At 43.2% G+C, this 71,109-nt stretch overlaps 5 protein-coding genes and 1 long non-coding RNA gene across 8 annotated transcripts; 2 read left to right on the top strand and 4 right to left on the bottom strand.

The window, feature by feature from the left end:
- Nucleotides 1–3,711: 3,711 nt before the first annotated feature.
- LOC123452465 lies at nt 3,712–5,645 on the bottom strand. The gene has a single exon (XM_045129116.1). The coding sequence runs from the start codon at nt 5,615–5,617 to the stop codon at nt 3,950–3,952; it is 1,668 nt and encodes a 555-aa protein (XP_044985051.1). The 5' UTR covers nt 5,618–5,645; the 3' UTR covers nt 3,712–3,949.
- A 1,925-nt stretch (nt 5,646–7,570) lies between these two features.
- LOC123452466 (scarecrow-like protein 21) lies at nt 7,571–11,497 on the bottom strand. Of its 2 annotated transcripts, none has more exons than XM_045129117.1 (3): nt 11,291–11,497; nt 8,138–9,832; nt 7,571–8,030 (listed from the first exon to the last, which is right to left on the bottom strand). In XM_045129117.1, exon 2 carries the CDS (start codon nt 9,804–9,806, stop codon nt 8,160–8,162), a length of 1,647 nt encoding a protein of 548 aa, XP_044985052.1. In that variant the 5' UTR covers nt 9,807–9,832; nt 11,291–11,497; the 3' UTR covers nt 7,571–8,030; nt 8,138–8,159. The 2 variants fall into 2 exon arrangements, with proteins under 2 accessions (XP_044985052.1, XP_044985053.1); XM_045129118.1 differs by having other exon boundaries at nt 8,138–9,825; nt 11,291–11,485.
- A 3,568-nt stretch (nt 11,498–15,065) lies between these two features.
- LOC123452468 lies at nt 15,066–19,255 on the top strand. The gene is made up of 6 exons (XM_045129120.1): nt 15,066–15,925; nt 17,505–17,537; nt 17,637–17,780; nt 17,873–17,965; nt 18,525–18,673; nt 18,926–19,255. Exons 1-5 carry the CDS (start codon nt 15,419–15,421, stop codon nt 18,666–18,668), a joined length of 921 nt encoding a protein of 306 aa, XP_044985055.1. The 5' UTR covers nt 15,066–15,418; the 3' UTR covers nt 18,669–18,673; nt 18,926–19,255.
- Nucleotides 19,256–40,850: 21,595 nt separating this feature from the next.
- On the top strand, nt 40,851–44,527 carry LOC123452467. Its single transcript, XM_045129119.1, has 7 exons — nt 40,851–41,010; nt 42,780–42,812; nt 42,909–43,052; nt 43,146–43,238; nt 43,322–43,705; nt 43,797–43,953; nt 44,203–44,527. The coding sequence occupies exons 1-6, from the start codon at nt 40,867–40,869 to the stop codon at nt 43,941–43,943; spliced, it is 945 nt and encodes a 314-aa protein (XP_044985054.1). The 5' UTR covers nt 40,851–40,866; the 3' UTR covers nt 43,944–43,953; nt 44,203–44,527.
- On the bottom strand, nt 41,965–43,415 carry LOC123452469. Its single transcript, XR_006632604.1, has 2 exons — nt 43,304–43,415; nt 41,965–43,194 (listed from the first exon to the last, which is right to left on the bottom strand). It is a non-coding gene; the product is annotated as an uncharacterized LOC123452469 (long non-coding RNA).
- A 2,869-nt stretch (nt 44,528–47,396) lies between the features above and the next one.
- LOC123452470 (DNA-directed RNA polymerase III subunit RPC8) lies at nt 47,397–53,626 on the bottom strand. Of its 2 annotated transcripts, none has more exons than XM_045129122.1 (8): nt 53,275–53,626; nt 51,477–51,635; nt 51,257–51,352; nt 50,480–50,567; nt 49,617–49,680; nt 48,189–48,258; nt 47,996–48,085; nt 47,397–47,839 (listed from the first exon to the last, which is right to left on the bottom strand). In XM_045129122.1, exons 2-8 carry the CDS (start codon nt 51,585–51,587, stop codon nt 47,732–47,734), a joined length of 627 nt encoding a protein of 208 aa, XP_044985057.1. In that variant the 5' UTR covers nt 51,588–51,635; nt 53,275–53,626; the 3' UTR covers nt 47,397–47,731. The 2 variants fall into 2 exon arrangements, with proteins under 2 accessions (XP_044985057.1, XP_044985056.1); XM_045129121.1 differs by having other exon boundaries at nt 51,209–51,352; nt 53,275–53,566.
- Nucleotides 53,627–71,109: the final 17,483 nt, after the last annotated feature.

Below are 71,109 nucleotides of genomic sequence, written 5' to 3' on the forward strand. Positions count from 1 at the left end.
CACTCGATCGGTGCAATTTGTTACCAACAGCTCCAAATAGTTGATGGTAATCTGAAACCTTAGCTTTTAGTGGGACGGTTTCTTTTAGTTTACTCCGTGTAATGAGGCCCTTCCTCTAGATCGGGACTTTCATACTACGTTTGTTCGTGTTGCATATAATTGTCTTGAGATGTCACCAACTTCCATAACAAGGCTTCATGTGCATACTCGATCTCTCGATGATATTGCGGGAGATCGATCGATTAGTTTTTCAGATTCTTCCGCAAAGTGGCGGATTCATGGTTGAGAGCATCTACAACCGCAAACCCCAAACGCATCACAAACATTCGGGCTAACGGTCCGGTCAGGGACCGGTCGTAAAACGTGACCCAGACGGACGCCTCAAACCGGTTTCAAACGTCTGGGCTGACTGGCAATTCTCATATTCAATTCAAAATATGAGGCGAATATGAGAAGGCCCGGACGTGTCTATCACGTCAGACCTGGCCCACACTGGCACATTTGATCCCACATATATTCGTTCTGATCTCCTCCCCACACCAAACCCTAGCCACTCCATTCCACTCACTCCACTCCACTTCGTCACCCAATCTCTCGCCCGACTATCTCCCGCCTTCTCCGGCATGGCGGGCCACGCATACGAGACCTACACCTCCAGATCCGTTGACCATGAGCTCAACCCAGGCGTCTTCGAGGGAGGAGATGGTCGTCCGTCTTGCTCCGCCTTTCCCGAGAGGTGGCCGCTGATGATGAGATGATGTGTATACTTCTCGCACCTCGTTGGTTACCCCAAGTGGAAGGTTGACATGTAGTCAGCAGCAAGTTTCCCCTCACACAGAAACTGTAAGGTTTATCGAACCACTAGGACTCCTAGGATCAACAAGTAGGTGTCTCCCACCCTAGCGCTAGCAGAAGACGTGGATCTGCACACACACAAATAACTTTGCTCCCAACGAGTACAGAGAGGTTGTCAATATCTCCAGCCTTGTAGTTTGCAAAGGATCAAAACACAAACGGGAAAAGTAATTGTGATTGCAACGGAAAAGTAAATGAAAGCAGTAAATGAAGGAGGTGTAAACAATGATGGTGATATGGACCGTAGTCACATGATGTTCACTAGTGATGTCTCTCTCCCAAAAAACGATAAACAACTATGCTTGGGTAAACAAATTACAGCTGGGTAATTGACAGAATTATGAATGCACCGCAGTGCTAATTATGCTACTTGATAGTTAGAGGTTCAATAGTAATGGGCAGTACGCCAAGACAAGTAGACCGTTTATTCATCAGCATCTACTTACTAATCATCCACCTTTAGATATCTATCCAGAATATCACGTCGGTATTAAGTTGCGAGCCCCACCCAAAGTGTAAACTCAAAGCAATGGACAACTGCATTAACGAACTATGCGTAAGGTAAACAATCCTTACAATCGTTGTCACAAGCACCGTTGTTTTCCCCCTGGTGGCAACAGCACATCCCCTAGTCTCATGTTTCTGTCACTCAAGCTAAACATCGAGGGGCATGAACCCACAATCATGCATAACGCTCCCTCTTGTAGTTACAATCTGCTACTCGGCCAAAGTAATAAATAGCAACGGAGAACATGCATGAATCACTAAGGAACATAATATAAAAGGATAATCAAATATATAACTCATAACAATCTGAACATAATCTCATAATCCATCGAAACCCAACAAACCGAGCCGGAATAGCAAGAGAATTACATAGATGCCTTGATCATGTAGGGCAGCTCACAAGGGCTAACCATTGAAACATAAGATTGGAGAGAAGACATCACATAGCTACTGGTCATGGACTTATGGTCCAAGAAGGACTACTCACGGCACGTCCGGGAAGCGTCCATGGCGTGGAGAAGCTCCCGGAGGTCAATCCTCCCTCCGGCACGGTGCCGGGAAGAGGTCTCCAGACGCTCCCGGTCTCAGAAGCGCTGCGGCGTCGGAACGATGGAGAAATTCACGATTCTGGATGTGATGGAAGGGTTTTCTCTCGAAGGAGTAAATATAGGTCGAAGAAGGGCACCTGAGGAGGTGGGACCCACCCAGGCGTCCTCTTGGCGCGGCCACGGGGTAGACCGCGCCCACAGGTCGCCTGGGCGGCCCCTGGCCCCCTATGGCCCATCTTCGGTGATCTGGAAGCTTCCGGTACGCTGATTTTTTATATATATTTCTCAGGATTTTTCGGGCTTCGGAAAATTAGGTAAAATCCCCTGCAAAATAGACATCAGCAGACAAAAACTGGCACTGGATGCACTGAGTTAGTAGGTTAGTTCAAATATGTGTAAAATGATATAAAAGTGTAGCAAAACATATTACAATGTCACCAAAAAAATCATAAAACAAGCAGAAATTATTGATACGTTTTGGACGTATCAGTCGACCGAAGACAACGCTCGGTTCTTTCCATTGGGAATGCATTGCGTCCGTCCAATAGGTGCATGAATCCGTCGATGCTGCCTTATCGGATATGTTGCGGTCCGTCTAGCGTCCGAACGTAGTGACGGGCGCGCAACGCCTTGGTTGGTGTGCTAAGCTAGAGGATGCACCATGGACGTCCTCCGACGCAAACATGACGTGGCATGTCCATCATGCGAGGCAACGAGCGCGGGAGATGGCGGAAGCCCTCGCGACGGTGAACATTGGCGAGGCTGAGTCGCATTCTCCGACGTTTCGTATGCTGAAGCAGTGCGGACGCCTCAACAACAACATGGTGGACGTGAGTTTAATGCTAAGCTACATGGACGCGGCGAGCTGGGTTTTCTTTTTTGTCTTTTTTTGTTTTTCATCGGGTTTTATTCATTTTTCTTTGTTTTACTTGTTTATTTATTTTCTTTTAGATTTTATTCCATATTTTCCGTATGTGTCAATAACATTTTTTAAATGCACATTTAACATTTTTTAAATACATGTTTAACATTTTTTAATACATGGTTAAAAAAATCCTGTACACATATTCAATATATTCCAAAATCTTGATTAACATTTTTTAAATGCTTGTTTAATATATTTTTAATACAATGTTAGCATGGTTTTAATACATGGTTAACATTTTTTCTACACACATTTGCAATAATTTTTAAATATAAGATCAACATTTTTCTAACACGTGATCAACATTCTTTTATACACATGTAAAACTGTTTTTCAAATGCTTGATTAAAAAAATTCGAGTGTAATATTAATTTTTTAATACTTGGTCAGCATTTTTTCTATACACATTCAACATTTTTCGATTGCTTATTCGGCATTTTTATTTATACACGTTCAATATTATTTTTACACGCAGTCAACATTTTCTTAAAAATCATCATTTTTAAGACGTAATCAACATTTGTTTTATACATGTTCAACATTTTTCCGATTGCTTATTCAATATTTTTTAAATATTTGTTTAATATTTTCTCAAATACTTGTTCAACACTTCCCAAAGGCCACGATATTTTCAATATTTCCTGAAGACGTAATTAATATTTTCTCAGATAATTGTGCTTCCTGGCCAGGAAAGTAGCACTAAAGAAAAGTAAAAAGCCTCGCAAACAAAGTATTAGTAACAGTTTCATATAGATAGCCTCACTTCTGGACTACATTTGGTTTTTGCGTCAAGGACACAATGAGTCGTTTAGTAAGGATAAAGGAGGAGAAAGACGACGAGGCCGCACTGACTTCGCCACACAAGACAAGGTTGTATTAGAATTGAGAGTTGCATTTGAACTCTAGCAAAAAAGCTGAGGAAGGTAAAATATGGACTTGTCTCCGTGGTAAGAGAATTCAATATTCGCTGATGGCATTTTACATCTCCACACACACTAACATGGGCAGGTACATACAGGTATAAGTAAACACAAGAGTAGAACAATCGCGTATTTATTGACCTATAGGATAAGGATATAGTTCATCCTTGCACTTGTGTTTGCCAGATTAACATTTATGCTGATGTTTTTCTTGGCGCCGGATGATTCCTTTTGCTGACTTTACGACGCGGTTTCTGCTTCTCAAAAGTAACGATGTAGTCGCGGTAAGGTGGGATGCGAGATCTCCATGCCAACACATCAAACTTGTCTTCATCATGAGGAATTTCGGCGCCGGTTAGCAGTTGTTGCCATGTCAGTTTTGGCAGCTCACTTTGCTCCGGGCCAGTCTCCCTCAAATCATAAGCCAGATATCCTTGAACCACAGGCCCCACACAGGACGACTTGGTGAATTTAGCATGGACATTTCTCTCGAAAAGGTCCTCAGGGTCAGTGTGTATGCCCAAGGAGCCATGCTTCCGAACTAGTTCTCTTATCCTCAGTAATATGCTGCACCAAAATTTAGCATCAGGATTGGCTCTTAATACCCCGCCAATTACATTTGCACCAAGAAAAGATCCATTTAGGAGAGTAGCCAACTGCATTCCCAGAGATGCCAGTTTTGGGTTCTCATCAGGATCCATGCTTCCAAAGGCAAGTGCCTTGAAGAAGTACCAGTATTCTTCTTGGGGCAACTTCTTCATCCTGATGGCTTGAGCAGTTCCCATTTTAGCAACTTGATCCGTCCTGCCGATCACTACAGTTTTACTCCCAGCACCTGGCATCTTCTGCAGGCATGATCGGAAGCTTTCCCATGCCGCCTCATTCACATCCCAACCGAAATCAACAACAAACAAGTACTTCCCCGAGCCTGCCTTGCAGTTCACCGCAAATCCTCCAGTATTCAGGTCATCGCCTTTATAGAAAAACATGTGGGAGAAACGATCCCGCACCCTCTCATCCCTGCAAGCATGTTGCACCAGAGTTTTCTTTCCGACTCTGCGCGCGCCCATGACCGGAAGGATGCTGAAATTTGTTCCATCGTGACTATCATCACCGCACAGTAAGAAGTTGATGAGCTGCTCTTTCTCGACGTGGCGACCAAACATGCACTTATCCATGTGTAGATACGCATCGTATGGCCGGCGAGACAGGCGAGGGCAGCTGCCAAGGAGCATCACAAACTCTCTCATATCTGCAGTATAAGCCTCCAAACATTCAAGAACACTTTTCAACTTCGTTGTGCTCCCGGTCCCAAATGCTTCTGGTGCGTTCTTCGTTATAGAAGCAGCAACAGCGAAACGAAGGCGCTTGGCGGTATTAAAAGTGGGAACGGCAAAAGGTTGGATCTCATGACTCACCTCATTATCCTCGACGCTCTCTACTCCAAGTCCAAGGGACTGGACCCTGAGCCTGTCGACCATGTAATACCCAAGGTACATACCCTCGATGAGCGCCTTCAGCTGCCGGAGCATCCCTCGATTCGTGATGTGCCGCCCCTCTGCTTCTTCAACAACGGTGTGCATCCTCAGCAGGACGCGTTCCAGCCTTCTACGATCCTCCTGCTCACATGTGTGAGTGCCATAATTTTGAGCCAGGAAAGAGATGAACCTGCTGACAGGATCGCCCGCAACTGCTGAAAGCAGAACCTCCATGCTGGGCTGAGATGAGACCTCCCTGGGACTGGGAGCAATGACCAAATGGAAGGTAATTTGCAAAGAGCAACACAATTCCAGAGGCGACTTGAAGGGGTCGGTCAAGAAAGGATGTAGTCTTCCAGAAGCATGACTTTTTCGATAAATCATAATCAGTGACTGAATGCAGCTCACACAGTTGAATATTCCTACACCACAAAAAGTATTAATTTCAGTCTTCTGTTTGTACATTTTAAAGAATGCAGCTGGAAGAACCATTCTGTGGCTTGTAAATATCAAGAGGTCTGCAGATGATCCTAACTCCGCAAGTGGATTGCCTCAAAACAAAAACAAAAACAAAAACTCCAGAAATGGAGAGTGTCACTTTCAGACTATTATGATGTTTCCCTATTTTGTGCAGATGAGAAAAAAGTTAACAAAATAAGGAAAGCTACTGATGGGATGGAAACACAATAAGATGGCTTCATGACAACTTCTAGTAAAAACTTACTTGTTTAAAGCCGCCATCTGTTTTCTTTGCTTACTGAAATCTTTCATTAACCTAGGCTCCAACCGTCTCTGCACAAGTTTTTTCCCCAATCAGTCTCCACAGGCAAAAACTCGCCCTCCCCCCTATGTTAGAATCCTGGATCCATCCCTGCTGAGACCATCTATCTTACATGTTGGGTTATTGCCCGCCGTATGACCCGCCCCAAGAGGCCGGGTCAGGATAATGGCGGCTCAATATTACATTCAGAGATGGGCCTTGACCCATGGCAAGGCCTTTACCACTGAGAGCCGGTTATGGCCCGGGACACGAGGATGACGGCTTGAGGCCCACGCAGGAGAAGAGTCGCCAAGAGTTTCCTTGCTTGAAGGGCAAGGCGATTTAGGAAACATAATAGGTCACGAATCATGATGTGACTCGGACTCTTGTAAACCTAGAGCCTCGACCTATATATAAAAGGCGAGTCTTAAGGACATACAGGGTTAAGTTACAATCTATCGAAAACTAGGTCGGACAAATACGCACCCTTGTAATCGATTCCACCATTAATATACACAAAGCAAGATGTAGGCTTTTATCTCCATCGGAGGGGTCGAACCTCGGTAAACCCGACTCTCGCTCCCGTTCAACCCCTTTGAGTCGCCACCTAGGTGCGATGGCTCCATCACTAAGTCTTTTCATGAGGATATCTGCCGTGACAAAACCATGACATTACATGTAACATGTAAGAGGAACAGAAGTCGTGAGGACCGACCTAGCTGGAAGCAGTGATCAGGGCCTTGGGCAAAACAGAGGTGTGGTATTGGTGGACGGTGCATTGTATATCATACTACCCTTACCATGTAACAGCTACAATATATAGTATTTGTTTCAAAGAGGTGGTAAGTATGTGCAGGCTTCATTATTTCAGATGAACTCATGACGACAGTTGCTTGTTTTTCAGGCACAGAGATTATTCATTTATGGTTGTGGCGAGAAAGAATCACAAATTCAGAATGCAATGCCTAAGATGGCCTATATGGAATGAAGTACTGTGGGACCAGGGGCAAAACAGAGCATGCATGCAATGCAGCTAGCGGAAACAGAGGAGCTGCTTCATGCATGCTCTGTTTTTGGCAACCAATGCAAGCCTTTATTTCTTCTTTTTTTGACAGTCATGTTATTACATGGCCTAGAAGATAATTTTGCTATTTTATTAAAATTTAGACCATAATGGGAAAGAAGAAGAAATTTAGACCATCTTATTACAGCTGGGTATATGCCCCTCACAGCTCCTGTTGCAGTCATGGTTAGTAACACACTGATGATCTCAGCAAATTATATTTCTTGCATAATCATTCCGTGTAAACATGCGGTGTTAAATTAAACTTTGTCACACATACCAGAAATGACTGAGGAGCGCAGAGGGTTGTCGGTAATTCTTCCAAAGGCCCTTCTTTTTCAAATACACCCCTGGCTTGAAGAAGCATCAGAAAATGAGCTTGGAGAGCTTTTCATATTGCACAGATTTGGATGTGAGCTGGATCTGCCTCCAGAGTACACTGGATCACATGTTAATCACATATTTACTAGACTTTTCTCCTGAATCAGTGCGCTGTAACATTAAGTACTGTAGATTCGCAAAAACTGTAGTATTGTTTCAGGGCAGCAAGCAGCAGAAGGAGATTACAATAAACCATCACGTCATCATTACACAAACCAACGACATGCAACAGGCGCCTCTTGTGCCTGCATAGCTTTTAATCGATCTCTAAACATCCTCCAATTAGCACAGTAGTACTGTATGCTACAAGCATGTCAATCCTAGTCCAACGGGAGCAAACCACAACACACCGAATTCCTAGCTATAAACATATTTATTTATTTATTTAATCACTACGCCTTCTTCTACGTCACCGCGGTCGCGGTTTTATCACAGCAACTCCTGGTGCTGATTCCACTGAATTAGATGGCCAGTGAGCATGGGTTCCATCTGGGGAAACTGAACCGACAAGCAGCAAAGCCATTGTAATCTCAGGTTCCGTCTGGAGAAACCGAACCGACAAGCAGCAAAGCCCTTATGAGCTCAGGTTCCATCTGAAACCGTGGAAAGGAGAAGTCAGGCTATGGAAATATTGTGCATCAACGTAACACAAATCACTCAAGGATTAAGTTTCACCGATAAAAACAAACAGCGTACATACATGAGCTTCTTCTCAGGACTTCTCAGCACCAAGCAGAAGACACGACCAACACTCTGCTCTTCCAACCAAGGAAAAGGACTCCGTCCCTCTCCTCAAGCCTGTAGCAACTGTGGTAGCTATTCAGCAGTGTTTTGATGGTGTTGTTCACCACTGAACTCAGCGGGTACGGCCTAAATCCAGCCATTGCAAACCTTGTCTTCCATTTCCCAAACACCTCATGCCTCTCTACCCTTTCCGCACCCTCGCACGCAATTAAGTTGACGATATCCCTTGCAACACAGTGCTGCTCCGTGCTAATCCGCCTCTTATCATCCCTCGGGAGAGCAACGTCTATTGACTCAAACATTGCCGTGTAGTAGTCGAGGGTCTCCAAGTATCTTGGGAAGAATGGGGTGTTTGTATTCGACTCCTGCTCAACAAGAGTCACCACCTTAGGGGATAGGCTCTTGACCATTCTTACAATCCTGTCCCGATGGTTTTCCATGCTAACGCTTTCATCGGGAGTATGATGCAGCTGATAGGCGAAATTCACCACAATAACCTCCCCAGGCCTTATATCAAGGTGCTGAAGATAAACCTCATGGCTAGCAGCATGAACAGCATTGAACTCAAAGGGCAGACCATACGACGCAGAGACGTTATGCAATTTTGTCCCAACCATATCCAGTCCACCACCTCGGGCATAAGCAGAATTTGAGTCATCTATGCCAGTGATTCTTAGGCGTGGTGGACCCCCGGGCCTCGCTGCAAGAGCCTGAATTATAGTTATCCACTGGCTCCCTTGTGCGATTTGGAAATCAATGATGTGAATCAAGTTCTCGCCTTTAATAGCCTCTGCTATGGCACCATTGGCTGACATGTAACCAAACTTGTAGAATGGGCAGATCTCACAAAGGAGATGCATGTAGGACATGAGCTCAGAGCTTGTAGGTTCTTTGCATTTCAAGGATTTATACAGCCTACTCCCAGTGAAAGAAAGTCTGGCAACAAGGCCTTCCAAGATATATGCTCCTAGGCGTTGCATTGGATCTCCAGAGACAGACACCAGCTGACCTAGCTCAGATATCAGTACTTGTGTGTATATATCATTCTCTGCAACAGCCTTACCACATGCTATGATCACCTGCTTCAAGTCTCCTGTATTAATTCCCAGAAGCTGTCTCCAGTCATCTTGTTTCAAAGGATTGTTGGCTTGCAATAAGCTCTCGGGGCTGTCAGAGGCTATGTCCAATTCAGGTCCAAGAATTGCATTTTCTAGCTCCTTTAGTTTACTCTGGAGATCCGGTATCTCAGTAACACATGAAACAGTTGGGGGTGAATCATATGTGTGGTATGAGTAGCTGTCATGCTGAGACAGGGGGCTCCCACTTATAGGGGAGATGCTATGAGAAGATGTGGAGCTCTGTGTAGGATAAGTACCATTTGCCGATGATGATTCGAGTGTGCAGTACTGTGCTTCAAATATTTGAGGATTGGAGCTAATTTTCTGTGACCCATCACCTGAAGATGTGTAGTGAGCATCCAGCTGATTTTGCATCATATAGAACCGTCCATTTTCTGCTAAAGGCACCGAGTTGTTGTAGTACGCCATTTGTGAATCATCTGAGCATCTATACGTACGTTCTGAAGCCTTAGCTGACATACTGGTGATTGCAACCTTGTGGGACATGCTCAAAATGAAGTTGATCCTGCCATCTTTAAAGTAAATATATTTAGTATGTTGCTATCATCAACTGAACATAATCAGTATGACAGAAGCCAGGGAAGGAATGCATAAGCACATCCTGAATCATGTTTTAATTTAAGACCTGAACTCACATCACTTTTACATGGGCATATGGTTTTGAACTAAATCACATTTCAGAAAGTACAGAGCAAATGCAATGAAGACCATATGTTCAAGTAGACAAACATCATTTCAACAAACTCATATCAATTTAATTGTTGGCCAAAGAGTATCAAGCCACATCAGCTTGAATTTCATGTTTCAAATCGTTTCATGGTAAGAACTAAGAAGAAACAAGTTTACCATATGCTTTCTTGCTACCGATATTTTGATAAAATAATTGCGAATCAAACAGGCTTAACGCAGGTTCTTAGATAAAGGAAGCTTTTAACCAACCTCAGAAAATTACATCAAGATGATACAATCACTGAGATCACTTCCAGCCTCTGCATAAGACTTAACGCAGGTATATTTAAATAAAAGAATCAAGAACTTCATTTTAATTTTAAAATAAGAACCCAGTAATCGCTTATGCAATTTTGAAATACATCAATAACAGCTCATATTTAAAGCCGTAGTTCCACCATGTACACGCCCGGTCGCCCCCTAAGGCACATGGGTGGCTTGTGCATCAGCCTGCTTCTGTCTGGTTGAATGTCTGTGCAGAAGCCAAGTAGCAAAATGGAACTACTGACACGAATGCATTATTCTCTGGTCAATTTAGGCTCAACTCCATTCCCAGTTTGCTTTTAGACTTTTTCTTTATTTCTTTCTTTCCTTTTAGATTAGGTTTAATCGCCTTTCTATAATTCGTTTGCTTTTTGTGTTGTTTGGTCGTTGTATCTCTGGTGCTACCTTAGCGCGATGCGTTGCGTGTTCTAGAAAGAGAAAAAACCAGCCCCAATTTAGTTCTCTTTTCATCTAGACAGCATAGCCAATAGCAACCAGCGAGCATGCTTTTCATTCCCCAAATCGTCGAGAACAAGCGAATCAAATTGGGAAAAAAATTCCAATTATGAACCTGAGGGTGAGGATGAGCAGACAAGCAGTGGTATTATCAAGAACAGGCATAAATCAAACTACAGATCTTTCTCTTGAAAATAAGAAAACACATTATTGTCACCGGGAATTTAGTCGCGTTCAGCCGCAGACAAAATAGACTTTTTTTATATTTATACAAAGAAAATAGCATACGACTGTGACTAGAGATAGCAGATGCAAACAGCTAACCTAGTTTATTCCTCCTAGACAAATTCATGAGGGGCAAACCGAGGACAAATTCATGAGGTTAATCAGCAGCAACAGCGCAAAACACCATGGACTAACAAAAACCAAGACCAACCACTGAGCAACACGAATCGCATCCACAAGCAGAACAAGAAGTAGAAGAAGCGCAAGAAAAGCAGGGCATGGCAGGGCCGCCATACCTATGCGGCCATCAAGAAACGAGCGGCGGCGCCGGAGAGGATCCCAGATTCTTGACCAGCACAGCGCAGGAAACAAGAAGCAGTCGGTGCCGGGGGTGGAGGTGCTCCGAGTGGAAGGGGGGCAGGAAGGAAGGAGCTCGGGGGGGATGGACGGACCAGGCGGGGAGAGAAGGTGGAGGAGGGAGGGGGGATGGGTGATGGGTGATGGAGACTGGTGGATGGTGGGGAAGAAAATGATATGGAGCCTTTGCTTGTGATTATTATTAAAATAATAATAAGCAAAGTGGCAGCAGCGTTACCAGCCGGCAGAGCTTGGCTGGAGACCGCCGGTAGCATGAGTAAAATGCATGAACCGTCCCTGAAGTTGGTGGCAAGGTCTAAAATGGTCCTTAAACTCTGAAACAGCTCCAATACAATCCCTAAACTCACGAATACCATGTCAATACGATCCTCAAACTCGTGCAACCAGTTCTAGCCTACGTATAAACATGCGGCTTGCATACTCCGCGCCGTCCATTTCCGCCACATCACCATAGAGGGCCCATGGTTAGAAAACTTGGTCGTCTCCCGGGTCAAAATCCTCAAAAACAACCTGAATCCCTAACTTTCCAAATCGCTCTCCACCGCATCACACTTCAGACAGTTCGGCCCAATCGTGCCTCCCCCTCTCGTCGTCGCTAGTGGTATCCTAGTCATGCCTCCCCTTCCTGTTAAAGCTGGTGGCTCGACTTTTGGCTGTTATGTAATCTCAACTATGCAACACTAGGGCATGGGTATGGGAAAATTTTATCCCTGGTCATGTAAACGGGGATGGGGACGCGGGGGGATGGGGACGGGGTGATGCGGAATTGATGGGTACGGGGATGTTCTAGGGGTCCTCATTGCCTCCCCTAGTCAGAAGAAGACGAAGGAGGAGAAGAAAAGCGAAGGAACGCGCCTGCACGCGAGCTATGCTCGATCTCTGGCCAGTCTAAAAAGTCTAGCAGGATATCAAACAACAAAATTTTGCATGATGGATATGCTCGGTCTTTGCGTCCCCATTGGACCAGGCTAAAAAGTCCTGCAGGATATCAAACAACAAAATTTTACATGGTGGATACGAGCCACATGCAACCTAGTTACCTCCATAGAACAAGACCTCATAGTTGAAACCTATAGTTGATACCTCCTTCCTCAATACATCCGAAATTATGCACGTTCACAACAGCCATGCTGATGTTGACGTCATCGCAATGTGTCAAGCTACAAACACCTTATATTGGCGTGCAGCTTTGCACCTTATATAATAGGGGATGCTAAAACTTAGTCGACTGAGTTTTACTCAAGTCTCAGTCGAGGTTCTGACCATTAGATCATTTGTTGCATTACGATATGTGTAGTGTTGTTTGTTTGTGTAAATCAGCCTGTACCGAACTAGCCGAGCTTGAGCTGATCTTTTTGACTTGTTTTTTACTCTCGCGTGAAGAAAGTTACGGCTAGGTAGGCAGAGGTCCTTTTCATTGTGTGTTCGGCCTTAGCCCTTGTTTTTTTATCTGTTTTAAAATTATTTTTCATTTTCTTGTATAATTTTTAGCAGATTTTTTGTTTGTGCCCCTTTTGTGTCGATAACATGTTTGTTGTATTTTTAAATTCAATTTTTGGTTTCTACACTTGTTTTCTTTTTATTGCTGTTTTTGGTTACTTCTTTTCTAACAGTATGATTATTGTTGTTTTTTGTTATTAATTTTTTTATTTAAGCAATACATTTTTTTTTAAATTTAAAAAGATTACATCTGTGTGGTGTTTTATCAGCATGTCTACTACTATGAACACAACTGCAAGTGCCGCGTTCAACTGTAATTTTATGTCTTCAACGCGACAACAACTATGTTGTATTTTTATCGACGAGGGCACAATTGCATGTGTGTCACTAGGCACACAATTGCAAGTGTGGTCTCGACTACAACTTTGTGTTGTTTTGTCAAGAGGGCTCGTTGCATGCATGCCAGTATCCATGCAATTGCAATTATTGCCCTTGATTGCAATTGCAAGTCTTCAACGCGACTGCAACTTTGTAGTGTTTTGTCGGAGGAGGTTAGTTGCATGGCTTGTATTAGGCATGCAATTGCAAGTGTCGTCTCCGACTGCAACTTTATCAACTTTATGTTGTTTTGTCAAGTGGGATCGTTGCATGCATGTCAGTATGCATGCAACTTCAATTATTGCCCCTACTTTCAATTGCATGTTTTCAACGCGACTGCAACTCCGTAGTGTGGTCAGTTGCATGGCTTCCACGAGGCATGCAACTGCAATTTTCACCCCGACTGCAACTCTTTGATGTTTTTGTCGTGGAGGGTAGTTGCATGTTTTCCACTAGGCAAGCAATCACATGGCACCCCGGCTACAAATGTATGTCTTTCATGCGTCTACGTACAACTTTGCGGTGTCTTTTTGCATGGGAGGGTAGTTGCATGTATGCCAGTAGGCACGCAACTACATGTCACCCCGGCTGCAAGTGTATGTATTCCATGCGGATACAACTCAGTTGTATTTTTATGATAGGAGGGTTAGTAGTTGCATGTCTATCACTAGGCACGCAATTGCAATTTGTCACGCCCGGTTGCAACAATGTGGTATTTTTGTTGGGTAAAAGGGGCAATTGCATGTCCTCCATGAGGAACGCTACTACAAGGGTCGCCCACAACCGCAACTCAACACTGCATGTCTTTACCGTAACTGTAACTTAGTGTTCTTTTGTCTGTAGGGGGGGGGGCATTTGCATGTCCGTCATTAGGCACGCAACTGCAATTATCGTCCACAACATGCAACCGCATGTCTTCAACATGACTCTAACTTAGTAGTGTTTTGTCGAGGAGGGGTAGTTGCATGTCTACTAGAATCCATGCAATTGTAAGTGTCACCCTCAACTGCAATTGCATGTCTATAATGTAATCGCAACTTAGTAGTGTTTCTCGGGGAAAGGGGACAATTGCATGTTTGCCATTAGGCACACAACTACAAGTTTGACCTCGACTGCAACTTATCGGTGTTTTGTCAGTGAAAGGATAGCTGCATGTCCCGCACTAGGCATGCAAGGACAAGTGTCATCCTGGACTATAACGATATGTATTTAATGTGACTATGAGTTAGTGGTGTTTTTGTTGAGGAGAGCTGGGCAATTGCATGTCTATCACTAGGCACGAAACTGCAAGTGTCGCCTCAACTAGAATTGAATGACTTCAACACAAGTGTAACTTGCTATTATTTTGTTGGGAGGAGTGGGGTAGTTGCATGTCTGCTGGTAGACACGCAACTGCAAGTGTCCTCCCGGCTGCAACTAACTCTCTTCAAGGAAAATACAACTTCGATGGTGTTTTGTCTCGGGAGTGGGACAGTTGTATGTTTGTCACTAGATACACAACTGCAAGTACCCCAATCCCCCGCACGCGGACTACAACTGTCGGAGGGGGGGTCTCCACGGTCACTTCCATGTGTCGTTCCTCATGTGCAAATAATTTAACTTATTGTTTTATTTTTACCCCACGCAAACATTTTTTTAAATACGCAACGATTTTTTCAAATGCAAGTTCAACTTTTTAAAATACAAGACTAATATTTTAATACACATTGTATTTACATTTTTCGCACTCAAAATCCCTACTTGTTTTTTTAATCGCTTCATTTGAAATAAAAATGGGGCCGGGGGGAAACCCCTTTCGTTCAAAAAAATGTGTTTTTCTAAAATATATTTTTAATATTTTTTAAAAATACAACACAAACTTATTTTTGAGTGCATGATGCATATTTTTAAAATACAAAGATGTTTTTGTTCAATGCAGGATAAATATAAGCATTTTTTTACATTTATTATGGAACAACCAAAAAGTTAACAAGAAGAAAAGACAAGAAAATATGACGTGAAAAGAGACGCATGCCACAAAACCATACGTGAAAAGACACGCATGCCACAAAACCATTCAACATGATCGTGCCACGAACTTCGTTCCGTCGGTTCGACCCATATGTGGCTGACGCAGCCAGAAAATAAAATAACAGAAAAATCTCAAAACAACAAAACGGCAGGAGAGCGAAGTCTCAGTCAGCTGAGTCCTAGCCAGACCCTATATAATACTCCCTACTGCGTACTTCATGTGGATTACACAGCCACCGCCGCCTCGACGCCGCCTCCCATCGTCAGCCGCCATGGCCATGGTATCCTGTTGCTTGGGCTCGACGCTCTCCCGCTCCCTCCGCCTCCACCCCTTCCCCGTCTCCGTGCCCTCCTCTCACCTCCGTACCCGCCACAGCCCTGACCGCCCCACCATCCGCGCCGCCGCCAAACCCAGCCCCTGCGCTGCCGTCCGCTCCGGGTTTCCTTTCCTCCCGGCATCTTGGGGCATGTCCAGCAACATCGGCGGCGGCGACGCCAACCTACCCTTTGGTGGAGGCGACATCGGCGGCGGCGGCTGCGGCGGCGGCGGCAGCATGGCCGGCGATGGGGCCGAAGACGACATGCCAATTGAGGGCTTCCTGGAGCTGGACGGTATCGTGCAGTGGCTCCGCCGTCTGCTCCAGCATGGCGGCGCCTCAAAGGAGCACCTCCTCGCCGACGACCTCTTGACCACTATGAGCTGTTTGATCGGCATCTTCGCCAAGGTACGCCAGAAAAGACTGCACTTCAGTGTTTCAGCTGTTTGGAATGCCGAAATGGAATCACATATTTGCGCGAGTCAAAGTGAGCTTAGTGGCTCCCTCTTTGTTCTTTTTTGGAATTCGGTTGAAATTTGAGAGCCTTGATTTGATCCCGGTCAGGTCTGCTTGATTTTTTTTAATTATTTTTTTCGAATAGGTCTGTTTGATTTAGCATGCTGTGTGCCCTCGTATGTTGTCACATTAAAGGCTTATTTGTTTACAGGGACTAGACTAAAAAATCCCTTTTAGTCCTTTGTAATCAAAAGGAATGCACTTTTCCTTAATAAAAAAAAAACTCTACTGAAAGGACTTTTTTATTTAATCCCTGATACTAAAAGAAAAGTCTAATCCCTTAAAAACAAACACCACCTTATTCTGTTCACACGAGCACCCGGCTGACAGGTGCCGTTTGTAGCCTTCCCGAATTCAGCCGAGTCAAATAGAAGTCACATCAGACAGTAACTTCCCAAAGCACGTTAAGCTATCATTTGCGACTTGACCTAACCAAGCATGCTTGTTTTAGATGCAAAAAAGGAAATGATATCAAACAATGATCCAGTTCCAAACTTCACTGAAAATTACTCCCTCCGTTTCTAAATATAAGTCTTTCTAGATATTTCACTACGGACTACATTCGAAATAAAATGAGTGAATTCACACTTTAAAACATGTCTTTATAGTACATCCATATATAGTTCGTAGTGAAATTTTTAAAAAGACTTATGTTTAAAAATGAAAGGAGTAGTTTTGTATCGCATTACCAATGCATACAAATTTTAACTGAAAATTAGCATTGTGCTGCACTACTGGTGCATACAGCTTTAGCTGAAGAATAGATAAATGCTCCTCCAGGGAAAACCATATTCAGCCAACCGTGGCATATGCATTAAACTTCAGAAATTCTACATCACATTACACTCAGTAAGACTCATTCATCACATCTGCATCTTCTGTCGCCAGATTGTTGCACATCTTCAGCGCTCCCCTCTATGTACAGGAATTTCACCTCAATGCCAGTTGCCCTGGGTCCTCCAATTGTTTGATCGAGTCTTATATATATATATTATTATGTCGAGGGCATCCGCACGAACTGGGGCACTAGCACAGCCTTGCAGATTTGATCGAGACCAGAACCAATTTCAACCGCCCTGACTTCATGGAAAACGCCATCACATTGCAGCCTGGGACATCTGGAAGCAGATGAATGGATTCATCTTTGAGAATGTTACCACCTCTCACTGTGCTTAGCACAACTTCAAATCAAACATACTCTCTTTAGCTCATGCATAGGATCACCATCACTAACTCCCTGCAGTGACCTAACTGCTTCCAAGGTTAAGCATATATAGGTTGTTTTCCTGCCCCCACAACATTTTCATCAAGCTCAGCCACTTGTATACATTTATGTAATTTGTGGTGTTTATTTATGAATAAACTTATATACTGTTGGAGTGTCTACTACAAATTTTCTTGCTCTTCCTTGTTTTTGGCTTGCGACGCTTTGTCATAAACTAAAAGATGCTACTTTTTTTTCTTTTATCAGGACAATGTCGAGTGTCAACCTTCCAGTGGCATGGTATATGCTCCCACTTCCCTTTGATTATTTCCCTTATTGTTGCACCAATGTCATGAACACAATGACATTGTGCCTTACCAACTCGTTAATGCTCGACAGGATGCTATCAATCCTGTGGGAGCTGAGCCAAGCAGCTGCAATGGCAAAAATGATGAGAAACATGCAGTAATTCCGACTGTTCTGAATAGCACTACAAATTCTATGAGCAGTTACTCTTATAAAAACACTGGGACGGAAACAATGGTGACAACAACTTGCGTCGTTTTCTTTCCTCTCCCTGTCCGTATCTTCCTAGTTTTATTTTTGCTCTCTGACGTATTGTTTTGTTGATTCAGAGAAAGAGAGCAACCAACAGTCCAATTCATCATGTTGACATAGGCATTCCTGATGATGAAAATGATTCTGATGAGAATGAGAAGAAAATGAAGGTGATTATCCTTTCCCTGGCATTAGACTATACCAAAAGCTCTGTAGCTGCGCCAATTTTTCTTACTGCTTTGTCTGAACTCAGGGTAGGCATGGTTTTGTCTTGAACACTGCGATCGCCTCACTTGCTTGCTCAGGGTTTCTCATTCCTAATTGGACTTTATTTTGCTCAAATGCAAATTTTGGCACTTGGAAGGACATCATTCCCACAGCACACATTGTAGTGACCATCATCAGCCTTATTCTGATAGGTCCTGCTTCAAGCTTCAAGGAGGGAGCATTGCCTGAAAATCTTGGATTCAAAGTCCTACAAATAGTGCAGCTTTTAATACTTCTGTGGTTGTGCGCAGCACCATTTATAACACTGTGTGTTTGTAGAGGTGTTTCCAAATCAGTTGTATGGCCTTTTGCATGTGTCGTCTTGTGCATGACGGTGGTCATTTGGCTGAATTACTTTCAGCCGACAGAGGTACAATGCCTCTTGATCACGACTGATGATTTCAAATTAAAAAGTAGTAAGGTATCATACATATGTCCTTTGATTCTTTTTTTCTCTTTCAGATGGTGATTAAGCGCATAAAGACTATGTTCAAGAAAGCGACACAGTGGCTGGGAAATCTAAGCCGACCTGAATGTATAATTGCTAAATTCAAGAAAGTGCGAGGGACTCAGAGAGGCCAGAGTCAGCCCATGGAAACTGTGTAGGCAGAGTAAGCTTCCTACTTGTTTACATTCTGGGTTATCTGAGATTATATGAATTTTGCTTTCTTTCAGACGAAGTGGACAAAGAGACAGTAACGAATTAGGATAGTTCATTGAATTGTCATATGTTGCCCTTTATAATGTTCGAACATTGGGATAATGTAGGAGAATATAATTTTGCATGAGCACTGTTTTCATTATGTTTAATGTCACTGGTTATGTATGAGTGAATGTACTAACCGCTGCTATTCTGACTGCAGAGAACCCTATATGATGTGCTCTCGTGGGGATATAACATTCGTGAAATCGAAGTGAGATGAGGCTCTACGCAGTGGGTTGAAGAAAAAATTGCAACTGAACTTAAAGACTTTATTTCCCTTAGCAATTTGTTTCCTTGATTATTTTTTCCCCTGAGCAGATTCAGTGTCTATTACAGTCGTTTGACTGATTTTGACTATGATTATGCCACAATTCAGTGTGTGTTTTACGATTTGAATGGGGTTGATATGACTGGTCGGAACTTATGAACGATTTGAGATGTGATGTGATCACGATCAACAGTAATTCTGAGGTAGCGCCTTTTTGAGATAGTGTTTTGTTTAACTGTACTGACGTAAAAAAATAAGTAATGGGGATGAACAAATTGCCTGCTTTATTTGGTAACTGATTTCGTAATCCTAAGGTAGTAGTACTTGCTTCAGTAACACTCCTACTCCAGAACAAAAAAGTAAGAATAAAGGCAATGAATAATACCTGGGTTTTTTTTTGTTTCAACATGGAATTGTATTGAAACCCATCACAGTGGCTGTCAAGTGCGACGGTGGACGAGTTTTGCCGTGCTCCACAATGATTTGGGCAGTCTGAGGCAAGAAAAACATGAGCATGTGCAGGAGGATGGGCACATCCATAACCGCCGCCGGCAGCCAATGCCGCGGATTGAGTCACCGTCGATGCCGGAGAGGCGGAGATCCATGTCTCGCCACTACATCCGACGCCGTCCCCTTGGGCTCTGCGAGCTGCCGCTAGAGTAGGAGGACAAGGAGGAGCTGCAGACCAGATGGCTGAGATGCTCAAGGCCCAGCCACCAAGGACGGGAAGAGGAAGCAAAAGGATTGCGCCGCCGGCTATCGTTCACAGGGGAATGAGTGAGGTGTGTGTTTGTGGATAAGGAGGATTGGGTGAAGGTAGGCGGAGACTGGCCAAAAGTGTTGTTTTGTCCTCGATACCTCTCTCGTAGACGGACACAGATCAGACATGCAAACGGAATGTCACCGTCTGCCTCGCAGCCTCCCATCCACCGCCCAGCCTGAATCCAACGGACCACATTTTCTCAAGGCAAAACAACTTCCAGACAGAGAACACAGACCAGGTCAGCGCGTCGGCGGTAAAATCTGACGGGGAAAGCAGGGAAAAGGCGGGCTTTGGCGGGGCGATTCGCCGGCGTCTCCTCGTCTCGCGGCCGGCCGCCGCTGCCGTCGCCACCCGCGGTTGCCGCCCGCCGTCGCCGCCGTCGCCACTGAGGAGAGGCAGGGACGAGCGCCGTCCGCCGCGGGAACCAGGGCCAAACGCCTCCGTGGGTCGGGGACGAGCGCCGTCCGCCGCGGGAGCCGGGGACGAGCGCCGCCGCGAGCAGCGGACCGTTCATCATCGTCAGCAACCACTTCTCAGGTTCCCTCTCTCTCTCTTATTCCATTATTGCCAGAGGTGGGGCCAGCTTTGAGTCAGCACTATATTCTCTGAATCTGCTGAGCTTTGTGTCCGGTTTTAACATAGGAGTGCGGTTTTGAGTCAGCACTACATTTCTGAATAATTCTATAACTTGTATACTACATCACTTGCAGTGAGTAATTCCGCATAATTCTATTTAGAAATTTGGCAGCGAGTATTCCTGAACAATTCTATTCAGAAATTTGGCAGCACTTGTATACTACTATTACACTTGTAATTCTATTCAGAAATGTGACAGCACTTGTATACTACTTTGTAATTTCAGTTAGCTTCTATCTTGTTCCACTAATTTGTATACACCGTGGAATTTGGCAGAACCGTGTGTTGTGCGATGGGATCGATTGGCAACAGGATACCCGAAGTTGGTATGCGGTTCAGAAATTCGGATGAGGCTTGGGAGTTCTGGCTGCAATATGGAGGTCAAATAGGCTTTGATGTGAGGAAAAGAAATACCATCAAAAGTAGAACTGATGGAACAATCACTTCATGCAGGTTTGTTTGTTCCAATGAAGGCATTCGAAGAAAAAGTCAAATAGATCACGAGCCGAAGTGCATTAGAGCCGAAACAAGAACAAATTGTAAAGTTCGGATGATTGTTTCATTTGATGCATTTTGAGAGGACGGTGGAAGTAAAACGAACAAAGGAATTGCAACCTGAATTCAATGCAAGAAAATATATACCAAGAATTAAGATGTACACTCCTATGTTGGTGGAAGCAAGCAAAGTGTACACTTCGATTATATTTGAAGCTTTCCAAGGTGAGTATGAAAGATCAACGGCTGCATGTTGTAGAGTATTGGATGGAAATAACAGATTTGTCGTTGCTATTGCGAGTTTGCATGGTGATTTAGAGTTTGAGGAGGAGCGCATAGTGATAGGTGATCCTTTGACCAAAACGGTTTCATGTAGTTGTGGAATGTTCAATAGGACGGGAATATTGTGTGGACATGGTCTAAAAGTCCTTGATTTGATGAATATAAAGACATTGCCGACACATTATGTCTTGAAGAGATGGACTAGAGAAGCTCGCAATGGAAGTATACAAGATAAGGAAGGAATGGAAGTGGTAGAAAATCCAAAACTTGAAGCTCAACTTCGGTATAGGGATTTGTCTCATCAATTTCACAATATGGCACATGGAGCAGCCATCTCCTCATAGTGTTGTTTGCTATTGGCCAATGCACTTGCCTCCGTTGCACTTACATACAGGAGATACTCAATGCCACTAGTGCTATGAATGATATGTTTTTATTCTTCATTTGTAAACTAATTACTATACTTTTCATTGGCAGCCAAAAAAGAAGAAGGATGGTGTGCAAAAAAAGAAGGATGGTGTGTACAAAAATAAGAAGGATGATGTACAGCCCCAAGAGTGCAATGCTATCATGAGTTTCACCCAGCTCTTGACAGCTCCGCCTTGTGATGAGGATGATCTGTTCTAGCATGCAAGCTCGCTAGAAGTATTTTGGACATAGTTAAGTATAGTATTTTGGGCTAACTATAGTCGTCTTTTGGGGCCTAAGTGTACAAATCAAATGGCACTAAATTGTTGTTAAGAGCTCACTGAATTCATTGAAAAGTGGTACTGGAACTTTAAACCATGTACTTCTGCATTACTTGTGATGAAGTGGGTTGTGTGAATCTAAATAGTGATGAATGGCATGTCTGAATTTCTTATGAATATGAATGTAAACAGTATATTTGTACTGTGAATTACTTAAAAACAATATATTGTTGTTTGTAAACAATCTATTTGTATTGTTTCCGGACTAAAAGGCTCATGTTTATATTTGTACTGTTGAATTTCTTGTAAACAGTATATTTTCGTTTGTTCAAAATTGAATTTCTTGTAAACAGTATACTGTTTTCGGACTAAAAGGCTGATGTTTTCGCCTGCAGCTTCACCCTCTCCCTCGCCCTCTTCTTCATCTGCCGCCCACCAGACGAGAAGGCCAAGACCATCTCATTTAATACCTCCCTATAAAACGATTTGTTTACCCCGATTAGTCACTCATGAAAGCCGTCGACAGATGCATCCAAGTTCGGTGTGCCGTCACTGTATCTCTGCAAGATAATACAGATACGAGGGAGGAGAAATACATTAATCTGCATCGGAGCAAATGGCATGCCATCCTCCTTTTGCTCAACTGAATCGTATCTGCACAGAGATCGCAATGATCGTAACCCTTTTTGTGGTTATCGACTACGTGAACGAGCAGTAGTGATTGCTTTGGGTTAAACAAATAAATAGCTTCAGAAAACTCATCATCAATGACAAGAGGAATGGAAGTTAAATTGTCTCCGAAAGATATCATAGTTCCAAAACCGAGTAAGAACATCACGTAGTTTATAAACCAAATAGAAATTAAATTGTCTCAAATAAAATAGACTAATACATCTATTCGTTGCTAACATGAGCCCAAATATGCTCAATTGAATCATCTTGCAGCTGAATGTGAGTTTTTCCAATCAAGAATTTGATGAACTGCGCAAACGTTGCCGCTCCTCCATGCTCATGGGCTACATTGTCACTTTGAAACTGAAACCTTTATCTTAGATACGTTCCGGATGCTCATCCTCAACGATCATGTTATGCATGATCACACAAGTTGTCATCACCTCCCATAACTTTTTGGTGCTTCAAGTTCTAGTAGGATACCGAACGATGCCCCATACAGATTGCAGGACACCAAAGGCCCACTCCACATCCTTCCTAACACTCTTGTTCTTGTGCAAATCTCTTTCTTTTCTCTCCTACATGGTCGGAGATTGTCTTCACAAGTGTAGTCCACTGAGGGTAGATACCATGAGTTAGGTAGTATCCATTTTCATACATGTGGCCGTTGATCTCAACATTGACCTTCGGACTATTGCCTTCCGCAAGTCTTCCAAACATCGGAGATCATTGAAGCACGTTGATATCATTGTGATATCCGGTCATGCTGAAGAAAGAGTGTCATATCCAGAGATGTTGTGATGCCACGGCCTCGAGTATGACAGTGCAAGCTTCGACGTGGCCCCTGTACTGTCCCTGCCAAACAGAAGGGCAGTTTTTCCACTGCCAGTGCATACAATCAATGCTACCAAGCATCCCCAGAATGCCCCTGCTAGCATTCATCGCCAACAGTCGGGCATTATCCGCAACATTTGCAAGTACTCACGCCAAACACTGCAATCATAGCCCTACAGAACCTATACATGGATTCTAGGCACGTTGACTCGCTCATACGGACATACTCATCAATGAGATCACCAGAAACTCCATATGCAAGCATCCGGATAGCTGTAGTGCATTCCTGATAAGAGGAGAAGCCAATCTTTCCAAGGACATCCTCCTTGCATCGAAATACTTATCGTACCCAATCACCCCTCCAGAATACGGTTAAAAACATGCCTAGCCATGCGTAAATAGCGTTGGAATTGGTGATGTTTGAAGAGTGGGTTGGGTGTCTCAAAATAGTCCTTCCAGAGAAGAAAATGGCCAGTCTCTCGGTTGCGATTCAATGCAGGTGCCCTCGGATTGATCCCCGAAATGTACAACCAATACAGCAGTCACCATCTCCTCATCGTCGGATGAGGAATTATCGGAGTCGCATAGGAAGTTGTGGAAAAAGAACTTGTCGACGAAGTCCATTTGTATCTTTGGGGAAAACTGTCAAACAACTTGCGGGCATCGTCCAAGAAACTGGCCGACAAAGAAATACTCCCCTCCCCTAGACCAGGTAGCTCTCATGGTACACTAGTAGAAAACACGGCTTTGGTCCCAGTTCCTAAGGGCCTTTAGTCCCGGTTCTGCAATCGAGACTAATCAACCGGGAAAAGGGCCCCTACTTTTAGTCCGAGTTGTATTACGAACCGGGACTAAAGGAGCTCCATGTGACCGGTGTAGGGCGCCCAGGCAGGGAGACCTTTAGTCCCCGTTGATAACACCGACCGGGACTAAAAGACAGCCACGCGTCAGCACCTGCCAGGCGTTGTAGTTTTTTTAAATGGGGGTTTATCCATGAACACGTGGGTCAATCGACGCGTTACATATATTGATATACAACATCAGTATAAATAATGGAAGAACAACATCCAACATCGATACAAATAGCATAAAACATCCAACATCGGTACAAATAACATCCAACATCCAACATCCCACATCAAGTTATCACAAGTTAGAAACACTAACTACTGCTCTCCTAGGTAAAATAGCATAAAAAGGTAAACTCCTGCATCTCCATGTTGAAGAATACAGACCAACCTATCTCCAACTTGTGGCGTGATCAACCTATCTCCTTCAATCAAGATATTGTGTCCAAGTGGTTGCACGGATGCTTTCATTGCCTTGCTCCATCCTTTGATTCTCAGGGTTTCTTCACTTTGAGATATTCTGTATTTATCAGGGTAACTCATCCACATTGGTCGTAAGCTAACCATATGTAAATCACCGGTGGCAAACATTCATTTAGGCACGGTCTCTCGCGGGAGTATGTGTTGAATAACATAAGTAATGATAACATAGTTAGCTAAACTAGTTTTTCTTAAGAACAATGTATGAAAAAGATGGACCAGTGACGCAATGGTAAAACAAATCTTACAAAGTTGCCTGAAGTGATGTTTTAAGGGGTCAATTGGTGCACTAGTGGCACATATCCATGATAAATGTTGCTAGTCATGTTATATTTAGCATGATACTCAACATCATGAATAAATGAGATGAGATGATTTTTCTCCAACCAAGTAAGCTCGGAGCCATAACTGTAGTAGGTTTGATCTATTATCTGTCTTGTAGTTCTTGTAACACGGAAATAAGATAATAATTGAAAATAAAGAAATTTAGTCGGGATGAGTACCACATACTTTTTAATAATCAATATAAATTACTTAACAAATCTACTGACAAACGCGCCTGCACGTAGAACTAGAATCAACTCATCCTCCGCATGCACCCAAATTTCTATATTATTATCACGAACATCGTCATTAACAAGTCGAAGGTAATGTTCATGTCCTCATCCAACCCATACGCCTTGCAAAATGCACTCCAATTAGAACAACCAAAATATGTGTGATCTTCTTCATTTTTTACCTTAACAACAAAAGTGAAATGCTTCATTCTTAGGTGAGCTATCTTAGGATATGTACTATCTTCTCTTTGAAATGAAACTTGTCCAAGACAATGAATCTTGCATGGCAAGGAACGCACTAGTCGAATTGTATAAAAGAAAAATAAAGGTCAATTAGAGAAAAAATATATGTCGTCTTTACATACCGTAATAATCTCAAAGTCATCATGTAACTTGACGGTGAAGGATGTACCGTTGTCTAGGTAAGGATAACGGTCGCATATACCCTTCTCATCCCAGCACAAATGGCACATAGAGATCCTATCATCGTTGGACCACGCCATTTCCTCTGTTCATGATTCTAAGGTTAAAAAATCGATGGCAATTTTTTTCTTAATGCTCATTAATTCTAAGATTAACATTTTAGTATTTAATGAAAAAATGGAATCATATATAGTAGTCAGCCGCCTGCAAGGTTGGATCTGAGGGGCAAGAAATGGCGGGTAGGATTAATTTTTTTAGCAAGATCATCATATAATATAACTAATACATATAATATCAACGGCGATCGTCGGGGACTCTTCATATTATATCATAAATACATCTCGAATAATCCAGTTAATGCATCATCGAATATTATCACTAATACATATAGAATATTATCATATAATATCGCTAATACAGCTCGAATATTATCAAATAATTCAGTTGACTCGTGGTTCCTGAGGCGCGAGCGGTGGACACCTAAAGAGAAGAAACTATCACAGGATCATAGCTCGGGTGAGATCCTGAAGATTGTGCTAGGTATTAAAGAACTTGACATCTAACACAACCATGTAGCAGCGGACTTGTTCGTCCTCCTCCCTCACACGGCGACGTACCACCTCATCGGGTGCCCGCTCCATCCGCACCAATAGTGGCCCATGCGACTGACACCAAAGAAGCTCCGGATCGACGACAAGACCCCGATTCCTCAACAAGTTGCGTGCCTCAGAAGGTAGCACCTCCCAATGCCAACCCGGCGGAGCCCAGTCCCGAACATGGCGCCTCTAAAGCTGGTTGTCGCCGCCGAGTCTAAGACGAGAATGCGGGACATGCATCATCGCTTGTAGATAAAAACATCCTTGGTTACTTGTAGAAAAAAGTTCAGATTTTTTTAACTAAAGAATTTGAATTTTGAAGTATTTTAAACTAAAAAATGCATGAGAATTTCCATTCTATTATATATGGTAGATATCTTACAACTATAAATAATCAAATCTCATTTAATTTTTTTTAAAAACCAAGGTTTTAACATGCAAAACTCTAGTTCTCTGAACATGCAAAACCAATGTTTTAAATAGCGGGCTATACAAAACCGGGTCCTCTAACATTGAGAAGGAAAGTTAGAGAAGGTAGAGTACCCTAACTTTTCCTTCTTGCAATCCATATGATTAAGACTAAACTGATTTGAATTAATTTGTAAATTACTCGTATATCTATAGTAAATATCTACACTAAATAATCTGTTAACACTCCCTCACACTAATAGGAAAAACCTTATAGGTAGGAGCCTATTAGTAGCGTTGAAAAATAGCCAGCGCTGCTTCTACGTAGCAGTAGCGCTGGAAATATTAAGCGCTACTACTAATGGCCTTAGCAGTAGCGCTCGAACTATTTGCAGCGCTACTGCTAAAACGGATCCAACGAGGCCACCGACAGTAGTTGTACTAGCAGCGCGCGCTTGTGAAAATCTCTACTGCTAAGTGACATAGTAGTAGTGCCCTTCTGGAACCAACGCTACTGCTATTTCACCCACTTAGGAGTAGCGCGGGCTTGACAAAAAGCGCTACTGCTACACGTGGTTGTGGGCAACTTTTCACCCACACACACCCCCTCTCCCCCTTCCTCCCCCCCCTTTGCCCTCTCCCCTCCTTTCTCCTCTCCTCTCTCTAAGTTACTTCTCCACCATTGTTGCCCTTCTTCTCTCTTCCTTCTATCTATTTTCTCTCCTCATTAATGCCCCCTCCACCATAATTAATTCTCCTCCATAAATATGGCCTTCTTACTCTAGCTACCTTCCACACTTATTTGGTTCTCCCTCCTTCCATACATATAGATCTAGCTAGTTAGGTCATCTCTCTCCCTCTCCCCTAGTTAGCTAGAGTCATCTCTCCTCGCAACAACTAGATCTAGCTATTTATTTAGTTGTGCACAATGTCTCTCGGGATATATACAGGTGAGTAAAAAGTTGTGCATTTCAATAATGGGAATATGTGTGTTTGCGCTATGAAGGGATTTGTGTGAGTGACATGACCCGTGAGTTGCTTATGTTTTGCTGAAATGTCGATTTATTTCCGTTTCAGTGAATTTCGAGCAAACTCGATATGTCCTATTTTTAGGCAAGGTCATGCCAAATTTTTCTATGCATGCGTTTTGTTTATGACCCGTTTTCTTGTTATACCTTGCAATCATGAAGGTGAATGGTAGGAAGGTGGAGCGATACTAGCAATCAACGGTGATGGACATGTATGCAAATAAACGGACTCGGATTAGATGTCCGTGTACAAAATGCAAAGAAGGAGTAATTTTCGACCCTTTTGATGGTGGAAGTTTGAAGGCCCACTTGCTGATCAATGGTTTCATGGATGTCTATACTCTTTTGATACGTGAAGATGATGATGAGGACGTCCACATGGCAGGGAATAACGACATGGGTCTAGACAAAGAGATGATCGATCGACACGAGGATGATGGCGCCGGACACAGTGATACGTCTGCAACGTATCTATAATTTTTGATAGTTCCATGCTATTATCTTGTCAACTTTGGATGTTTTGTATGCATTTTATATCTTTTTGGGGACTAACCTATTAACTCAGTGCCAAGTGTCAGTTCCTGTTTTTTCCGTGTTTTTGACCCTTTTCACAGAAGAATATTAAACGGAGTCCAAACGGAATAAAACCTTCGGAATGATTTTTTCCGTAACACAAGACACGCAGGGAACTTGAGAACCAAGGCAGAGGACCCCGGGGGAGGCCACAAGCCCCCTAGCCACGGCCTGCGGGGGGGGGGGGGTGTAACGCCCCGGACACACCCGTCGGCGGTCGTTACTCCTGGTAGGATCTAGACTATCATCCCTAAACATCCGTGTAACCGCGAGAACCTGGCTCTGATACCAAACTTGTAACGCCCTGGACACACCCGCCAGCGGTCGTTACTCCTGGCAGGATCTAGACTGGCCCCACATATTAATACTAGTCTTTTCTGCGCACCTTATCCTCACTCATGCGCACCCGGGATGAACTTCCCGGTCGGTCACCCATCCTAGAACTACTCCAAGTTGAGCACGCTTAACCTGAGAGTTCTGTTCGAATGGACTCCTGAAAAAGAAGGAATTCCTTATTGATATGAGTAGTCTATCATCCCTAATAAGCCAGGCTATCACAGCGCGCCTACCGGGCTTGTGGGCCCCCCGTGGCTCCTTTGCTCTACTTCTTCCGCCTATAAATTCCCAAAAAATCCAAAACTGCCAGAGAGAGACACGAAAATACTTTTCCACCGCCGCAAGTTTCTGTCTCCACAAGATCCCATCTGGGGCACGTTCTGGTGCCCAGCCGGAGGGGGGATTCGGACACGGAGGGCTTCTTCATCAACACCATTGCCTCTCCGATGATGCGTGAGTAGTTCACCAAGACCTTCGGCTCCCTAGCTAGTAGCTAGATGGATTCTTCTCTCTCTTGGATCTTCAATACAAAGTTCTCCATGATCTTCATGGAGATCTATCCGATGTAATCTTCTTTTGCGGTGTGTTTGTCGAGATCCGATGAATTGTGGATTTATGATCAGATTATCTATGAATATTATTTGAGTTTCCTCTGATCTCTTATATGCATGATTTCTTATCCTTGTAATTCTCTTCGAGTTGTGGGTTTCGTTTGGCCAACTTGATCTATAATTCTTGCAATGAGAGAAGTGCTTGGTTTTGGGTTCATACCGTGTGGTGTCCTCACCCAGTGACAGAAGGGGTAGCGAGGCACGCATCATGTTGTTGCCATCAAGGGTAAAAAGATGGGGTTTATATCTATTGCATGAATTTATCGCTCTACATCATGTCATCTTGCTTAAGGCGTTACTCTGTTTGTTATGAACTCAATACACTAGATGCATGCTGGATAACGGTCGATGTGTGGAGTAATAGTAGTAGATGCAGACAGTATCGGTCTACTTGTCTCGGACGTGATACCTATATGTATGATCATTGCCTTAGATATCATCATGACTTCGCGCGGTTCTATTAATTGCTCGACAGTAATTCGTTCACGGATACCTCTCAAACGTATCTATAATTTTTTATGGTTTCATGTTGTTATCTTGTCAACTTTGGATGTTTTATACACCTTTTATATCTTTTTTGGGACTAACTTATTAATTCAGTGCCAAGTGCCAGTTCCTGTTTTTTCTGTGTTTTTGACTCTTTTCAGATGTGATTTTGGAACGGAGTCCAAACGGAATAAAATCCCCGAAATAAATTTTTCCAGAACAAAAGAAGATCGAAGGACTTGAGGGCCAAGGCAGGAGAGCCACAGGGGGCCCACAAGCCCTGTAGCCGCCACCACGGGGGCGGCGGCTACCAGGCTTGTGCCCCCCTGGAGCTCCTCTGCCCTAGCTCTTTCGCCTATATATTCCCTAAAATCCCAGAAAAAATCAGGGCATCCACGAAAACACTTTTCCGCCGCCGCGAGCTTCCGTTTCCGCGAGATCTCATCTGGAGACCCTTCCCGGTGCCCTGCCGGAGGGGACTTTGGAGTTGGAGGGCTTCTACATCAACATCATCGCCTCTCCAATGACTCGTGAGTAGTTCACTTCAGACCTACGGGTCCGTAGTTAGTAGCTAGATGGCTTCCTCTCTCTCTTGGATCTTCAATACAAAGTTCTCCATGATCTTCATGGAGATCTATCCGATGTAATCCTCTTTGGCGGTGTGTTTGTCGAGATCCGATGAATTGTGGATTTGTGATTAGATTATCTATGAATTATATTTGAGTCTTTGCTGATTTCTTAAATGCATGATTTGATATCCTTGTAAGTCCCTCCGAGTCTTTGGTTTTGTTTGGCCAACTAGATCTATGATTTTTGCAATGGAAGAAGTGCTTGGTTTTGGGTTCATACCGTGTGGTGACCTTTTCCAGTGACAAAAGGGGCAGCAAGGCACGCATCGTGTTGTTGCCATTAAGGGTAACAAGATGGGCTTCTATCATAGATATGAGATTGTCCATCTACATCATGTCATCTTGCCTAAGGCATTACTCTGTTCTCATGAACTTAATACACCAGATGCATGCTGGATAGCGGTCGACGTGTGGAGTAATAGTAGTAGATGCAGAAAGTATCGGTCTACTTGTTTTGGACGTGATGCCTATAGATATAATGATTGCCTTAGATAATGTCACGACTTTGCGCGGTTCTATCAACTGCTCGACAGTAATTCGGTCACCCACCGTCTACTTGCTTTCATGAGAGAAGCCACTAGTGAACACTACGGCCCCCGGGTCTATTCACCACTATCGTCTCCACTTTCACTTTTACTTTGCTTTGTTTCCTTTTTGCTTTCAGTTCTCACTTTGCAAACAATCTATAAGGGATTGACAACCCCTTCATAGCGTTGGGTGCAAGCTCTTTGTGTTTGTGCAGGTACTTGTGACTTGACGCAATCCTTCACTGGTTCGATACCTTGGTTCTCAAAACTGAGGGAAATACTAGCCGCCGCTGTGCTACATCACCCTTTCCGCTTCGAGGGAACACCAGCGCAAGGCTCCAAGGCCACGGGGGAATCATTTGCATATTTGCCAAGGAAGTCCCTAAAGGCGTAGCCGTAGCAGAAGGATTCCTGGTGCCATTGCCGAGGAGTATCGAGACAAGAATAGTCTCCCGTCAACACGCTTGTTTCTAGCGTCGTTGGAAGGTCTTTTGTTGCAGTAGCAGAAGTATTTCTGGCACCGTTGCCGGGGAAGGAGAGATCTATCCAAGTAGGTGTCACAAACTCATCTCTTGCATTTACCTTTTTTGCCAGTTGCCTCTCGTTTTCCTCTCCCCCACTTCACATTTGCCGTTTTCATTTGCCTTTCTCCTTTGCCGTTTTCTTTTGCCTTTCTCCTTTGTCGTTTTCTTTTGCCCTTTGCCTTTTTCGTTTGCCTTTCCTTTGCTTGTGTGCTATGTGCCTTCAATATGCTTGCATCTTCGCTTGCTGAAAATCTATTGATATGGATCCTCATCCACTTGCTAATCTCTTTAAGAGATCCACTTATGTGGAACCAATTGCTAGTGAGCTGAGTGCACTTGACTTTCTCTATGGAGTTTTGCTTGAGATGCGTGAATCTGAAAATCGTGATGAAGAAATTTATGAAATGATTCACGAGGGCTCCTTGAATGAAAAGCATGATTGCAATGATTTCATTATAAATTCTATTAATGACAATCATGCTAAAAATATGCAAAACCCTAAGCTTGGGGATGCTAGTTTTGCTATGTCCACTACTTGTTGCAATAATCATGATTGGGGTGATGATCTTTCTTATGATCTTGAAAATTTGTTCAAACCTCATGATGAAAATGATATTTGCAATAATATTGAAAGTGGGTTTGGAGAAGTCATGACTTTAGATGATAATCCCACTATTTTTGAAGAGCGTCAACTTTGCATGCATGTGGATCATGAAAAGAATAACCTATGTGATAGCTATATCGTTGAATTCGAATATGATCCCACATGTAATGAGAGAGGAAAATATTGTGGTAGAAACTTTCATGTTACTAAATCACCTCTCGTGATGTTGAGATTGCTCTTGTCTCTTTCTTCTTCCTTGCATATGGCAGCTATTGGTTGTCTTGAAAATTTGTTTTCCTATAAAATGCCTATGCATAGGAAGTATGTTAGACTTAGATGTGATTTTCACATGCTTTAGGATGCTCTCGTTGTGCTTCAATTCTTGTCGTTTGTGAGAGCATCATTGAATGCCTAGCTAAGGGCTTAAACAATAGCGCTTGTTGGGAGGCAACCCAATGAATTTATATTTTTCTTTCTGTTTTGTGTTTTCCACACTTTCATAATTCTGTTATGATTGTGTTTTTTGTGTTTCTTTTGCGTTTGTTCCAAGTAAAACCATTATGATTAGTCTTGGGGATGATCGTTTGGTCATGCTGGAAAAGGCAGAAACTTTCTGCTCACGAAAAGATTTTTTTTCTTTTTCTGTAAGAGCTTTTGAGTTGATTCTTTTTGCTGCTGATTGCTACGCAAATTCTTCAGACTGTCGTAATTTTTTAGAATTTTTGAAGTACAGAAGTATACGAAGTATACATATTGCTACACACTGGTATGTTGTTAACAGATTCTGTTTTTGTTGAGTTGGTTGCTTATTTTGATGAAACTATGGATAGTATCGGGGGGTATTAGCCATGGAATATTGAAAATACAGTAACCCAACATCAATATAAGTAGAATTTAAGTTTTCTAGAGTACCTAAGGAAGTGGTGGTTTGTTTTCTTATACTAATGTTATCACGAGTTTCTGTTTAAGTTTCGTGTTGTGAAGTTTTCAAGTTTTGGGCGAAGTTCTTATGGACAAAGAGATAAAGAGTGGCAAGAGCTCAAGCTTGGGGATGCCCAAGGCACCCCAAGTTGATTCAAGGATGCCGTAAAAGCCTAAGCTTGGGGATGCCCCAGGAAGGCATCCCCTCTTTCGTCTTTAATCCATCGGTAACTTTACTTGGGGATATATTTTTATTCACCACATGTTATGTGTTTTGCTTGGAGCGTCTTGTATCGTAGGAGTCTTTTTTTTTTGTCACAATCTTCCTTGCTGCACACCTAGAGAGAGAGACGTGCACTCACCGTGATTTTGTCGAGCTTCACTTATATCTTTTGGTTAGACAATTCAGCTCACATGTGCTTCACTTATATCTTTTGAGCTAGTTGATTTTGCTCTATGTGCTTCACTTATATCTTTTAGAGCACGGAAGCGTGTGGCTTGGTAGTTGATCTATGCTATGAAAGTATTCTCAAAAGGGGTAGTTATCCAAAGGGATATGAAAACTTCCACCTTCATGTGCATTGAATAGTTAGAGAAGTTTGCTTCATCTCAATTAGTTTTGAGTTATGGTTGTGGTAATATTGAAGTTATGCTAGTAAGGTGTTGTGGATCTAGAAATACTTGTGTTGAAGTTAGTGATTCCCGTAGCATGCACGTATGGTGAACCGCTATGTGATGAAGTTTGAGCATGATTAATTTATTGATTGTCATCCTTTGTGTAGCGGTCGGGATCGCGCGATGGTTTATACCTACCAACCCTTCCCCTAGGAGTATGCGTAGAATGCTTTGTTTCGATTACTACTAACACTTTTGCAACAAGTATATGAGTTCTTCATGACTAATTTTGAGTCCATGGTTTAGATGCACGTTCACCTTCCACCATCATTATCTTCTTTAGTGTCGTGCAACTTTCGCCGGTGCACAAAACCCACCAATAGCCTCCCTCAAAACAGCCACCATACCTACCTACTATGGCTTTTTCAAAGCTATTCCGAGATATATTGCCATCCAACTACCACCATGACATGTGCCACCACTCCTACATTGCCATTGCATGATCGTAAGATAGCTAGCATGATGTTTCCATTGATGTCTATGTCATGCTAGATCATTGTTACAGTACACTACCGAAGGCATTCCATATAGAGTCATCATTGCTCTAAGTTTCGGGTTGTAAGTGTGATGATTATCATTGATGGATCATTGTCCCATGTGAGGAAATAAAAGAGGCCAACGAAGCCCATATACAAAAAGAGGCCAAAGATGCCCACCAAAAGAAAAAAAAAGAAAAAGAAAAAAGAGGCCAAAGAGCCCACCAAAAAAATGAGAGAAAAGAGAGAATGGACAATGCTACTATCCTTCCACACTTGTGCTTATTAAGCACCATGATCTTCATGATTGAGAGACACTCGTTTTGTCACCACCATATAGCTAGTGGGAAATTTTCATTATATAACTTGACTTGTATATTCCAATGATAGGCTTCCTCAAAATTGCCTTAGGTCTTCGTGAGCAAGCAAGTTGGATGTACACCCACTAGTTTTCTTTAAGAGCTTTCACATACTCTTAGCTCTATTACATCATTTGTATGGCAATCCCTACTCATTCACATTGATATCTATTGATGAGCATCTCCACAGCTCATTGATATGCCTAGTTAATGTGACCATCTTCTCCTTGTTTGTCTTGCAACCTCCATCACACTCTATTCCACTTATAGTGCTAAAACCATGGCTCACGCTCATGTATTGCGTGAGAGTTGAAAAGGTTTGAGAAAGTAAAGGTGTGAAAACAATTACTTGGCCAATACCGAGGTTGTGCATGATTTAAATTCGTTGTGCAAGGATGATAGAGCATGGCCAGACTATATGATTTTGTAGGGATAACTTCCTTTTGGCCTTGTTATTTTGAAAGTTCATGATTACCTTGCTAGTTTGCTTGAATTATTATTGTCTCCATGTCAATAGCAAACTATTGTTTTGAATCTAATGGATCTGAACATTCACGTCACATAAGAGGAGTTACAAAGGACATCTATGCTAGGTAGCTAGCATGAAAGCATCAAAAATTCATTCTTTATCACTTCCCTACTTGAGGATGAGCAGAAGTTAAGCTTGGGGATGCTTGATACGTCTCAAACGTATCCATAATTTTTTATGGTTTCATGTTGTTATCTTGTCAACTTTGGATGTTTTATACACCTTTTATATCTTTTTTTGGGACTAACTTATTAATTCAGTGCCAAGTGCCAGTTCCTGTTTTTTCTGTGTTTTTGACTCTTTTCAGATGTGATTTTGAAACGGAGTCCAAACGGAATAAAATCCCCGAAATAAATTTTTCCAGAACAAAAGAAGATCGGGGGACTTGAGGGCCAAGGGAGGAGAGCCACAGGGGGCCCACAAGCCCTGTAGCCGCCACCAGGGGGCGGCGGCTACCAGGCTTGTGGCCCCCTGGAGCTCCTCTGCCCTAGCTCTTTCGCCTATATATTCCCTAAAATCCCAGAAAAAATCAGGGCATCCACGAAAACACTTTTCCGCCGCCGCAAGCTTCCGTTTCCGCGAGATCTCATCTGGAGACCCTTCCCGGTGCCCTGCCGGAGGCGACTTTGGAGTTGGAGGGCTTGTACATCAACATCATCGCCTCTCCAATGACTCGTGAGTAGTTCACTTCAGACCTACGGGTCCATAGTTAGTATCTAGATGGCTTCCTCTCTCTCTTGGATCTTCAATACAAAGTTCTCCATGATCTTCATGGAGATCTATCCGATGTAATCCTCTTTGGCGGTGTGTTTGTCGAGATCCGATGAATTGTGGATTTGTGATCATATTATATATGAATTATATTTGAGTCTTTGTTGATTTCTTATATGCATGATTTGATATCCTTGTAAGTCTCTCCGAGTCTTACAAGGGCATCCGTCTTGCACTCGAAATAGTTATCGTACTCCACCCAAGAGCGGAGACAGGGGCAAGCAGAGGCCTGCCCCCCCCCCCAACGATCGACGAAACCTGAAGTATGTAGTGTATATTTGATTGATATGAGCAAGTACGTATGTTCCCGGTGATCTCATTGATGAGTATGTCCGGATGAGTGAGTCCACATGCCTTGAGTCCATGTATAGGTTTTGCAAAGATGTCATAGTTGTGTTTGGACCGGAGTACTTGAGAGAGCCAATTGTTGCTTATATAGCATGGTTGTTGGCGATGAATGCTAGCAGGGCGGTCCTGGGGATGCTTGGTAGCATAGATTGTATGCATTAGAAGTGGAAAAACTTCCCTTCTGCTTGGCAGGAGCAGTATGAGGGCCATGTCCGAGCTTGCACTGTCATACTTGAGGCTATGAATTCCCAAGATCTCTAGATTTGGCACTCTTTCTTCGGCATGGATGGATCTCACAACGATATCAATGTGCTCCAGCGCTCTCCAGTGTTTGCTAGGATGGGAAAAGGCAATTGCTGGGAGGTCAATGTTGATATTAATGACCACCAATACAATAATGGATTCTATCTAGCTAACGGTATCTATCAACAGTGGTCTACTCTTGTTAAGATAATCTCTAACCATGTAGAAAAGAAGAGAAAGAGATTTCCCAAGAGCAAGAGAGTGTTAGAAAGGATGTAGAGCGAGCCTTTAGCATTCTTCAATCTCGATGGGGCAACGTTCGGTATCCTGCTAGAACTTGGAGCACCAAAAAGTTGTGGGAGGTGACGACACCTTGTGTGATCATGCACAACATGATCGAAGAGGATGAGCTAATTAATCACAACACTCCTCCTAATCAACGCTTGTCTATGTATAATCTTCACACGCTTGTCCAGGTAGAATAATCATCTCCAAGATTGTCCATGGTAGTATCATCATCTCGAAAGGATTCTCTTCCAAAATATCTGCATTGAAATCCTCCATGAGAATCTGAGACATAAACTCACAAAGAGAAGAGTGCAATATGACGTTTTGAACATGAATAGTTCAGGGGGATACTCCCCCTTAAACTTGCAAGTCCCGAAATCGTCGCATACCAATTGCATGAATATATTCTAAAATGTAGAATTTGATAGGGACTTGGTAAATAAATCAACAAAGCTTTCACATGATTTAACATGCAAGATGTTTATTTCTCCATTTTTCTCAAGAGCACGGGGAAAAACTATTTAGGAGAAATATGCTTAGTGATATTACCCTTGATGTATCATGTTTCATCTGTGCAACACAAGCCGCATTATCTTCATATATAACGGTAGGTGATTCAGTAGAACCAATTCCACATGACTGTTGTATGTGGTTTATCATTTTGCGAAGCCATACATATACACGTGATGCCCCAAATAATGAGATTTTTTCAGAATGATTGGTAGATGTTGCCATGAGAGTCTGTTTTGAAGACTTCCATGATATGATGGTTCCACCATGTAGAAACACAAAGTCTAGCATTATGGGGATCAGATAACTAGCCAGCATCGGCGTATTCAATCATATTAGAGTCTTGATTTCTCTGGAACTAAAAAAATAGGGCAATATCCTTTGTGCCTAGGATATATTGAAAGATATTTTTCACTCTAGACCAATGGCGTTTGGTGGGAGTTGCGCTATGTCTAGCGAGTAGATTCGGTGCAAATGCGAGGTTAGGTCCCGTGCAATTTGCAAGATACATGAGTGCTCCAACGGCAGTGAGATATGGAACCTCGGGTCCCAATAATTCTTCTCCAGCATCCCTTGGCTTGAATGGGTCTTTCTCTACGTCTAAAGAATGAACCACCATGGGTGTTTTAGATGGGGTAGGATTTGACCATATTGAATTTCTCCAATATTTTCTAGATATAGGCAGCTTGGTGTACCATGATTCGTGAGGGAAGGTGCTCAAGTTGAATACCTAAGCAAAATTTGGTTTTACACAAATCCTTCATCTCAAATTCGATCTTTAGGTGATTGTGTGCTTCATCAATGTCTTGTGTGTTACCGATGATGTTGAGGTCATCGACATACGCTGAAATGATGCAAAATCTTGTAGAATACTTTTTGATAAAGACACATGGGCAATCACTAGTATTGGAGTAACCTTTTGTAGAAGGAACTCACTTAGTCGGTTGTTCCACATCCGTCCCGGCTGCCTTAAGCCATATAATGACTTATTCAGTTTTACACAATACATGTTGTGTTTTGCGCTTGAATTGGGGATTGAGATTCCATCGGGAACCTTCATATACATGTCCGAATATAGTGACCCATAAAGATATGCGGTCATGACATCCATCAACTGCATAGATAGATGATTTTGCACTCCCAAAGATATAAGGTATCGGAAAGTGGTTACACTCATTACAGGAGAATATGTCTCATTGAAATCAATGTCGGGTCTCTGCATGAACCCTTCTGCTACAAGCCTTGCTTTATATCTCACCACCTCATTGTTCTCATTATGTTTTCGAAGAAAACCCCATTTGTATTCGACAGGGGAAACATTGGGAGGTGTCGGTATTGCTTCTGTGAATACCTTTCTTTTGTTATGTGAGACAATTTCTGTTTGTATTGCATCCTTCCACTTAGGCCAGTCGGAGCGCGTTTGACACTCAACGATAGTCTTTAGATCATGGTCGTTCGGTATCCTGCTAGAACTTGGAGCACCAAAAAGTTGTGGGAGATGATGACAGCTTGTGTGATCATGCAGAACATGATCGTAGAGGATGAGCGCCCAAACCGTCTCTATGATCAAGGGTTTTAATTTCAGGATGACAATGTTGTGTGTGAGCATGGGGGAGCGACAACATTTGCACAGTTCGTCGAGTTTCATCATAAGATGTGTGATTGAGAAACTCACGTGCAACTGCAAAATAATTTGGTTGAGCATATATGGATTCATGTCGGCAACCAATAAATGTATCGACAACCTTTTATTTTAAATGTATTTGAGACAATTTAATGTTAAACTATGAGATATTTATGCAGTTCTTGAACTATGCAATGTTTTGTATTGAACATTTGTTAATCTAAAATTAAACTTTATGTGATTCTTAACGAAACGATAAAAAATGATTGCAAGCCTGTCGCGCGGACGAAAAATGGGAAACGTGTTGGCTGACTCAAAGGAAAAATCGGGTGTATATGCTGACCCAAACAAATAAAACGCGTACAAAACATGCGTCCGGTTGAAATTGCTCTTAAAGTATCACATTCAATGCTATAAAGATGAATGAGACATAACCAAAACTCAGTTAAACCGAATTATTTCCGCCTGTAATACGCTGTATTTATTCTCACTAAGTACAATACTTCCTCCGTCTCAGTCTATAAGTCCGGCACATATACCTAGATCGTTAATTTGACCAACTTAATGAGAGACATAGGGCATGTTTGGTTCATGACTAACTTTGCCACAACTAATCTTAGGCAAAGTGTGTCTGCCATAAAAAGTGTGGCTAACAAAATGGACACCACAAGTATGGCAAGATTTGGCAAAAAATTAAGTGTATGACATGTGGATCATATAACTAGAAAAGTGTGGCTAACAAAATGGACACCACAAGTATGGCAAGATTTGGCAAAAAATTAAGTGTATGACATGTGGATCATATAACTAGAAAAGTGTGGCAAGTCACAAGTGTGACAATGAACCAAACACATGGCTAAGGTATTGTGGCATGACTAAGATTAGGCGTGGCAACCTTAGGCTGGGAACCAAACAGCCCCATACTCCCTCTGATTCTATTTAGTGTGCGCATAACTTTTTCTTTTTTTTTTCCGTATTACTCTGCGCCTTCGTGTTTCCTAGCGATCCTTTCCAGATCTGCCCCTGTTAAACTGTATCATTGGCAACCTCTCATATTAAATTTGCCTCGGGTTTCCAAGTCCTAGCCAATGGGCATGCACATGTCCACCTCTCCCTATCTCTCATGCAACCAATTAGTGCAAATCTGCCCCCTTTAATCGGGATTCCCAAATCCTAGCCAATGGACATGCATGCGTATTTTAACTCACCTACCTCCGATCAGCGTTGGAAATCCATCCAGCACAGGGGCATAACAGTCCAAAACCAGTCAAAGGTTGGCCTTATTGTAATGCGTGAACAGAGTTATGCACAAACTAAATAGGATCGAAGAAAGTATATTAAAAAAATATATCATTAGAAACTTTAGATATTGTATTTTCTAATGATATGATTTTCTGCTAAATAATATATTTTATATATGTCAAATTGATGATTAGATAGACGTGCATGTTTTCTAAACTATGACGGAGGGGTGGTACGCATAGCAAGACAGTACGCAAAGCTAGTTGACTGTGCGTTGGTGTCGGCCTGACAAAGCTGCGGACTGTGCGCACGGGCTGCTGACGTGTTCACCACCATCTTCGAAATCGGTGAAACAGGAGATAGCCGTCGAATGCGTTTTCGAATGGGGTTTCAAAACGCGTGGCCATGTCTGGTGGTGGAAGCATCGTTTCTATCGGAAAGGATTTCTGTCGGAGTGACGTCGCAGTTCTGTTAATATAATACTCCCTACTACGTACTCCATCCGCCTCGACGCCGCCTCCCATCCAAGCCGCCATGGCTATGGTATCCTGTTGCTCGGGCTCGACGCTCTCCCGCTTCCTCTGCCTCCGCCCCTTCCCCGTCTCCGTACCCTCCTCTCACCTCCGTACCCACCACAGCCCTGACCGCCCCACCATCCGCGCCGCCGCCAAACCCAGCCCCTACGCCGCCGTCCGCTCCGGATTTCCTTTCCTCCAAGCATCTTGGGGCAAGTCCAGCAACATCGGCGGCGGCGGTGCCAACCTACCCTTTGGCGGAGGCGACATCGGTGGCGGCGGCGGCAACGGCGGCGGCGGCGGCATGGCCGGCGACGGGGCCGAAGACGACATGTCGATTGAGGGCTTCCGAGAGCTGGACGGTATCGTGCAGTGGCTCCGCCGTCTGCTCCAGCTTGGCAGCGCCTCAAAGGAGCACTTCCTCGCCGACGACTTCTTGACCACTATGAATTGTTTGACCGGCGTCTTCGCCAAGGTACGCGAGAAAAGTCTGCATTTCGGTGTTTCAGCTGTTTGGAACGCCGAAAAGGAATCACATATCTGCGCGATCTAACTTTGATGTCAAAGTGAGCTTAGTGGCTCCCTGTTTGTTCTTTTTTGGAATTCGGTTGAAATTTGAGAGCCTTGATTAGATCCCGGTCAGGTCTGCTTGATTTAGCATGCTGCGTGCCCTCGTATGTTGTCACATTTATTCTGTTCACATGAGCACTGTTGTACGGGCTGACAGTTGCTGTTTATAGTAAGATCCCCTTTCCGAATTCAGCCGACTCAAATAGAAGTCAGATCCGACAGTAACTTTCCAAAGGCACGTTGGTCCTGTTTGATACTAACTGGGTTAGAGTTAGATTCTAATCCTGAACTAACTTTAATTAAAAGGATGTTTGTATGGCATGATTGGATTGCCTTTTCCAATCATTTGACTCTTTTAACCGGGATTTGATGTGGTGGGGGTAGAAATTTTTCTGGGCCCACCTAACTCTAACCCAATAAACACCTCTTGAATGGGTTAGTTCTTTTGGATGAATTAGATGCATCTAACCAACTCTAACTCTCATGTTTGGATGTTTTGATGTTAGTTCGGTCCAATCTAACCAACTTTAAATCTAACTCATGGATCCATACGGTCGTTAGCTATCATTTATAATCACGTGCGACTTGACCTAACCAAGCATGTTTGTTTTAGATGCAAAAAAGGAAATGATATCAAACAATGCCCCAGTTCCAAACTTCACTGAAAGTTACTCCCTTCATTTCTAAATATAAGTCTTTCTAGATATTTCTCTACGGACTATATTCGGAACAAAATGAGCGAATTCACACTTTAAAATATGTCTATATAGTACATCCGTATGTAGTTCGTAGTGGAATCTCTAAAAAAAACTTATACTTAAGAATGAAGGGAGTAGTTTTGTATCGCATTACCAATGCATACAAATTTTAACTGAAAATTAGCATTGTGCTGCACTACTAGTGCATACAGCTTTAGCTGAAGAATAGATAAATGCTCCTCCAGGGAAAACCATATTCAGCCAACAGTGGCATATGCATTAAACTTCAGAAATTTTACATCACATTACACTCAGTAAGGCTCATTCATCACATCTGCATCTTCCGTCGCCAGATTGTTGCACATCTTCAGTGCTCCCCTCTATGTACAGGAACTTCACCTAAATGCCAGTTGCCCTGGTCCTCCAATTGTTTGATGGAGTCTTATATATATATATATATATATATATATATATATATATATATATATATATATTACTATGTCGGGAGGGCATCCACATGAACTGGGGCACTAGCACAGCCTTGAAGATTTGATCGAGACCAGAACCAATTTCAACCGCCCTAACTTCATGGAAAACGCCATCACATTGTAGCCTGGAACATCTGGAAGCAGATGAATGGATTCATCTTTGAGAATGTTACCCCCTCTCACTGTGCTTAGCACAACTTTAAATCAAGCGTACTCTCTTTAGCTCATGCATAGGATCACCATCACTAGTTCCCTGCAGTGACCTAACTGCTTCCAAGGTTAAGCATATATAGGTTGTTTTCCTGCCCCCGCAACATTTTCCGTCAAGCTCAGCCACTTGTATACATTTATGTAATTTGTGGTGTTTATTTATTAAAAAACTTATATACTGTTGGAGTGTGTACTACACATTTTCTTGCTCTTCCTTGCTTTTGGCTTGCGACGCTTTGCCATAAATTAAAAGATGCTACTTTTTTTTCTTTTATCAGGACAATGTGGAGGGTCAACCTTCCAGCGGCATGGTATATGCTCCCACTTCCCTTTGATTATTTCCTTTATTGTTGCCCCAATGTCATGAACATAATGACATTGTGTCTTATCGACTCGTCAATGCTCAGCATGCTAGCAATCCTGTGGGAGCTGAGGCAAGCAACCATGGTGGCAAAAATGCTGAGGAACATGCACTAGTTCCAATTGTTCCAAATAACACTACGAATTTTAGGAGCAGTTACTCTGATAAAAATACTGGGATGGAAATAGCGGTGAGAACAACTTGCATCGTTTTCTTTCCTCTCCCTGTCCATATCCTCCTAGTTTTGTTTTTTGCTCTCTGACGTATTGTTTTGTTGATTCAGAAGAAGAGAGCAACGAACAGTCCAATTGATCATGTTGGCATAGGCATTCCTGATGATGAAAATGATTCTGATGAGAATGAGAAGAAAATGAAGGTAATTATCCTTTTCGTGACATTAAACTATACCAAAAGCTCTGTAGTTGTGCCAGTTTTTCTTACTGCTTTGTCTGAACTCAGGGTAGGCATGGTTTCGTCTTGAACACTGCAATCGCCTCACTTCCTTGCTTGGGGTTTCTCATTCCTTATTGGACTTTCTTTTGCTCAAATGCAAATTTTGACACTTGGAAGGACATCATTCCCACAGGACACCTTGTACTCACCATCATCAGCCTTATTCTGATAGGTCCTGCTTCAAGCTTCAAGGAGGGAGCATTGCGTGACAGTTTTGGATTCAAACTCCTCCAAATAGCGCAGCTTTTAATACTTCTGTGGTTGTGCTCAGCATCATTTATAACACTGCATGTTTGTAGAGATATTTCCAAATCAGTTGTATGGCCTTCTGCCTGTGCAGTCTTGTGCATGACGGTGATCATTTGGATGAATTACTTTCAGCCGGCAGAGGTACAATGCCTCTTGATCACGACTGATGATTTCAAATTAAAAAGTAGTAAGGTATCATACACATGTCCTTTGATTCTTTTTTCTCTTTCAGATGGTGATTAAGCGCATAAAGACTATGTTCAAGAAAGCGACGCAGTGGCTGGGAAATCTAAGCCTACCTGAATGTATAACTGCTAAATTCAAGAAAGTGCAAGGGACGCAGCTGAGAAGCCAGAGTCAGCCCATGGACACGGCGTAGGCAGACTAAGGTTCCTACTTTTTTACGTTCTTGGTTATCTAAAATTATACGTATTTGTGTTTCTTTCAGAAGAAGTGGACAAAATGATACTAGTAACGAATTAGGATAGTCCATTGAATTGTCGTCTATTGCCCTTTATAATGTTCGAAAATTGGGATAATGTAGGAGAAATATAATTTTGCATGAGCATTGTTTTTATTATGTGTAATGTCACTGGTTATATGAGTGAATGTACTAAGAGCAGTTATTATGACTGCAGAGAACCCTATATGATGTGCTCCCGTGGGGATATATCATTCGTGAAATCGAAGTGAGATGAGGCTCTACGCAGCGGGTTGAAGAAAATTTGCAACTGAACTTAAAGACTTTATTTCCCTTAGCAATTTGTTTCCCTGATTATGTTTTCCCCTGAGCAGATTCAGTGTCTATTGCAGTCGTTTGACTGATTTTGACTATGATTATGCCACAATTCAGTGTGTGTTTTACGATTTGAATGGGGTCGATATGACTGGTCGGAACTTATGAACGATTTGAGATGTGATGTGATCACGATCAACAGTAATTCTGAGGTAGCGCCTTTTTGAGATAGTGTTTTGTTTAACTGTACTGACGTAAAAAAATAAGTAATGGGGATGAACAAATTGCCTGCTTTATTTGGTAACTGATTTCGTAATCCTAAGGTAGTAGTACTTGCTTCAGTAATACTCCTACTCCAGAACGAAAAAGTAAGAATAAAGGCAATGAATAATACCTGGGTTTTTTTTGGTTTCAACAGGGAATGGTATTGAAACCCATCACAGTGGCTGTCAAGTGCGACGGTGGACGAGTTTCGCCGTGCTCCACAGTGATTTGGGCAGTCTGAGGCAAGAAAAACATGAGCATGTGCAGGAGGATGGGCACCTCCATAACCGCCGCCGGCAGCCAATGCCGCGGATTGAGTCACCGTCGATGCCGGAGATCCATGTGTCGCCACTAGCTACATCCGACGCCGTCCCCTTGGGCTCTGCGGGCTGCCGCTAGAGTAGGAGGACAAGGAGGAGCTGCAGACCAGATGGCTGAGATGCTCAAGGCCCAGCCACCAAGGACGGGAAGAGGAAGCTACCGTTCACAGGGGAATGAGTGAGGTGTGTGTTTGTGGATAAGGAAGACTGGGTGACCGAAAGTGCTGTTCGTTTTGTCCTCGATACCTCTCTCGTACTAGTAGACTCGGTCTGAGATTCCCAAGTCCCAACCGGACCGCTTCACTCTGACACGGGAGGCGACGAAATGTTAGCCGTCGGTCCTCCTTCCTCCCTCGTCGACGTCCGACGAGGCCTCCGGCGAAGCCTGCGTGGTCCTCAAAGTGCCATGTACAGTAGTATTTCCCACTTCGAGTCTGACCATTCTTCTTCTTTGCTTGCCTAGTGAAACACTGAAACTGGGATGCTAAAAAGTTGCACACAAATGTTCCCACAAACAACTTGCTGCTATTGCTCTTCCTTTTCCTCGCAATCGCCCTCGCCCGCAGCTTCACCCTCTCCCTCGCCCTCTTCTTCATCTGCCGCCCACCAGACGAGAAGGCCAAGACCATCTCATTTAATACCTCCCTGTAAAACGATTTGTTTACCCCGATTAGTCACTCATGAAAGCCGTCGACGGATGCATCCAAGTTCGGTGTGCCGTCACTGTATCTCTGCAAGATAATACATATACGAGGGAGGAGAAATACATTGATCTGCATCGGAGCAAATGGCATGTCATCCTCCTTTTGCTCAACTGAATCGTATCTGCACAGATATCGCAATGATCGTAACCCTTTTTGTGGTTATTGACTACGTGAACGAGCAGTAGTGATTGCTTTGGATTAAACAAATAAATAGCTTCAGAAACCTCATCATCAATGTCAAGAGGAATGGAAGTTAAATTGTCTCCAAAAAACAGCGCAAAAAAAATTTGTCTCAAAAAAGTATCAGTCCCAAAACCGACTAAAAATATCACATAGTTTACAAGCCAAATAAAAATTAAATTATCTCAAATGAAATAGACCAATACATCTATTGATTGTCAACATGAGCCCACATATGTCCAACCAAGTCATCTTGCAGCTGAATATGAGTTTTCCAATCACGCATTTGAATGAAATTCGGTAAACTACACAAACGTTGCCGCTCCTCCATGCCCATGCACAACATTCTCACTTTAAAACTGAAACCCTTATCGTAGATATGTTTCGGACGCTCATCCTCAACGATCATGTTATGCATGATTATACAAGTTGTCATTACCTTCCACAACTTCTTGATGCTTCCACATTTGCAAGTACTCGGGCCAAACACTGCAATCACAGCCCTGCAGAACCTATACATGAATTATAGGCACGTGGACTCGCTCATACGGACACACTCATCAATGAGATCATCAGAAACTCTGTATGTAAGCATCCGGATAGCTGCAGTGCATTTCTGATAAAAAGAAAAGCCAATCTTTCCAAGGCCATCCTCCTTGCACTCGAAATACTTATCGTACCCAACCACCCCCTCTAGAATACGGTTAAAAACATGTTTACCCATACGTAAATGGCGCCAGAATTGGCGATGTTTGAAGAGCGGATTGAGTGTCTCAAAATAGTCCTTCCAAAAAAGAAAATGGCCACTCTCTCGGTTGTGATTCAACGCAGGAGTGTGCCCTCGGATCGGTCCCTGGAACAACGACCGCTGCCTACTCTGATGGTCATGGACGACCAATACAGCAGCCACCATCTACGCATCGTCGGATGAGGAATTATTGGAGTCGCATAGGAAGTTGCGCAAAAAGAACTTGTCAGCGAAGTCCATTTGTACCTTTGGGGCATACCATCGAACAACTTGCGAGCGTCGTCGAAGAAACTGATCGGCGAAGAGATGCTCGCCTCCCCTGGACCATGTAGTTGTCCTGGTGGCGTCTGACGAGCGTCGCGGCGTTGTCGAAGGAGCTGGCCGAGGGCGTGAGGCCAAGGTGGTTCTCACGACGACGGTGGGAAGAAGCTCCGGTGGCCGGCGATAACATGGGAAGGTGGCGTGCTAAGAGGGAGGGTATGTGGGCGTGGACTGTTAGTGAGGGCACCGACATTGGTCGATGCGGTGAGAGGGCGACGACAGGTGAGGGGGCTCACTGTCGATGGGGGAGAGAAAAATGATCAATGTGCCACTGACTAGCGGACCAAGATAGAAGTAGGCGGGCATCACGCGCGTCCTCCTCGTGTCCACACCCACGCAAATGAAGCTCAAATTCAAAACAGTATAGGTTAGCAGACGGACGAAAAGCAGGATCACGTGTTAGACCCTTTTTTGTGTTCGTTTTTGACCCAAACACGCATGAAGGAAACAGGGCAACATTGGAGTTGCTCTAAAGCCCTAGTTGTGACGTAACTAGTGAACAGGAACCTTTGGTCCTTGGATGTATATACACTCTATATAAAGAAAAGAAAGTAAATAATTAGGAGTAAAAAGTTAACCTATAATAGCAAATAAAATTGGTTTTCTTTGCCCTGAAGTCAAAATTGGTTTTTTACGTGAAAATTTATATGCTAGTGCAAAAGAAAGTCAAGTTTACTGTAGAAAAAGCTCTCATTTTTTTTCCTAAAATTAATTAAAAAATAAATCCACATATACGCCCATGAGCCAAAGGGTATTTCCCCGGAACTAGCTAGGATGTCTCAAAGTGCGATGTAGTATTTCCCACTTCGAGTCTGACCATTTTTCTTCTTTACTTGCCAGTGAAACTGCGATACTACAAAGTTGCATAAAAATGTTCCCACAAACAACTTGCTATTATTGCTCTTCCTCACCCTCGCCCTCGCCCTCTTCATCGCCCTCTTCTTCTTCTTCATCGGGCGCCCACCAGGCAAGAAGGCCAAGACCATCTCCTTTAATACTTCCCTGTAAAACGGTTTATTTACTCCGATTAATCACTCTAATCACTCATGAAAGCCGTCAACAGATGCATCCAAGTTCGGTGTGCCGACAGAACCGTGCACAACCCTGCTGTCACTGTTATCTCTGTATGATAATACATACACAAGGAAGAAGACATACATTTATCTGCATTGGAGCAAATGGCCTGTCATCCTCCTTTTGCTCAACTGGTATAGGTGGGTACTTTATGCTGGACACCAAGAATCGTATCTGCACAGAGATCGCAATGATCGTAACCCTTTTTGTGGTTAGTGACTACGTGAACGAGTAGTAGTAGTTACTTTGGGTTTAACAAATAAATAGCTTTAGAAACCTCGTCATCAATGTCAAGAGGAAGTTCATCACCATCTTCAGTCTTCAACGCCCACCTGCCGTCCTCTCCCCTGGAAATATATGAACAAGAAATGAGACAGAAAGTAAACAGAATGTCATGCATAAAATATGTGCTTCGTCAGTCATAAATCAGGAAAAGAAAATCATTCTGTATTATAACCCACCTAACAACTAGTGCTTATTTCAGTTCAACGCATTTGAAGATGTTTAAAATAAATAGACGTGAATATGTACTCCGTGCAAACACCATTTTTTTTCTACACTGTTTTGTTTTAGTTCCTGATGCAATCAGAGTTTTCATAACAGTCTAGCTAAGATGCAATCAGAATATATACTCCCTAAAGAAATATAAGAGCGTTTGGATCACTACTTGTCGGTGCACAAGGACGGGGGTACCCAGTGCCCCTAACTTATGCACAGGCAGTAATAGCAAAATCCACCAACGAAGCACAGTCAAGGCCAAGCCCAAGACGGAGGAGCCGCTCTATGAGGGATCAAGGAGCGCATCAAGGAGACCAAGACTCCGGCAGAAGCAACCTACGCTGGCTAAGCGATGCCGGCAAGGTCAAGACAACGGCTCAGAACAGGCCCGAACAGCGTCAGTCACGTCCCCGGTGCCTGTTGGGGACCGAGGCGCTCGCATCTTCAGGAAGACCCGGCAAGCCGTCCCCCGGCAGGCACGAGCCGATCGGCCACCGCTCCACCGCATCGCAACGCCAGTCAGTTGTCAATGCGGTGTCGAGCCCCCAGGTGGTTAAGTGGCTCTCGCTAAGCACGTGGCGGCTTGGTGAAGACAGATTATGCCACCTTGACAACCGTCCATAGGCATGTCAAGCTGTGGTGCAATAGTTAGCTAGAGCGGTGGAAGGAGCTTGCCGAGGACACACACCCGCACGCCACCTAAGGCTGCATTTATGGCATTTTGTCTTGAGTGCCAGAGTTAGGTATGATAGCACTGTTAGCTATCTAATCATGTCTGTTTGCCACTGTGGACGCCCCTTGAGCTATAAAAGGAGGCCCAAGGCAACCTAGCACAGGATTTGGACCCCAGGGGATTAGGACCCAAGAATATTTGTACGCACGTAGTAGCTCTCCGCGGCAACCCTTGCCGGGGCAAAACGTCGTGCGAGCTTCGCAGCGACACGAACCTGGGTAAACGCCTCGAGTCTCCTCGTCGTGCCCCCTCGTAGTTTCTGCTCTTTGTGCAAACTTATATTTCTTTACAGAGGGAGTACATAATAAACTGATGTAGAAGACGCAAAATAACTCAAATGTTGACCCAAGAATTAAAATCCTACTCACCAATATAATCTGGAGATAAAATGATAAATAAAACACACCTCATTTTGCAAATAATACTGGTGACTGATATGTTGCAAAATAAAATCCAATCAGAGCAATGTGTTACCTCACTGTGCCAAATTGCATCAAGTGTCCCGGAATGCATATATCGCTGAAAAAATCAAGTGAAACTGAAGAAGGAAAACAGTAAACAAGTTAAAACTTAAAACTCGTCATTTTGCGTGTAACGGCTCTCAAATGGAACAAATTACATAGTGATAACATTATGATTGTTAATAGATGCCAGAACAGGATGAGAGCATGGATCATTTAAATCTTGTGGGCACACAAAGTACTAATGCTCCAACATAGTTGAAAAGAGGAACAAACAGGTCATCGGTAATCAGCTAAATGTACATGCTTGCCAAAAAATGAAATCTTGGAATCCACAATGAAATACTAAGCTCAATTTGTTTTTCCATGCACCAGTGCAAATCCAGACATTGTGCTGAACTATATTTTGACTTTGATTAACCAAATAAGTATCATGCTTATTGCTCCTAAAGCATTTTCACTTTATTCCAGTTGTCTTGTCTCTAGACTGGGCCCAAAATTCCCTAGATGAGGCTCAAAATAAATAAAATATTTTTTTGTTTAAAACTGGGTTTAAGTATGGTGACCAACCTTCCAAACTTGTAGCCAAGATATGTGGTAAAGTATGGAAAACAACCAAACATGATCATTTTGGCAGTGCACGATATCATGATTAAATTAAAAATGGCACAGCATAACCCAACTTTTCATCTTTTGCTTAGAAATTAGAATGGATATATCATGATGAAAATTATGAAAAGTTCCCCTGCAGTGCAAGATGTTATAAAAGTTAAAGACAAAATTACTAGATATAGGCAGATGAATTCAAGCACGGGGTTACAACAGGTTGCAAACCAATTAGTAAACAATAAGGAAAAGCAAAAATAACTAGGTCACCTTGTAAGCCCTTCTCATCATATCCACTGATCTTCCCAACAAGAACCTCCCCAATAAAGGGCCTGAACATCAATAACCTAAAGGAAACCTGTCCAAGATAGGGAAAATGAAGGGAATCTAAGCATGATTTGTAAAATGAATAAAAGCTCAACAACGACACACATTTTGTACTAACAGCAAATCAGAAGGAAGGGCATCCATGGTACAAGTAAAAGTTAGACATACTATTTATACTGAGTCATTCACAACAAGTAGCACACCGGCTAGGAAAAAACTAGACTACCCACTTGAGGCAGAGAAATAATCAGCATTAACTGACAGCAAGGAATTGGATTTTGACACCGAAATAGTCAAGTAAATAAGTACAAGTTGAGAGGAACTACTGCTGTTAAAAAATGTAGTTGATTAAAACTGGCATTAAAAAGTTTAGTGTAAGAAACAAACTGCCTAACTGGCAAACTTATTGTATTAATCTGAAAAGTTCCAGTTCTATGTAAACACAGCAATCAAATGTTAAGCACTGCTAAGAAAGGCTGCAGGGTAATTACATGAACACCAGTGAGAAACTGCAGAGGAACGAATTAACCTACTGGAAATTCAGGTAGCAAGCTCAATTGCACAAACTGAAGGGGTGGAAAAGCAATGTAGTGACACTTTTAGGCATTGATTTGTTCATTTCTTACAGAGCCTATACTAAAGAATGCAGAATTAAAAGTAGTAACATCTCACATTCCTTAACAAGCATAATTGGATGACAAAAGAGGTAGCACAAATTACTGTGTACGTCGAGCAACCCTCTCCTGGAAAGATGAATCCTCCTTCGACTTTACGGATGTCATAGACAGACACGCAGAGCCCGAGATTTGCAACCACCTACAGTGCAATTCCAAACACAGATTGAGTAATACATATAAGAACCATTGAGCGGAATAGAATTCCGGTACAGAGAACAAAATCTTGGCATGTACTGATGATTATGTGAGCTAGTTCACACTACCTTATCCAGGAAGAGTCTCTCGAGCTCGGACTTGATGGCGTCAACAAGAGGGCGATTCAGCAAGTGCGGAGGCATCGGCAGGTTGTGCTCAATCTGGCTCAGAACAAACATCCTTCACGTCTAGTAGTGCAACCAGGAAAATATTAAACCCTGGACAAGCTGCAAGCAGAAATGTCTAATCATGTGATGTACCTAACAAGCCATCAATGCATAATTTAAAACTGAGAGCCATAAGCCTTGGATATTTGAAATAGATATAATCTCCAAAGCTGACAGCCACATATCCACAATACTTTCCAAGTAGAACAGGTATCCCCCTTCTTTTCAATACAAAGAAACACAAGGCTCTTTGCGTTTTCTCGAAAAAAAAATAGATGAGTACATCGACTAATTACCTATTTTGACTGAATTTTCAGCATCCAAACTGATTAAGAGACTACTGGATAATTGATGCTTTCCCCAAAAGGAGACGCATTTTCCCTTAAGTTGTGCTCATTTGCTCTCTTTTCTAATTGTTTGTCCACTCTTCTTTGATGGTTTATCTGAAGTTAGTCTTAATGAAACGAAATCACTTAAACTATTTTTGTGATATCTGGTCAGAAGAAACAATTTGGGGCAGGGCAGATAGTACATTGTACTTAAGTAACATTTTGAATCATAAACCCTACAAACACACACAACCATAACCAGTCCTCTACAGTGTAGTATACACTCTCTGCTCTGTACTGACACTACTTGGTGACAGCCATGGCTGAGCCGAAGTTCTGGTCAGTTAGCAGTATATTTCCTACTTATAAAGGTTGGAGTTGGTGGTGAGTTCACATGTGGGACCAACAATCTTCATCAATAAACAAATGCACCCCTACCCATATTGAGAATAGCAACCTTCCATGAACATAAATAAACAAATGTATTTGTGCTCACATGTGGGACCAAACACAAATAAACAATACACTACTATTCATGTGAGACTAACACTTGGACACAGGTAACAAATGCAGAAATGCGACTCCAACTCAATATAATGCTCTTTTTTTTTTTTTTTTCCCAGCCAAGTTATTTCAGTTATATATCACAGAACAAGAGAGTGAACAGATTGTATTAGAAAACGAAGACGACGACATCCCTGACACCCTCCCAGACAGCACTACACAGACAGGCATAAAAGAGATTCCATAGGTCAGTCAACAGTAACATCAGTGAACTGAGCTAGCCTGAATCAATCACTGGCCTAAATGGTTTGCCCAGCATTTCATCATTCATCTTGTGCATCATTTACTTCACAACAATACCCAAATTGATATAGTGCTACAATTCACCTTGACCATGGTCTACTAGTACTTTGTAGCAGCATTAAGCATATATCAACTAATACAAACAAACTGGAAGCGATCGCATAGCCAAATTGGCACCCAGTCCAATCTCCAACCACAAATCGAGGTCGAACCAGGAACCGTCCAGCATACATATACTCCGGGCGAATTGAGCCCACCTGAATCGATCACTGGCCTAAATGATTTGCCCGGCATTTCATCATTCACCTTGAGCACCATTTACTTGCAGATACTATGCGACAGAACCTTGTTCCAGATCCCCCCAAGTCGATCAGAATATTGCAATTCACCTTGACCATAGTCTAGTACTACTAGTACTTTGTAGCAGCATTAAGCATATCAACTAATACGAACAAGCTGGAAGCGATCGCGTAGCCGGACTGGCAAGCGGTCCAGCCTCCAACCACAAATCGAGGTCGAACCAGGAACTGGGCACACACATGCTCAGGGTGAAGGGAGCCTACCTTGCAGGCACAGCCCAGCCGCGGCGAGGCGAGGGCCAGAGGGGAGGCGAGGCGAGGGGCGGAGGACGGCGCGGCGACCCCTGAAGACGAGGGAGGCGCCTGCGAGGGCGGCGGGGCGAGGGCTGGGCCCGACGACGCCGGGTCACCAGCGCGGCGGGACGCGGCGCACGGCCGGGGATCCGAGGCAGCTGCGGGTGGGGCGGGGGAGGTGCCGTTGGGGCCGCGGGCGCCGAGGCCACCCAGATCCGGAGATCCGTCGGCGGGTGGGTGGGAAGGGGTAGGAGGCCGCGCGGCGGGGATGCGGCCGGCCGACGGCACGGGGGAGGGGGATGGAGAGAGAGTGGGCAAGTCCAACCCGGGAAAGCCCGGGGACGGGAGGAGAAGCCAAAGCAAAAAACCTAAATGCTAAAAAGTGCATTTGTGCTCGGGACAACTCTAAAAAGTGCATTTGTGATCCTTAGAGCATCCACGTCAACAACAACAACACATCATACAAGCTCTTTAATGAAGTGTATGTTAATCGTATGTAAAATAACTAAGGGGGTCCACTAAATATGGAAGAAATAACCATACTTGTCTCGGAGCTTGTGCGTGAACCGTTGCTTCAAGTTCATACGATGTCATTCTCTTTCTTCTTTTATTATACGCCATGTCATCAAAATCATCTATGCGGCAATTTTACCAATGATGATCATACAATCATTGGAAATGCCCTTAGTTGTCCCGAGCGCACACTTCTTGCGTCGTTCGATCCACATTTAACGATACATCGAAGTCGTCGCGCGGTTGGTCAGGGTCGTCGGTGCCCGCGCCAGGTGTCCCGTGGTCGAGTCCCTCCAGCCTCCACCATTTCATTCCTCCCGTTTTGAATCACCCTCCATCCCTCTCCCCTTCCACCGGCAAAATCCCGAGTCCCCATCCAAATCCCCCAAATCAGGAGCGAGGCGGCGGTGTGGCGGCGATTCGTGACCGTTTTTGCCGCCGGAGGTGCATCTGGAGGCGGTCAATAGTCGTGCGGTGACGGAGGAGAGGAGGAACGGGCCGTCGCAACAACAACAACACCAGCTGCGGCAGTGCCATAGACGCGGGAGAGGAGGAACTGGCCGCCGCAGACGATGTTCCTGATTTCCAGTGCGACGACGGGGGGAGGTGCGACCACCACAGCAACACCAGCGCGCTGCTGTTGTGGTAGCAGGAGTCGGCGACGGAAGGTGCTGCAGTACCGGAGACGCGGCAGAGAGGAACAACAACCGAGGACGTCGTCGGAGGGTACAATCGCTGCAAGCTCCCCCTGGTGAGTTTATCGATTCCGTTTTGAGGCATGGGTTTCAGATCTCCTCTATTTTGGCACATCAATTTGAGTATTGTTGTCATAGGGTCCTTCTAGTGCATGTATGTGACGACTTGAGCTAGGGTTTGAATGCATGCGAGCTCCTGCGAGGTTTGATGATTGCTGAGTAGGTGGGTGGGTGTGCGGGGAAGGGGGTTCAACATTGGGCCTATGATTAGCTCGTCGTTTGTAGATCAGGCCAATGTTTGTTGCTCCAGTTTTGTGTTTGAGTTGCCCAACAATAGCTCATGAGTTGCATATTGTTGTCCTGTTGAACAAGGCAAGGCTTGATGTTGTAGGTCATGTGTGTGTCACGGAGGGGTGTTTGTGTTATGATGCTCATCACGGCTGCAGGTTAGGGGTTGTTTTTTGGTGCTTTAATTTTCTGCTAGTTTATGAGTGTTGCTGCTTAGTTTTATGTTTTCACTTATCCAGTGTCGTATCATGTGTTGCCTAGGTTTTATATTCCACTTGCCTGTTGTGTCCCAGATTTTTTTGCTATTTTTTGTGTACATTGCTCTGCTACTTAAGTAGTTTTTAATGTTGGAGCTCTCCTACTTAAGTAGTTTCTGTTGTTGGAACAGTTTGAATTTCATATAGTGGACAGTCCTATATTTGTCCAACAATCCTTTTGACACTTTAGTCGTGCTTTGTTATCGTGCTGTCTTTTGTATACTTCACCTGAATTTTTTAGGGTGCAGGATATACAGTTACAGTTTTTTGTAGAACTGAATTGTTTGAGTTTTGCTTGATGTTCTTAATTGTTTCCCTTTTTGTACGCAACAGAAAATAGATGGATGGGAAAAGCAAAAAGGCAAAACAGGATGATCCTCCTGTAGCAAGTCATGATGAAGTTGCGTCTCATGGCAACGAAGAGCATCAATCATAGGTGTGCGAAATTCCTTTAAAGTTTTATGTTATTTTTGGATATAACAGATTTTGTTGTTACTGATTTGTGTGTTTTTACTCTTCAACCACTGAGTGGTTCAACAATGATTGGGTACAAGCGTCGGAGTTGCAAGGTTATTATTCTTGCGACGGATGAGTCCTGATGATATCAATTCAAATCAGAGCCTAGGTGGAGATTCTGAAATGTAAATGTTGAAGGTCCAACCGTGGATCAACCTCAAAATCCAAAACGACAGAAGACTGGAGGAACTGAGGTATTTGCATGGTTGCGTGTGTTTTTCAAAACAGTTGCCCAACAATGTTGTCCAGTAACGAACATTATTGCTAATTCCTTCTTTCTTATTCATCTTGTTGTGCAATAGAGTCGTAGGAACAGGGCATCACCTGCAAGACTCTTCAAGTTGAACAAGGACTTGATTTTTCAGCAAAAAGGTGCCATCATTGAAAACAGAATTTGGTGGCCTTCTGGACCTTGCAGCGAATGGCATGCCTGGGGATCTTAGCCAATGGATAATGAGGCATTATGATCCTGAGATGTCGCAGATAGTTATTTCGAAAAGGGGCAAGATTCCTGTAGATGCTTGATACGTCCATTTTGCATCATGCTTTTATGTTGATATTTATCGCTTTATGGGCTGTTATTACACTTCACGGTACAATACTTATGCCTTTTCTCTCTTATTTTACAAGGTTTACATGAAGAGGGAGAATGCCGGCAGCTGGAATTTTGGTCTGAAAAAGGAGCAAGTTTGAGATACCTATTCTACGCAACTCCAAAAGCCGTGAAAATCAACAAGAAATTATTTTGGAATTTATAAAAAATATTGGGCGGAAGAAGTACCAGAGGGGAGCCACCAGGAGGCCACAAGCCTGCTAGGCGCGGCCTACCCCCCTGGCCGCGCCTAGAGGGCTTGTGGGCTCCCTGTTGGCCCTCTCGCTCCCATCTTTTGCTATAAGGAGGGTTTCGTTCCAAAAAAATGAAGAGGAGGCTTTCGGGAGGAATCGCCGCCGCCACGAGGCGGAACTTGAGCAGAACCAATCTAGAGCTCCGGCAGGGCCGTCCTGTCGGGGAAACTTCCCTCCGGGAGGGGGGAATCGTCGCCATCGTTATCACCAACACTCCTCTCATCGGAGGGGACTCATCACCATCAACATCTTCATCAGCACCATCTCATCTCCAAACCCTAGTTCATCTCTTGTAACCAATCTCCGTCTCGCGACTCCGATTGGTACTTGTAAGGTTGCTAGTAGTGTTAATTACTCTTTGTAGTTGATGCTAGTTGGATTACTCGGTGGAAGATTATATGTTCAGATCCTTGATGCTATTCAATACCTCTCTGGTCATGAATATAATTATGCTTTATGAGTAGTCACTTTTGTTCCTGAGGACATGGGATAAGTCATGCTATAAGTAGTCATGTGAATTTGGTATTCGTTCGATATTTTGATGCGTTGTATGTTGTTTTTCCTCTAGTGGTGTTATGTGAACGTCGACTACATAACACTTCACCATTGTTTGGGCCTAGAGGAAGGCATTGGGAAGTAGTAAGTAGATGATGGGTTGCTAGAGTGACAGAAGCTTAAACCCTAGTTTATGTGTTGCTTCGTAAGGGGCTGATTTGGATCCACTAGTTTAATGATATGGTTAGACTTTGTCTTAATTCTTCTTTCGTAGTTGTGGATGCTTGCGACAGGGGTTAATCATAAGTGGTATGTTTGTCCAAGTAAGGGCAACACCCAAGCACTGGTCCACCCACATATCAAACTATCAAAGTAGCGAACGCGAATCATATGAACATGATGAAAACTAGCTGGACAGAAATTCCCATGTGTCCTCGGGAGCGCTTTACCTCCTATAAGAGTTTGTCCAGGCTTGTACCTTGCTACAAAAGGGATTGGACCATCCTGCTGCACCTTTGTTACTATTGTTACTTGCTACTTCCTACGAATCATCTTACCACACAACTATCTGTTACCGATAATTTCAGTGCTTGCAGAGAATACCTTGCTGAAAACCACTTGTCAGTTCCTTCTGCTCCTCGTTGGGTTCGACACTCTTACTTATCGAAAGGACATCGATAGATCCCCTACACTTGTGGGTCATCAAGACTCTTTTCTGGCGTCGTTGCCTGCTTGCTATTAGTCCACAACAACGACACTAGAAGAATGTTGTTGACGTGTGCCTGACTTGATGCCTACGCGACAACAGAGCCAGAACTGCTCCCAGTTGCTCAACAATTAGTAATTGTCTTGCAATGGCCCACCAGCGTGTGGGTTCGCGGCAGTTTTCGAGGGTAGAGTATTCGACCCAAATTTGTTGGTTCGCACGATGGGAAGTGAGAGTATACTCTCAAGTATTAGCAGCTGAATGTGTCAGATTCAACCGCACCTGAAAGATTAGTATCTGCAAGCAAAGTATCAGTAGCAAAGTAGTATGATAACAACGGTGCCAGAAACCATCTGTTGACGGCAGACTTTACCTAACTGTTGTATCAATAGTGCCAGAAAAGTATTGTAGTAGGTAGCAGCAATGTAACGAGTAACGGCAGTGGCAAGGAATAGCAGTAGTGACAGCAGTAGCAAGTAGCAGCAATAGCAAGTAACAGCAGTAGCAAGTAACAGTAGCATCAACAGTAGTGACAGCAGCAGAGCAAAACAAGTAACAACAGCAGAGCAAAACAAGTAACAGCAGTAGAGCAAAACAAGTAACAGCAGTAGAGCAAAACAAGTAATAGCAGCAGTGGGACAAACTCGTAGGCAATGGGTCGGTGATTCGTTTGGATGACATTCATCATGCAACAGTTATAACACGGAGAGATAAGTGGCTAGCTCCCGTTCGTCAATGTGATGTAGGCATGCATTCCGTGTGTAGTCATACGTGCATAGGGAAAAGAACTTGCATGACATCTATTGTCCATCCCTCCCGTGGGAGCGGGGTCCAAAAGGATACTACGGGATATTAAGCTTCTCCTTTTAATAACGAACCGGAACAACGCATTAGCACTTGGTGAACACATGAACTCTTCAAACTATGGTCATCACCGGGAGTGGTTCCAGTTATTGTCACTCCGTGGTTGCCGGGTGATACGTCCATTTTGCATCATGCTGTCATGTTGTTATTTATTGCTTTTTGGGCTGTTATATTACTTGTGGTACCATATTTATGCATTTTCTCTCTTATTTTGCAAGGTTTATTTGAAGAGGGAGAATTCAGGCAGCTGGAATTCTGGACTGGAAAAGGAGCAAATCCTAGTCCACTATTCTGCACATCTCCAAATGCCCTCAAATTTTACGTGGATTTTTTCTGTAATATATTAAAAATACTGGGCGAAAGAACTACCGGAGGGGGCCACCAGGGCCCCACAATCCCCCACTCCGCCACCACCCCCCTGGTGGCAGTGGGCAAGCTTGTGGGCTGTCTGAAGGCCCACTAGCCCCCCTCTTTTGCTATATGAAGCGTCCTGGTCTGGAAAAAAATCAATCGGGAGCTTTTTCGTGGTTTCGCCGCCGCCACGAGGCGGAACTTGAGCAGATCCAATCTAGAGCTCCGGCAGGACGATCCTGCCGGGGAAATTTCCCTCCCGGAGGGGGGAATCGTCGCCATCGTCATCACCAACACTCCTCTCATCGAAGGGGAGGCATCTTCATCAACATCTTCATCAGCACCATCTCCTCTCCAATCCCTAGTTCATCTCTTGTAATCAATCTTCGTCTCGCGACTCCATTGGTACTTGTAAGGTTGCTAGTAGTGTTGATTACTCTTTGTAGTTGATGCTTGTTGGATTACTTGGTGGAAGAGTCTATGTTCAGATCCTTGATGCTATTCATTACACCTCTGGTCATGATTATGATTATGTCTTGTAAGTACTTACTTTTGTTCCTGAGGACATGGGATAAGTCATGCTGATAATAGTCATGTGAATTTGATATTCGTTCGGTATTTTGATATGTTGTATGTTGTTTTTCCTCTAGTGGTGTTATGTGAACGTCGACTACATAACACTTCACCATATTTGGTCCTAGAGGAAGGCATTGGGAAGTAACAAGTAGATGATGGGTTGCTGGAGTGACAGAAGCTTAAACCCCAGTCTATGCGTTGCTTCGTGAGGGGCTGATTTGGATCCACTAGTTTAATGCTATGGTTAGACTTTGTCTTAATTCTTCTTTTGTAGTTGCGGATGCTTGCGAGAGAGGTTAATCATAAGTGGGATGCTTGTCCAAGTAAGGGTAGTACCCAAGCGCCGGTCCACCCACATATCAAACTATCAAAGTAACGAACGCGAATCATATGAACATGATGAAACTAGCATGACAGAAATTCCCGTGTGTCCTCGGGAGCGTTTTTCCTCCTATAAGACTTTGTTCAGGCTTGTCCCTTGCTACAAAAGGGATTGGGCCACTTGCTGCACCGTTGCTACTACTTGTTACTTGTTACTCTTTGCTTGCTGCGTTTCACCTCGCTACACAATCACTTGTTACCGCTACTTTCAGTGCTTGCAGTTATTACCTTGCTGAAATCCGTTTATCAGAGCCTTGTGCTCCTCGTTGGGTTCGACACTCTTACTTATCGAAAGGACTACGATTGATCCCCTATACTTGTGGGTCATCAAGACTCTTTTCTGGCGCCGTTGCCGGGGAGTGAAGCGCCTTTGATAAGTGGAAATTGGTAAGGAAACATTTTTATATTGTGCTGAAATTTATTGTCACTTGTCACTATGGAAACTCTTCCTTTGAGGAGTTTCTTTGGGGTATCTTCACCACGAACAGAAGCACGAGGAGTTGCTCTTCAACCTGAGGTACCTACTGAAAATATCATTTATGAAATTCCTTTGGGTATGCTTGAGAAACTGTTGGCTAATCCTTTTACAGGAGATGGATCTTCACATCCAGACTTTCATCTAATCTATGTAGATGAAGTTTGTGGTTTATTTAAGCTTGCAGGTTTGCCCGAGTATGAGGTAAAGAAGAAAGTATTTCCTTTATCTTTGAAGGATAAGGCATTGACATGGTATAGGCTATGTGATGATGCTGGATCATGGGGCTACAATCGGTTGAAATTGGAATTTCATCAAAAGTTCTATCCTATGCATTTAGTACATCGTGATCGAACTTTATTTATAACTTTTGGCCTCGTTATAGGGAAAGCATAGCTCAAGCTTGGGGGAGTCTTAAATCAATGCTATATTCATGCCCCAATCATGAGCTCTCGAGAGAAATCATCACTCAAAACTTTTATGCTCGGCTTTCTCATGAAGATCGTACCATGCTTGACACTTCTTGTGCTGGTTCTTTTATGAAGAAGGATATTGATCACAAGTGGAATTTATTGGAGAGAATCAAACGCAACTCTGAAGATTGGGAGCTGGAGGAAGGTAAGGAGTCAGGTATGAAATTCCAGTTTGATTGCGTTAAATCTTTTGTTGAGACAAACACTTCTAGAGATTTTAGCGCTAAGTATGGACTTGACTCTGAGATAGTAGCTTCCCTATGTGAATCTTTTGCTGCTCATGTGGATCTTCCCAAAGAGAAGTGGTTTAAATATCATCCTCCTGTAGAAATCAACATAGCCAAAACCAATCTAGTTGAGGAGAAAATCATAGCTTTTAGTGATCCTGTTGTTCCTTGTGCTTACACTGAGAAACCACCATACCCTGCTAGGATGAAGGATTATTCTAAAGCTCCAACTGTGATACGTAGGGGTTACATTAGACCACTTGCACCTCCTGAGGAGATTAGAGTTGAACCTCTTGTTGCTATTATCAAAGATCTCTTAGCCGAAGACATAGATGGGCATGTTATCAAATTATGTGTGGACTCTGCTAGAATTGCTAAACCTCACGTGAAAGACAAGCACGGACCTGTAGTTGGCTTACCAATTGTTTCTGTTAAGATAGGAGATCACTGTTACCATGGTTTATGTGATATGGGAGCTAGTGTTACTGCAATACCCCGTTCTCTATATGATGAAATCAAAGATGAGATTGCACCTGCTGAGTTAGAACCCATTGATGTCACTATTACGCTAGCCAATAGAGACACTATCTGACCTCTGGGAATTGTGAGAGACGTAGAAGTCCTGTGTGGTAAGACGAAGTATCCTACTGATTTCCTCGTCCTTGGTACTGCACAAGATAGCTTTTGTCCCATCATATTTGGTAGACCCTTTCTCAACACTGTCAATGCTCACATTGATTGCATTAAGCAGACTGTCACAATAAGTTTCAAGGGTGTGTCTCATGAATTTAACTTCTCCAAGTTTGGAAGACAACCCCATGAAAGAGAGTCGTCGGATAGGGATGAAATCATTGCTCTTGCCTCTATTGTCGTACCTCCTACGGATCCTTTAGAGCAATATCTGCTTGAGCATGAAAATGATATGCATATGGAGGAGAGAGATGAGATAGATAGAATTGTCTTAGAACAACATCCTATTCTCAAGAATAATATGCCTGTTGAACTGCTTGGGGATCCTCCCCCACCAAAGGGTGATCCTGTGTTCGAGCTTAAACAGTTGCCTGATACTCTTAAGTATGTCTATCTTGATGAGAAGGAGATATATCCTGTCATTATTAGTGCTCTCCTCTCAAAGCGCGAAAAGAAGAAGTTACTAAAAACTCTGAGGAAGCACCGCGCTGCTATTGGATATACTCTTGATGATCTTAAGGGTATTAGTCCTACTCTATGTCTGCACAAGATTAAAACCGATCCTGACTTTAAACCAGTTGCTGATCATCAAAGGAGATTAAATCCTAAGAATAAAGAGGTCGTTAGAAAAGAAATATTAAAGCTTCTGGAAGCAGGAACCATCTATCATATCGCTCATAGTGATTGGGTAAGTCCAGTACATTGCGTACCTAAGAAGGGAGGTATCACCGTCGTTCCTAATGATAAGGATGAACTAATCCCACAAAGGATTATTACCGGCTATAGAATGGTGATAGACTTCCGGAAACCGCAGCCAGGAAAGATCATTATCCTTTGCCGTTCATCGACCAAATGCTAGAAAGGCTATCAAAACACACACACTTCTGCTTTCTAGACGGTTATTCAGGTTTCTCGCAAATACCTGTTGCACAATCTGATCAAGAGAAAACCACTTTCACCTACCCTTTCGGTACCTTTGCCTATAGACGTATGCCTTTTGGATTATGTAATGCACGTGCCACCTTCCAAAGATGTATGATGGCTATATTCTCTGACTTTTGTGAAAAGATTGTCGAGGTTTTCATGGATGACTTCTCCGTTTACGGGTCTTCCTTTGATGATTGCCTCAACAACCTTGATCGAGTCTTACAGAGATGCGAAGAAACCAACCTCGTCTTGAATTGGGAGAAGTGCCACTTTATGGTTAATGGAGGTATCGTCTTAGGACACAAAATCTCTGAAAGAGGCATTGAAGTTGATAAGGCTAAGGTTGATGCAATTGAGAAAATGTTGTGCCCCACAGATATCAGAGGTATATGAAGTTTCCTAGGTCATGCTGGTTTCTATAGAAGGTTCATTAAAGACTTCTCTAAGATTTATAGGCCCCTTACCAACCTCTTGCAGAAGGATGTTCCTTTTGTTTTTGATGAGGATTGTGAGGAAGCCTTTGAAATACTTAAGAAGGCTTTGATAACCGCGCCTATCGTTCAACCACCTGACTGGAACTTGCCTTTTGAAATCATGTGTGACGCTAGTGATTATGCTATTGGTGTTGTTCTAGGACAAAGAGTTGACAAGAAGTTGAATGTCATTCACTACGCTAGTAAAACTCTAGACAGTGCCCAAAGAAACTATGCCACTACGGAGAAGGATTTTTTAGCAGTCGTGTTTGCATGTGAAAAGTTCAGATCTTACATAGTTGACTCCAAAGTCACTATTCACTCTGATCATGCTGCTATTAAGTACCTTATGCAGAAGAAGGACGCTAAGCCTAGGCTGATCAGATGGGTTCTCCTGCTACATGAATTTGATTTGCACGTCGTTGACCGAAAAGGTGCTGATAACCCTGTAGCAGATAACTTGTCTAGGCTAGAGAATGTCCTTGATGACCCACTACCTATTGATGACAGCTTTCCTGATGAGCAATTAAATTTTATCCGCACTTCACTTAGTGCACCGTGGTATGCCGATTATGCAAACTATATCGTAGCCAAATACATACCACCCAGTTTCACCTATCAACAAAAGAAGAAATTCTTCTTTGATTTGAGACACTACTTTTGGGATGATCCTCACCTTTATAAGGAAAGACTAGATGGTGTTATTAGACGTTGTGTGCCTGAACATGAACAGGGACAGATCCTGTAGAAGTGTCATTCCGAAGCCTACGGAGGACACCATGCTGGAGATAGAACTGCCCACAAGGTATTGCAATCAGGTTTCTATTGACCCAGTCTCTTCAAGGATGCTTGTAAGTTTGTCTTGTCTTGTGACGAATGCCAAAGGATAGGGAACATCAGTAAGCATCAAGAGATGCCTATGAACTATTCACTTGTCATTGAACCATTTGATATCTGGGGCTTTGATTATATGGGACCCTTCCCGAGTTCCAATGGGTCCACTCACATCTTAGTTGCTGTGGATTACGTTACTAAGTGGGTAGAAGCTATCCCCACTAAAAATGTTGATCACTACACCTCTATTAAGATGCTTAAAGAAGTCATATTCCCAAGATTTGGAGTCCCTAGATACTTGATGACTGATGGCGGTTCACACTTCATTCATGGTGTTTTCCGCAAGATGCTAGCTAAGTATGATGCCAACCATAGAGTTGCATCTCCTTATCATCCTCAGTCCAGTGGTCAAGTTGAGTTGAGCAATAGGGAGATCAAGTTGATCCTACAAAAGACCGTCAATAAATCTCGAAAGAACTGGTCAAGCAAACTTGACGATGCACTATGGGCTTATAGGACTGCTTATAAGAATCCCATGGGCATGTCACCGTATAAAATGGTTTACGGTAAGGCCTGTCATTTACCTCTTGAGCTGGAACACAAATATTATTGGGCAATCAAAGAGCTCAACTTTGATTTCAAACTTGCCGGTGAGAAGCGGCTGTTTGATATCAGCTCGTTAGATGAATGGAGAGCCCAGGCATATGAGAATGTCAGGTTGTTCAAGGAAAAGGTTAAGAGATGGCACGACAAACGAATACAGAAACGAGAGTTCAATGTAGGTGATTATGTCTTGCTATACAATTCTTGTTTGAGATTCTTTGCAGGCAAGCTTCTCTCTAAATGGGAAGGTCCCTATGTTGTCGAGGAAGTATATCGTTCCGGTGCCATCAAAATCAATAACACGGAAGGAAATTTTCCTAGAGTGGTAAATGGGCAAAGAATCAAGCACTACATCTCTGGTACTCCCATAAATGTTGAGACCAATATCATCAATGTCATAACTCCAGAGGAGTACATAAGGGATGTTTATCAGCCTGTTTCAGACCTTGAAAACGAAGATGTATTTGTTTCGGCAAGAAATTGGACTCCGATACTTTTCCAATAGGAAATTTCTCAGTTTTGGAATTTTTGGAAAATTAGAAAAATAAAAAGCAGTCCGGAGAGCAAACGAGGAAGCCACAAGGGCCCACTTCGCCACCCCCCCCTGGTGGCGGTGGGAAAGCTTGTGGGCACCTCGTTGCCTCCCGGACTCCGTTTTCTTGCGGAGGACTCCTTCTGGCCCAGAAAAAAAAATCAATATATAGTCGCCCGAATGTTTTGATCTTTGTATCGCGTAGTTTTCCTCTGTTTTCCTTTCGAGCTTGTTGTCTACCAGAGATTTAGGTCAAGATGTCTTCTCAAGATTCATAAGAAGAGATCTATGTGGCTGATGATCGTGCTAACTCTAGGATTAATGGGGACTGGGAACCATATGGCTGGACCACTGATGAGGAAGAGGACTATGAGCCCAAAGGGAAGGAGCAAACGAGTTCCGATGAAGAGGAGGCTCCTCTACCTCAACCTGCAAACACCCATGTGGAGTTCAAGAAGTCAAGCCTCCCTGACCATAGGAAGAAGCCTAAGACCTTGTTTATCCCTTCTCGTTTCTTGCGGGAGAGTAAGCAGGAGCTTTGCCATAGAGTTTTGAAACTTGAGGAGGAAAATGACGATCTAAGGGAGCAGAACTTTTTGCTCAAGTGGAAATTAGACAAGCTCAAGACTGCACCAACAACACCACCATCACCACCAAAGGAAGACAACTAAGCATTGGTATGGGCAATCCCCTTGGCTTCTGCCAAGCTTGGGGGAGTTGCCCTGGTATCGTATCACCTTTATATCTTTTGCTTTTACCTTTGTTTTAGTTCTTTCCTTTTCAGCTTTTATTTCTTCTTTTAGAGGAATAAGTCTTTAGTTTTTAGTTTGAGTCTTTTGCTTTTGTCTCTCCCCCGATGTATTCGAGCTTACGAGCTATATAATAAAGAGTGTCTTAGTCAAGGGCTTTGCTTTGTGCCATGATCAAAAGTATGAAAAGAACGATAGCATGAAAGATCATGAGACGATCTTATGGAAAGTGATAACTTCACTTATGACACGTATGATGATTGAAACTTGTTGAGAATAAATCAACATAGACATTAGTCATTGTTGCAATTAATAAGAAGTAATAAGGAAAGAGAGGTTCACATATAAATATATCATCTTAGACACTTTTTACAATTGTGAGCACTCACCAAACTATTACATGCCTAGGAGTAGATGTTGGACAAGGAAGACAACATAATGAATTGTGTTTGCTTGGTTCCAAACAATGTTATATGATTAGAGATTCCTTAGCATGTGACGATTGCTTCCACCTCTTATTAGCCAAAACTCCCGCACCAAGTAGAGATACTAGTTGTGCATCCATAAACCTTCAACCCAGTTTTGCCATGAGAGTCCACCATACCTACCTATGGATTGAATAAGATCCTTCAAGTAAGTTGTCACCGGTGCAAGCAATAAAAATTGCTCTGTAATATGTATGATCTATTAGTGTGTGGAAAATAAGCTTTGTACGAACCTGTGATGAGGAAGACATAAAAGCGACAGACTGCATAATAAAGTTCGTTGTCACAGGAGGCAATATAAAGTGACGTTCCTCTGCACTAATAGGACACGCATTCAAACCTCAAAAGCGCATGACAACCTCTGCTTCCCTCTGCGAAGGGCCTATCTTGTACCTTTACTTTTTACCCTTGTAAGAGTCATGGTGATCTTCACCAATTCCCTTTTTGCCTTTGTCTTGGCTACCGTCACATACTTGGGAAAGATCTATATTCATATATCAACTTGGAGTTGAGTACTCATGCTTTATTGTTGTTGACTTTACCCTTGAGGTAAACCGTTGGGAGGCAAAACTATAAGCCCCTACCGTCCTTTGTGTCCAGCTGAAACTTTGACACCATGAGTACCACGTGAGTTGTAACAATCGTGGAAAACGAAAGAGATGATTGAGTATGTGGGTTTGCCTTACAAGCTCTTATTTGACTCTTTCTGATGTTGTGATAAATTGCAATTGCTTCAATGACTATGGACTATTGTTGGTTACTTCTCGGTAAGGTTTTTGCTTCATGCTTTACTTTGTGAAGGAATTGTTACTTTCCTATAAGAATCTTTATGATATATTGCTGTTCTATGTGTGATCATGATGCCCTCGTGTCCGTATTATGTTTTATCGACACCTTCGTCCCTCAACATGTGGACATGTTTATGGAACTTGGTTTTCGCTTGAGGACAAGCGAGGTCTAAGCTTGGGGCAGTTGATACGTCCATTTTGCATCATGCTTTCATGTTGTTATTTATTGCTTTTTGGGCTGTTATATTACTTGTGGTACCATATTTACGCCTTTTCTCTCTTATTTTGCAAGGTTTATTTGAAGAGGGAGAATTCAGGCAGCTGGAATTCTGGACTGGAAAAGGAGCAAATCCTAGTCCACTATTCTGCAGATCTCCAAATGCCCTGAAAATTTACGTGGATTTTTTCTGGAATATGTTAAAAATATTGGGCGAAAGAACTACCGGAGGGGGGCCACTAGGGCCCCACAAGCCCCCACTCCACCACCACCCCCCTAGTGGCGGTGGGCAAGCTTGTGAGCTGCCTGAAGGCCCACTAGCCCCCTCTTTTGCTATATGAAGCGTCCTGGTCTTGAAAAAAAATCAATCGGGAGCTTTTTCGTGGTTTCCCCGCCGCCACGAGGCGGAACTTGAGCAGATCCAATCTAGAGCTCCGGCAGGACGATCCTGCCGGGGAAATTTCCCTCCCGGAGGGGGGAATCGTCGCCATCGTCATCACCAACACTCCTCTCGTCGGAGGGGAGGCATCTTCATCAACATCTTCATCAGCACCATCTCCTCTCCAATCCCTAGTTCATCTCTTGTAATCAATCTTCGTCTCGCGACTCCATTGGTACTTGTAAGGTTGCTAGTAGTGTTGATTACTCTTTGTAGTTGATGCTTGTTGGATTACTTGGTGGAAGAGTCTATGTTCAGATCCTTGATGCTATTCATTACACCTCTGGTCATGATTATGATTATGTCTTGTAAGTACTTACTTTTGTTTCTGAGGACATGGGATAAGTCATGCTGATAATAGTCATGTGAATTTGATATTCGTTCGGTATTTTGATATGCTGTATGTTGTTTTTCCTCTAGTGGTGTTATGTGAACGTCGACTACATAACACTTCACCATATTTGGTCCTAGAGGAAGGCATTGGGAAGTAACAAGTAGATGATGGGTTGCTGGAGTGATAGAAGCTTAAACCCCAGTCTATGCGTTGCTTCGTGAGGGGCTGATTTGGATCCACTAGTTTAATGCTATGGTTAGACTTTGTCTTAATTCTTCTTTTGTAGTTGCGGATGCTTGCGAGAGAGGTTAATCATAAGTGGGATGCTTGTCCAAGCAAGGACAGTACCCAAGCGCCGGTCCACCCACATATCAAACTATCAAAGTAACGAACGCGAATCATATGAACATGATGAAACTAGCATGACAGAAATTCCCGTGTGTCCTCGGGAGCATTTTTCCTCCTATAAGACTTTGTTCACGCTTGTCCCTTGATACAAAAGGGATTGGGCCACTTGCTGCACCGTTGCTACTACTTGTTACTTGTTACTCTTGGCTTGCTACGTTTCACCTCGCTACACAATCACTTGTTACCGCTACTTTCAGTGCTTGCAGTTATTACCTTGCTGAAATCCGTTAATCAGAGCCTTCTGCTCCTCGTTGGGTTCGACACTATTACTTATCGAAAGGACTACGATTGATCCCCAATACTTGTGGGTCATCACCGGGTCATAACACATAGTAGGTAACTACAACTTGCAAGATCGGATCTAAAACACACATATATTGGTGACAACATAATAATTTCAGATCTGAAATCATGGCACTCGGGGCCTAGTGACAAGCATTAAGCATGGCAAAGTAGTAGCAATATCAATCTCAGAACATAGTGGATACTGGGGATCAATCCCCGTCAAAACTAACTCGATTACATGATATATCTCATCCTACTCATCACCGCCCAGCGAGCCTACGAATAGATTACTCACGAACGATGAAGAGATTCATGGAATTGGAGAGGGAAGAAGGTTGATGATGACGATGGCGACGATTTCCCCTCTCCGGAGCCCAAAACAGACTCCAGATCTGCCCTCCAGATGAAGAACAGGATGTGGCGGCGCCTCCGTATCGCAAAAGCGACAAAATCTTCTCTTGTGATTTTTTTCTGGACGAAAGTGAATTTATAGAGCTAGAGTTGGGGGCGACAGACCCACAAGGGCCCCACAAGCTTGGTTGTCGCAGCCAGGGGGGCCGCGGCAACAGGGCTTGTGGCCCAGTGGCCCATCCCCTCTGGTGGATCTTTGCGCAGGTATTTTTCATATTTTCCAAAAATATTCTCCGTAAATTTTCAGGACGTTCCGAGAACTTTCATTTCTGCACAAAAACAACACCATGCCAATTCTGCTGAAAACAGCGTCAGTCCGGGTTAGTTCCATTCAAATCATGCAAATTAGAGTCCAAAACAAGGGCAAAAAAGTTTGGAAAAGTAGATACGATGGAGACGTATCAACTCCCCCAAGCTTAAAACCTTCCTTGTCCTCAAGCAACTCAGTTAACAAACTGAAAGAGAAAGAAAAACTTTGACAAACTCTATTGATCTTGTTGTTGCAACTATGTCTAACTCGTAACCAGAATTTCAGCAAGATCACAAGTTAACCACATAAGCAAGTGACACAAAGGTCTCACGATAAACTAATATCAATGGCATAATCAGCTAGCGAGCAAATAATAATGAGTTTCAGATACCAACAATTCAATCAAAACAAGCATGAAGCAATATGAATAGGTGGTATCTCGCTAGCTCTTTCTGAGACCGCAAAACATAAATGCAGAGCACTTTCAAAGATCAAGGGATGACTAAACATTGTAATTCATAGCAACGAAGATCCAGTCATAGTCATACTCAATATCAATCAAAAGCAAAGCATAAAAATGACAGAGGTGCCTTCTAATTGGTGCTTATATAAGAAGAGGACAACTCAACAGGAAAATAAATAGACATGCCCTTCGCAGAGGGAAGCATTGATTTGCAGAGGTGCTAGAGCTCAAGCTTTGAAAACAGAGATAATAATTTTGGGTGACATGCTTTCATTGTCAACGCAATGACCAAGAGTTCTCAATATCTTCCACGCTACTCATGCTATAGGCGGTTCCCAAACAGAAAAGTAAAGTTTTAACTCCCCCACCACCAATCAATCACACTCCACGGCTAGCCGAATCCTCGGGTACCGTACATACTAACATCAATCCGGGGGGAGTCTTGTTTTACAGTTATGTTTTCAATTTAAGCCTGGAATTGGGCATTCCAATTACCGGTCCCTTTCTCGTGAATGACAGTGAATAAACTGTTGGAATTATGCCCTAGAGGCAATAATAAATATAGTTATTATTATAGTTCCTGTATCAAGATAATTGTTTATTATCCATGCTATAATTGTATTGAATGAAGACTTATATACATGTGTGGATACATAGACAAAACACTGTCCCTAGCAAGCCTCTAGTTGGCTAGCCAGTTGATCAAAGATAGTCAGGGTCTTCTGATTATGAACAAGGTGTTGTTGCTTGATAACTGGATCACGTCATTGGGAGAATCACCTTCTATCTCAAATCCGAGGGCAAAGTGTTTGTTGCTAAAAACGGAGCTTTTCTCGAGAAGGAGTTTCTCTCGAGAGAATTGAGTGGGAGGAAGATAGAACTTGATGAGGTTGTCGAACCTCTCATCCCTCTAGATGGTGGCGCAGGGCAAGGGGAAACCTCTGTCATTGCGATGCCGGTTGAGGAGGAAGTTAATGATGATGATCATGAAACTCCGGTTCAAGTTCCTGTCGAACCACGCAGGTCGACGAGACCACGTGCTGCTCTAGAGTGGTACGGTAATTCCGTTTTGTCAATCATGTTGTTAGACAACAATGAACCTGCAAGTTATGAAGAAGCAATGGTGGGCCCACATTCCAACAAATGGTTAGAAGCCATGAAGTCCGAGATAGGATCCATGTATGAGAACAAAGTGTGGACTTTGGAAGTACTACCTGAGGGCCGCAAGGCTATTCAGAACAAATGGATCTTTAA

This window comes from Hordeum vulgare, chromosome 5H, assembly GCF_904849725.1.
Source record: "Hordeum vulgare subsp. vulgare chromosome 5H, MorexV3_pseudomolecules_assembly, whole genome shotgun sequence".
Classification (NCBI taxonomy): domain Eukaryota; kingdom Viridiplantae; phylum Streptophyta; class Magnoliopsida; order Poales; family Poaceae; genus Hordeum; species Hordeum vulgare.

What these genes read in the sequence shown, in the direction of transcription:
- LOC123452465 (XM_045129116.1), bottom strand. Translation starts at nt 5,617, where the DNA reads ATGATTTATCGAAAAAGTCATGCTTCTGGAAGACTACATCCTTTCTTG.
- LOC123452466 (XM_045129117.1), bottom strand. Translation starts at nt 9,806, where the DNA reads ATGTCCCACAAGGTTGCAATCACCAGTATGTCAGCTAAGGCTTCAGAA.
- LOC123452468 (XM_045129120.1), top strand. Translation starts at nt 15,419, where the DNA reads ATGTGGATTACACAGCCACCGCCGCCTCGACGCCGCCTCCCATCGTCA. An exon ending in GTCAACCTTCCAGTGGCATG is followed by an intron (nt 17,538 to 17,636) that starts GTATATGCTCCC and finishes AATGCTCGACAG; the next exon opens with GATGCTATCAATCCTGTGGG. An exon ending in ACACTGGGACGGAAACAATG is followed by an intron (nt 17,781 to 17,872) that starts GTGACAACAACT and finishes TTGTTGATTCAG; the next exon opens with AGAAAGAGAGCAACCAACAG.
- LOC123452467 (XM_045129119.1), top strand. Translation starts at nt 40,867, where the DNA reads ATGTCGATTGAGGGCTTCCGAGAGCTGGACGGTATCGTGCAGTGGCTC. An exon ending in ATACTGGGATGGAAATAGCG is followed by an intron (nt 43,053 to 43,145) that starts GTGAGAACAACT and finishes TTGTTGATTCAG; the next exon opens with AAGAAGAGAGCAACGAACAG. An exon ending in ATTACTTTCAGCCGGCAGAG is followed by an intron (nt 43,706 to 43,796) that starts GTACAATGCCTC and finishes TTTCTCTTTCAG; the next exon opens with ATGGTGATTAAGCGCATAAA.
- LOC123452470 (XM_045129121.1), bottom strand. Translation starts at nt 51,587, where the DNA reads ATGTTTGTTCTGAGCCAGATTGAGCACAACCTGCCGATGCCTCCGCAC. An exon ending in ATGCAATTTGGCACAGTGAG is followed by an intron (nt 48,259 to 49,616) that starts GTAACACATTGC and finishes ATATATTTCCAG; the next exon opens with GGGAGAGGACGGCAGGTGGG. An exon ending in CTCTTGACATTGATGACGAG is followed by an intron (nt 48,086 to 48,188) that starts GTTTCTAAAGCT and finishes ATCTCTGTGCAG; the next exon opens with ATACGATTCTTGGTGTCCAG.